This window comes from Dermacentor andersoni, chromosome 3, assembly GCF_023375885.2.
Source record: "Dermacentor andersoni chromosome 3, qqDerAnde1_hic_scaffold, whole genome shotgun sequence".
Lineage (NCBI taxonomy): Eukaryota > Metazoa > Arthropoda > Arachnida > Ixodida > Ixodidae > Dermacentor > Dermacentor andersoni.
In genome coordinates, this window is record NC_092816.1 from 100000924 (window position 1) to 100055703 (window position 54780).

The 54780-nt window shown below is 46.1% G+C and overlaps 3 protein-coding genes across 3 annotated transcripts in view; all 3 read left to right on the plus strand.

Annotated features, from left to right (window-relative positions):
- LOC129387003 (uncharacterized) overlaps positions 1-2891 on the plus strand; it is a 19667-nt gene extending 16776 nt beyond the window's left edge. The window contains exons 4-7 of the mRNA XM_055075625.1: positions 1269-1341; positions 1815-2198; positions 2289-2679; positions 2772-2891. Of these exons, the coding sequence (XP_054931600.1) occupies positions 1269-1341; positions 1815-2198; positions 2289-2679; positions 2772-2773 (850 nt within the window). The 3' untranslated portion in view covers positions 2774-2891. The remainder of the gene's footprint in view (positions 1-1268; positions 1342-1814; positions 2199-2288; positions 2680-2771) is intronic.
- Positions 2892-22396: 19505 nt separating this feature from the next.
- On the plus strand, positions 22397-24440 carry LOC126541692 (uncharacterized). The gene is made up of 3 exons (XM_055075623.1): positions 22397-22408; positions 23140-24223; positions 24322-24440. Coding segments are annotated over exons 1-3 (1098 nt in total). The 3' UTR covers positions 24324-24440.
- Positions 24441-34600: 10160 nt separating this feature from the next.
- LOC129380239 (uncharacterized) lies at positions 34601-36556 on the plus strand. The gene is made up of 3 exons (XM_072287258.1): positions 34601-34625; positions 35202-36336; positions 36438-36556. Coding segments are annotated over exons 1-3 (1140 nt in total). The 5' UTR covers positions 34601-34622; the 3' UTR covers positions 36440-36556.
- The last annotated feature ends 18224 nt before the right edge of the window (positions 36557-54780 follow it).

A 54780-nucleotide genomic window follows, 5' to 3' on the forward strand; every position in this document is an offset into this window, starting at 1 on the left:
TTTATTGAGAGGGTGCGACTGGTTGGTCGGATTTCATAGTTTTTCCGATAGGCTTTTTGGTGAATGCTTCCAGTTCCTTAATATGTTAGAAAAATCGGGCAAAGCACGCCACTTGAGTGGTGATAACGTATCAAGCCAGAAAGTTTCACGTATGATCGTCGAGGAAAGCACTGAGAAAATACCTCTTCTTCATAGAACGTGGAATAAAATTTGCTCGTGTAAATACAGTTTCAACTTTTTCGTTCACACACAGTTTTATTTTGGCTTTATGGTGTGCTGGCTCGCTATGGTTATTTGACGAGGTTTCATCCTCTCGTTCACTGTTCAGTACAAATCATGTCGATACAAGGCCACTGCATTAATGTTTCCTTGCCTTCTCTTTTAGTCTTTCAGATTGCCTATATATTTAATTGTGAGAATTCTCGCTGGTATTTTCGAACGCAGACAGACCAGTATTCAATGTGTCCGTAAATGGAAGCATATTCTGGAAATAAAAAGTCGGCGAATAAAACCAATAGTCAAATTTCATGAAATTTTTTCACAAAGCCACCATCGCTGAAATCAAGATGGTTTGAAATTGCCTTTTGGTTCATCGCTGTTTCGCCTTGCAGAATAATCATCACGTGTCAAACTGTCCTACTACATTTTTTTTAGTTTTACTTACTACATAGTGATTCTGTTGGACTGTGCCACAAGGAACAGACGATATACTGTGTGTTTTACATATTCAGCACAATGTCTTACTTTAGTGTGAACTTCAAGTACGCTAACGTTCCTCCGCCCAGTTCCTTGTTCTCCCAACAGGCCCTATATCCGTCCTCAGAGTGATGGTTGCAATACTAATACCCCGCCATGACTATCGCAATACGTAGAATAATAAAAAGACAAACATACCACGCGTTCGTTCGGCCATGATGTCAGGTAAATCTGGTTATGCAGTGCTCGTGAACGTGTCTCCTCCTTTCGCCTTCACTGCTGTTGATGGTGTCCAAGGTAGACGTTGAACTGAATGTTTAATTGAGTACTGCCCCTCCAAAAGCCCTCTTCAAATCACGTCTTGCACGCGAATGAAAGATCAGAATGCAAGAGAAACAAAAGAGCAGAACTTTTCTTATAAGAACGAACATCAAACGCGGAGAAAACCAGTCTAGCTAATGCAACAGTACGTGTACGCTTGGTTCTGGTTAATCAAGAATAAAATAGAGCGGTAACGTGTCCCTCGCCATCAAAAAGGCCGGTTTCTGACTTTTTCTTGACGCCAACAACAGGTATAAAAGCGCACTCGTGGAAGACCCCAACCAGAAGCTTCTGCTCCTCCATCGAACTAGGACCACCACCATGGTAAGTCACCAATGAACTTCTCGCTACTATGTGAAAACCTTACCGGGTGATAAGGCATGCCCCGCACCATAACTAGCATTAACATGCATAAACGAGCTCCATGTAAAATTACGAACGCTTGTTGTTAGAAGAAACAGCTGATAAGAGACCTCCTTTGTGCTGGCTTTGCATTCATTTGCATTCAGCGCATAATTCAACAGTTAGATATTCCAAAATTAGGCGGGAATGTCCCCTCAAGTAAAGGCTGTTGCAATGTTCACTTCCGCTCTAGACACTCAATACAAAGTATGTTCTAACTGTATTATGTGCAAGGAGTTCTTTAAATGAATACCAAAAAGTCGCATAGGAAATCGAAAACTGATCACTACTAAACCGTTCTACGATAGGCAGACCTGAAAAGCTTTATATGCACTGCTGGGGGTAGTTAGCGCTACTCCTTTTTTTTGCGATGTCGGAACTACTTTATCTTGCAGTTGCGTGCCTGTATTCTCCTCGCCCTGGCCGCCAGCGGCTTCGCTGGTCACGTTGGTCACGTTGCCGGTGGCTACACTCTTGCCAGCAACCTCGGCTACGGCCTTGGCTACGGTAGCCTCGGCTATTCCGGTCTCGGATACGGTGGCCTTGGTCTCTCCCACTACGGCCTTTCCCACGGAGTTGGCTACTCCGGCCTTACCGGCTACGGTGCCGGCTACGGATACGGATACGCCCCCGCCGCTAGCTACGCCGTCGCTGCTCCAGCTGTTACCCGCACCGTCTCCACCTACCACGCTGCTCCAGCTGTGACCGCTGTCCACGCCGCTCCAGCAGTGACCGCTGTCCACGCCGCCCCAGCTGTCACCTACGCTGCTGCCCCAGCTGTAACCAGGGTGGTTCAGTCCGCTCCAGCTGTCACCTACGCTGCCGCTCCCGCAGTCACCAAGGTTGTCCAGTCCGCTCCTCTTGTCCAGACCTACGCTGCTGCCCCAGCCGTGACCGCTTTCCACGCTGCCCCAGCTGTTGCCACCGTTGCCCACGCTGCCCCAGCCGTCGCTACCTACGGAGTTGCCCACGTTGCCCACGCTGCCCCAGCCGTCGCCACCTACGGTGTTTCCCACGTTGCCCACGCTGCCCCAGCCGTCGCCACCTACGGCGTTTCCCACGTTGCCCACGCTGTCCCAGCCGTTGCTACCTACGGTGTTGCTCACGCTGCCCCAGCCTACTACGGCTACGGTGTTGGCTCCCTCGGCTACGGTGCCGGCAGCTACGGTTACGGCCACGGTCTGCTCGGCTACGGTCTGAACTACGGCTATGGCCTTGGCTCTCCTCTCAGCTACTCTACCCTCCTCCGCAAGAAGAAGTGTAAGTTCTGCTTCCTTTTCAATTCCTTTCAATTTAACGCCACTCTTGGCCTCTGATTTCTCATTAATGTTCACGTTTTCTTGTTCTTGCAGAAATTCTCTTGTTCTAGGCCATCAAACTGAATGCAATGCGCCGAGCAACGTGGAAACTGTTTTCAAGGCTTCAGTCAAATGTATTGATTGTACTGACTACAGAATAAACTGCTTGCCACAACTCAATTACGCCATTTGAAGCCCTTCATTGGAACAGCTCCTTGAACGACGAATAGCAGGCAGTTATTTATTCGTTGGCGCCCATTAATAACGGGCCGCTTGGATAAAACGTATTACTTGGCCGTCGACCGGACAGATCAATGAAGCCATCCATCAAGGTTTTCTTAGAATAATAAACTAACATATGTGTAGATTGAAAGCTGTGAACAGGCCCTTGGAATTCGAACGTGCATATAACCGCATCCTTCTGCGTTTCCTGGTCATTACTGGTAAGTCCATAATTTTCACGACTTTCGAACTTAGCAATGTAGCACGCTGGAGGACTTTGTGATTCCTCACTATGTTCTCCTCTCCCTTTCTCTTAATCGAGCTTTGCTTCGCATAAAGTTCAGCATTTCAGCTCCACCGCCGCATCTTAACCTAACGCACTTTAAAGCTGACACGAATTAACACGTACGTCTCAATAACTTATGATGCTGTCGTTCGGTGACGAACGCTATTTCGGAAGCGCACACACACTTTTCTTTTGTATCGCAAATCCACTGGGTAACCGCCAATGACAAACACGAACAAAAGAGGCAAACAAAGCTATTCGCTCTAAAGAAGTCTAGTTAGTAACCACAAAATGCAGAGACTTGCTTTCCTAAGATGAGTGTTCACGCTCGAGCCTCAATTTTTGTCGTAAAGAATGCGCTGAATCCTAAAGGTTTCGTAATTACATTTTCGCACGCAGCCTCGCGTGCCCATGAATTCAAACCTGTTGGCGTAGAATACGATTAAGCGCACCAAATATGACCACGTACTGCCTATATAAACAAAGCACACGACGCGTAGGAACCGTGATAAAGCGTGCAGAAAAATGCCAACATCCTCAGTGAACTGCACAATATCTAGTACGTTATGGTCCGCAACAAATTACGCAAGACTGACGCATACTATACTATACGACACCCGCAACTACCTCGTGTAGTCGGGTGAAGAATGTTGGTCTAAATTTCTCCCTCCCAATTCGATGAAACCATGTCTTCTCAACCCGTAGCGCTTATCGGGCGGTATGGAGAAGAGCCTATCTTTGCCGAAACTATCTTGGCATACGAAGACGCAACAGGTTATGGTGATGGAAAATGCCGTGAAGCGACGTCGCATTTGCCACAAAAGTTCAAGGTGTTCGCAAACCTAAACAACACAGAAGCGCAACGGCGCCAACATGTGCTCCTCGCCCCGTCGTAGACTTCCCAAGCGAAAATGGTACTGAAGCGCGACTGTAACCAAACGAAGCCGGCGCGAGGGCCCCCATAGAATAAAGAACAACTTTAGAGAAGGGAAACTGTACCTTCCACAGTGGTTCGAAAATAAGAAGCGGCAGCGCATGGAACTTAGCGGGGGGCCCGACAGATGGCGCTACTTAAACAGGAAGCGGAAATGTCTTTTTTTTTTTAGTATTCAATATGGCCGCTTTATACCGGTGCCGTACGCTGGGTACGCGCCGTGCTCGCCTCGCTGGCTTTGCGGCATGCCTCAGCTGCCGCGTTTTAATGGCCAGGAGACTAAAGAGCCTCTACTGACGCCCATACAAACAAGCCACAAGTGAGTGAACAGGACGTGCGACTTTATTGGCAGAAGAAAAAGCAGTGCACCTTCTCATACAAGATCAGAAATAAAATTTGCATGTCGAGATGCGCTGAAACCATTAACGCGAGCTCGTAAACTGCTCACTTTCATCGCCGCACATGGCGATCTGGTAACGAGCGACAATCAGTAGCGCAAGCAAATTGGGCAGTGCACCACCTGTTTTCATTAACAGTCGCCGTAACTTACATTGCGAAGCAATCGGGTGACGCAAGGCATCTGCTGCCGCAACCAACACAGCGACATGGACTAAACGGCATTTTAGCGTTCCCGCCTTTCCAACCTGCACGTTTCTTTTTGTTCTTTCGGGGGCCGCTAATGTGTAACTCATAGTTGGTGCCCCACATTCTCAATGTGGGCATCACCATTTTGCAGCCACTTTTGCAGGCCTTTCCACCTATGTGGCTATCAACTTTGGACCATGTAATAACGTGTGCTGTCTCCGCTCACGCCACATCACGGCCGATCAAGGCCCACAAGCATAATTTGCCGGCGGCTGCAGCAAGAAATGTCGAATGGGGAGAGCACCAATTACGGTGCTTGTACATTGGGAGTCTTTGTCGCTGTGTGGACTGCAGGAGCAGATGGTTACCTCGGGAGACTGTTGCCCATGCAGCTAACCAGGTCGCCACATCGAAGAAACATAACACGGCGACCATTATCAAATTAGACTCTGCATTCAATCACCGCATAAGGTTCAGACAATACACTGTACATTGGCTAATATCCATATGACAACAGTGGGCATTCACGCACTACAAATTGCATACAGCTTATTCAGCTATCCGACTTCAGGCACAGTGCTTGCCTACGTCGCACATGGTGGTCTAGTAACGAGTGACAACCAGCAGCACAAGCAGATTGGTCAGTGCCCCACCTGTTTACACTGACAGTCACCGTAACTTGCACTGCAAATCAATCGGGTGACGCAGGCACCTGCTGCCATAGCCAACACAGCGACATGAACTACCCGGCATCCTAGTGTTACCTCCTTTCCTACATGCGCATTTCTTTTTGTTCTTTCGGTGGCCACTAATGTGTTGCTCACACTTGGTGCCCCACCTGCTCTCAATGTGGATGTGGTCTGTTTTGTGGGAATCGCCATTTCGCAGCCACTTTTACAGGCCTTTCCACCCATGTGGATATCAACTTCATACACTTCAAACCATGTAATCATGTATGATAGTCTCTGTTCACGCCAAATCATGGCCAAAGAAGGCCACAAGCACGCTTTACCCACGGCTGCAGCAGGAAAGGACAAACAGGGAGCGCCAATCACACTACATGTGAACAGGGAGTTTGTGTCACTGTGTGGACTGCAGGACCAGGTGCTTTACCTCGAGAGGCCATTGACCAATACAAATGAACAGGCTGCCACATCCCAGAAATGTAACACGGCAACCATGACCAAGTGGGACAACATTGAAACAAGATTATGCAATCAATCACTTCAGCATACTCTAACATAATGCACAATCTATACATTGGCACTATGCATTGGCTATGATCTACATGACAACAGTGAGCATACACGCACACGGGTTGCTTGCGGCACATTCAACCATCCGACTGTAGGCATAGTGCTTGCCTTCGTCGCACACTGCAGTCTGGTAACAAGCAACAACCATCAGCGCAAGCAGATTGGACAGTGTGTCCCACATGTTTGCACCGACAGTTGGCGTTGAATATGAGCAGCTTGCATTGCGAAGCAATCGGGTGACGCAAGCATCTGCTGCCACAGCCAACAGCGACATGGAGTGCCCGGCATTTTAGTGTTACCGCCTTTCCAACCTGCATGTTTCTTTTTGTTCTTTTGCATGCCACTAATGTGTAACTCACACTTGGTGCCCCACATTCTCTATATATGGGCATGGTTGGTTTTGTGAACATCACTATTTTGCAGTCACTTTTGCAGGCCTTTCCACACATGTGGATATCAACTTCATACACTTAGAACCATGTAATTATGTATGAGAGTCTCCGTTGACGCCAAATCATGGCCGAGGAAGACCACAAGCAAAATTTGCACACGGCAGCAGCAGGAAAGGACGGAACGGGGAGCACCAACCACGGTGTGCATGTAAATTCGCAGTCTATGTTCCTGTGCGGACTGTAGGAGCAGGTGCTTGCCTCGAGAGACTGTTTCCCAATGCAACTGACCAGGCTCCCACACATGAGAAACGTAACACGGTGACAAGTACCAAGTCGGACAGCGCCGAAACCAGATTCTGCAATCAATCACTTCAATGTAGCTTGCACAAAAACACAGGCTGTCAAGCAAGAATAGCAATCCTGAATGAGACTAGGAATTCAATATGGGAATGAGAAAGCTTGCATTCAAGAAAGAAGCCACTCTACCTTGCAAGCATTGAAAGCCAAAAACATTAACAAAAGTTAAATGCTACATAGCACACAGTGTAAAGGTTAATGCAAGACACACGCCAATGCTGCATCAGCTATTTCAGGAGAGGAATTGCACATGGCAACATACACTAGAAAGAACTGCTACACATATGTTATGCTACTAGACAGTGACTGGCATTAAGTATGAGCAAAGAATCGGTTGACCTTTATTGTTTGTATGAGGAATAGGAATGATCTCTAACAAAAGTGTGGAATGAAAAAGCTTGCATTCATTGAAACAAAATTATACTTTGCAAGAACTGGCAAGGCCAGGAAGCTCACTAAGGAAGGGCAAGCTGACAGAACACTCTTAGCCAGCGTCATCTGTGCTTGTTGAGAGGTTGCAGGTACATCTGAAGACAAATAATTTTTGTTGTTGAGGTACCTGGATGACTCGGCCAATATCCGTGCTGGTGAAATGATGGCGTAGGCTCTTTTCACTCTTGAAACAGTCGTCCGTAGACTTGATATCTCATCCAAATAATTCTGGAATGGCTTCTTTGTTTGTGGTCTTGTGAATTCAGCTCCAGCCCCTTCCTGTTGGTGTAGATGGGGGCTCCCGTGATGACCAAAATGCACTTGGCACAGACTCTGTTGGGGCAGAACAATGGCACATGAGATACAGCAGAGATTATCCAAACTCATGTAGTGTTTTCTTTTATGTTCGAACTAATTATGCTGAACTGTAAACATGAACAAATGTTCATATCATCTGCTACAAACAACTGACATGTATCTCAATACTAGCAAGCCAATACAGCATATATCAAGCATATTTATTTCTGAACCAGGCGTTGTTTACCTTGTAGTAGCAGCCAAAGTCCTCACAATGACCTTGTTGTAGCAGGCAGCAGCTTCTGTTTAGTGCATGGAGTGTGTTGCTTTATACTGGTGCCATCCTCATTACTGCATGTCTGGAACAGAAATTTTGACTGCATCAGAAATTGAATAAGCACAATTTTGCAATATAAAATGCGTAAAGGTGCGACATATACATTGCAATGGTTTGTGACTACAGAACACATGCAAATGTACTGTTTGTTCTAGGGTGCTTAAGCAGCATGGTAAATAAATATGGTTACTCTCCGTAAAATTGATGTCTGCGTAACTACAGTGCATGTCAACAGCTTAAGTATTATTAAAATCACAAATAAGTACATTTGTGCGCTCGTTTATACACTAGAAGAGATCACACTGCTGATTTCACAAGCAAATAGATGAAAGACATGAAGCTATTAGAAATGATGCATTCTTTTTGTGCATGAACGTGATGCACCGCTTCACTACTGCAAAAATAGATGTCCTGAGGTAAGCCAAACTGAACAGCAAGAACATTTGGAACCAACAGGTACCAAATATGGGTGAATTATCATGTGTGCAACTGTTTAATACATTAAATTCAGTACTTTAGCTTCAGTTTATCAAAAGGTTATTCGGTTCTGTGAACGAAAGATGTTGCCGGCGGACTCGAAAAAAAAATATATTGATAAGGCAACTCAGTCACTTATGGCTACGGCTACAACGAGATGAAAAATGTGACGCGCGTTCCGATATCGTTTCTCTTTCGTGAATATGTGTATAATGATGGCCTCGCAACTGAAAGTTTATTTCGGAAACAGCAACGGAGGGTCCTGACTGCCCTTATGTAATGCAGCATCTAGTTCGTTAAGTTAACGAGACGAATAAATTACATAGCGATTGAAGCAGTGATGTCAAACGACTCACCGGTATTGCTGTCCCCAGTTGCAGCAGGACCCGGCTCCCATTTCGATGCAGACGTGTTCCACATGGCTCACGACTGAAACCTAGCTTTCAGGCTTACACCCCAAATTAAATAACGCGAGACATCGAAGCGCAGTAAACTGGTGTTAGCACAAAATAACCGACCAATGTACGAACCAAGGAATCCGTACCTGCCGCGCACGCGAACATACCGGTAAAAATTTTAAATCCAGGCCAGAGGTCACGTGGGGGGTCGATGATGCTGAACGCTATTTTGCGTTTAAAATGACAAAAAACAACAAAGTTGGTAATGAAAAGTACAATGTAAAATTAGGAATTATAATTTCGTAGTCTTTATCATGCAATAACAACGCTTCGTTTACTGTTGAAGAAAGTTTGTAGGTTAAAATTGCGCTTACTACGGCGCCTCTAGCGGGAGATAATGTGCTCAACGGGGAACCTTTTTAATTGGTGTACTATGCCTGTTTCTTTAGCAGCGCCGCGCGGTCGATTTTTTCGCCCTCTGTGGCCATTTGTTGAACTTGAGAGTGTGCGGGCCCTGGGGCCCCCGTGATGCCATTAGGTCAATAGCGACGCGGCGTCGGCCTCGGCCAGGGCGCGCGAGAAGGAGGTGGCATTCTTCGATGCGTGGCGCTACCTTGCGAAGTTTGAGGGGTTTTATTGAAGAACCAGCAGCAGCGTCACGCGATGGAGGAAGCAAGCAGTACGTGCATCACGCGTCCGGGGAGAGCAACCATCTATAGCCAATGACGCGCTCCCGCCTCGCACTGCGCAACCAATAAGAGCACGCGCGTTATGACATCTGCAGCCAATAGGAACCCACGCTCGGTGGCAGCTGCGGCCGGAAGGAGGAAGCGCCGCGCGCGGTTCACCTCGTCACACAGATAGATAAGCAGCGCGTCAGTTCTTCGGAGATGTGCCAATGATGAGGCGGCTGATCCATCTGGGTTGGTCGACGCGGAGTGCCAGGCTCGACGAAAGCCACAACTACGACTTAAACCGCCACGCGAGCGTACGTCGACTGTTCTTGACATGGTAGCTCAACGAGAAGAAGAAGTTGAAAACAGACAGGCTGACAAAATGTCGAGAACATGCCGGTGAAACATCTGCGCATAGGGAACACCATCTAGACGCTCATGTCGAGGCCACAAGAAACGCGCGGGCTAAAGAAACAGCCCAGCAGCGACAAGGCCGCGTAAACGTCAACGTTCAACTGGCATGGTTACAACGCAGTGGAGAAGCTCTGGAGACCAGGTATTTCATACTGGAACCATCGTTTCTAAAGGCCATCTCCAACTGTCTCACAGACCACAAGACATTACTCGTGAAATTAACTGCTAAATGGAAGTGATATTTGGTGTGGTGTTGATGTGCGCAGTTAAGCCTTGTGGGACAGTAATAAATACATGTCAAACAATGAAAAACAGTCTTTAATTCGGAAACATTACAACACACAGTGACCAAAAAAGGTAAGACAGTTGAACTGAGCAAGTTATGCAAACCCATGGTAAGCCAGCACAAACTTTGAAAAGTAGGGTTAACAGCGCTTGCGCACATATTCGTGCTTAGCTAAAGCTAAATCTTTAGTCAATATTTTTTTTTCTTACGATAAGCAAGCGAGCATCATTGCTTTATGATTTTTGTAACCAACCCTGGTTTTTTTCGCAGCGTTATTTACCTTCAATGGACTCATAATTAGCGCTCATAATGAACATCCAAAAACGTATTGGGTTCATGAAACTAGATTCAAAATCAAACAGTCTTTTAAAGCGCATGTGCTTGATAAGCTTTGCAGAACACATTCTATGCTACCAGGATTTTTGTTCGGCATCTTTCGCTGTAATAAATAGCTCTTTCAATGATATCTCGCCATGTTGCCCTTCCGTACGGCTCTAATGATACAAGATTTTTAGTTTCAAGGCAGCCTAAAACTATAGATTGACTCCATACACTGTGACATTCAGCAATAAGCTTTCGTCCTTGATAACACCCTAAAATAACATCTAGAGTGTCTCCTCATCGCTTTCAGTTCATGGTCTTTAAATCCACAAATTACAGCGATCGTCATGCTCAGTAGTTGCCATATTTCAAAAGGTCACAAGAACACTAAATATTCTTAATGCTCCTTTAGAGGTGCCACATAAAAACCCTTACATAGTTTGCATAATGTTTTTAAAGAACTGAAAGCGCCACGTTGCATACATTTTGTGGGTATAAGTTGAATTTTAAGGGTGATCGGCGCGCACTTTTAAAAGTGCGAGTTGAAACGGGTTTTGAAAAATTCCTTAGCCAGTTGCGCACAGTCACTATAAATGGTTATGCAAATTGTGTCCCGGAGTCGTCAATGGAGTGAACCCGGCACCAAGTTCACATTTGGTGTAAATGACGAGGGGCCTGACAGAATAAATTTTAGTAGACGTTTAGTCACTCAGTCAATTACTTTACGTTCGTATACTTCAAGAAACACAGGAGCTGCGTTTAAAAGTTGCTATTCGATCATCTGATGAGGCTGCTACGCAAATACGAATGCAGCACCCCAAGTAAGTCAACGTAGAAATAATAAACAACAATAAATTACCAACCTAATTACGATATCAACATAACCCTGAAAAAATTTTAGGTAATGAGACTATGGTGTCGCCCTGAAAAAATTCTAGCCTAACTTGCTCGAGTTGCTGGCAAACGAATCAGGATGAATTCGTGATGATTAATTTTCGGGATTTAATCACACGGGTGGCACGTACCATGCTTACTTTTCCTCATCTCGTAGCCATGTTTCTTTGTTTTCCGAAAAAACATGGTTAAGATATTTGATTTTATTTAATTTTAAGTTTAAATTGCTCGCTCATTCGACAGCGGTATGACTGGGGAATGCTGATGACATTCACATAACGGCACAAATTAGCAGTTCCTTCTCCGCAGCACTAACTCAGCATTTTCTAGGTCAACTGTAAGCCGCACAGGTAAGAAGCGAATATTGCTTTCACCTTATTTTCTTACTTAACAAGAAGCACATAGTAGGCTTCCCCAGTGTCCTCGGTCAGGTTAACTAGACACACGAATATTTATAAATGGCACCCGATATGTCAAGTCTGCGCGCAAAGTTTATATTATGTCGGTTAATAACAGCGTTATATAACCGTTATACACATGTATTTAGTTATCCTGGGAGAATGACAAAGGACACTGGCTTTACATGTGGAAGAAATCGGGTTCAAGCGTGAATAGTCAGCAATATCAATTGGGGGCAAGGTATTAAGCAGTGCGTTTAAATTAGATGCAATTTAAATACCTCCTGCAACTGCTGGGTAAAAACAGCTTCGCAGGAAATTATGCTATGATCCTCCAAAGTCGCCAAAGGCTGCGCGTTTTCTAGTTTCTCAAGTCATATCTCTGTAATAATTCAGCCGTATAGTTCGAAGAATTCAAGATCACGACGTTTGTAACTCACTCTGTAGCGTAGCGCTTCAAAGTTTTCCATTACTGAAGACTATAGCACTCATTTATTGTAACCGTTATATAGTTCAAGTAAACCTCTCGCGATTTTAAGGCAAGGAGGCTAACATCCCTGGTATCTCCCGTGTTTTAGTCGTTGTCTTTCCCAATGAGCTTTATGAACATGTTCTGCAAAAACTGAAATGCAAAAGAAACCGTCTCAAGATGACTGTGGACAGTAATGCGATTAGCAATCAAGCAATTTTAGAACTGTTTTAGTGGTCCTTCTAATACTTTCATTGCTTCCGCAAAATGCGCATACTGTTCCCATGTATCGACCACCTTTGCCATAGAACTCGCTTGCCTAGTTCGGCCAAAAGAATGATGACGTTACGACGAACATATGAGGACGAGGCGGCGAGGGGGAAAGAACGACGTCGAAGAAACGACAAAGTGGTACGACGATGATGGCATGAGAAAATGAAATGACGATAGTGTAAAGACAACGGCATTACGCCAATGATGCGACGGCAATTGTGTGATCAGAATGGTGTGATGACGATCGCATGACGAGAACCAGCTGACCAAGCTGGAGTGACGAAGGCGCAACGGCAACGACGGCATCAGGACGACGGTTTAACAGCGAAAACACGACGACTGTATGACAGTGATGGCATGACGATAGCCGGAAGATGAAGCTGTCAAGACGACAATGCAGGTGACTACGAAGCCATCACAATTATGAGGAGATGCACGTAACCTAAGCTATTCGAAAATTTGGTTCACTGAGTTGGCGCAAAGGCTGGACGGCGGCGTCATGATGAAAGTAAGGTCATGACGCTGAAATGACGATGAGGGAATGAGCACGATGGTATCACGACAGTGGCATCGAAACAACAGTATGACAGTGAATTCATGACGAGTGTATGACGACGTTGGAATTACGACAATTTCATGACTAAAGTCCCGTGAGGAAGCTAGAATGCCAACGATAAAATGATCATAACAGCAAAATGACCGCGAGCGAATACAAAGTGGACCGATCCGTGAGACAGTGTGGTTCACTGGATCGGCGTAGATAGATAGATAGATAGATAGATAGATAGATAGATAGATAGATAGATAGATAGATAGACAGACAGATAGATAGATAGATAGATAGATAGATAGATAGATAGATAGATAGATAGATAGATAGATAGATAGATAGATAGATAGATAGATAGATAGATAGATAGATAGATAGATAGATAGATAGATAGATAGATAGATAGATAGATATGCTATGATCAACTGTGTGGGAGATACGGGGTTCTCCTCCTCCGTACTCTTGGGACAAAGGAACGACAACACAGTAGTGCAAACAATCACAAGGGCATTTATTGCACCTTTCATAGATCAATGGCTGCTAGCCGAGTTGCTATCCCCAAAACATGCCGATGGGCGCGCGACAAATCTAGAAGTCCGACTCACCGCGAGCGAGCGAATATGTTCGCCCTATGCTGGATCCCAACGCCTGGTCGTCCGCGTGTTCGGTCACGCCAACGGAGGCGCGCTCGAAGGCCGCTACGCGAGGCGGTCTCGCAGAAGCCTGGGTCGCCGCGCGCGCGTGGGACGTCCACGCCGTGCGCCCGACCCGCCGGGAAAAGGGGTCGCTCCACCCGCGGCACGGCACGTCCGTGCTGCTTGCTGTCTCCAACCCAAGAGGCCAAGCGCCTTCCCTTTCGGCGCCCGAGTAACCCCGCCGCGACAGTCGCGCCATCTCTCGCACCGCGCTTGTACCACGCCGCGGGCGCCAGGCCACGCGAGCCGTGCGGGAAAACAGCATATCAGGGGATGCGCTATGCGGGAAAAACATCAGGGGACGCGCGAGAGTCGCGCATCCCCACATCCCCCCAACCTTAAATCACTTCTTATTCCGGCGAAACATGTCACACGGTCTAACATTAACCCGTGCTTCGCGAACAAGGTGGTACATGCAACAGTGGCCGCGCCGGGGAAATGTCCACACGCTGTCCGTAACATGCGAGCCGACTGTCCTTGGGGTACACCGCTGGCGTCCGCCGGTCACAGCAGCAGCTTTGCAGACTCGACGGCATCATTCCAGGCCAGGACTCCGGAGACGACGACGCAGTAGTCGGTATGAGCAAGCGTCGCTCGCGCCGACGCGCCCTGCTGGCAAGAGCCGCCGTAGCTGTCGGTGACCGCTGGCTCCTTTGTCCGCCGCCGAGGGTTGTGAGCTGGATGCAGGAGGCCGCCGAAGTCGCTGCGCCGAACTGGCCACAGCATCACCATCGCCCGGGGTGACTCGATCGTAGTCCGGGGCAGCAGCGCAGACGATGTGCAGGTGGCCGCAAGCCAGGGGTGACTCCAATCACGCTGCGTACACTCAAAACACTCGGCAAACACTAAAGTAGTGCAAGGGAGAGGAATTCTGCATGCGCATCGCCCACGTGGTACGATGTTCAACTCGGCTAGCAAAAGATCGGGCAGCTACTCAGATGCTAAGTTCAAGTGAACGAAGCTCGCTTCCTTGAGCCGAACGAGTAATTTCAATTCGTGCGAGGCTAAATAGAATGAGGGGAGCAAATTGCAACGCCTCAACGCCACGGTCCACCAGGTTGTGTCCCTCCACGTGCGACAGGCAGCTTCGTAAAGCCTTAGGCCTAAAGCGTCGCTACTCTGACAACAACCGGCATCCAAAAACAACACTCAAAATGAGCGCAAAACAGGCAGCCGCGAGGAGACGTCAGCTCTGTGAGGTGGTCCTACTCCGCTCGGTGCACACAGCATCCGAGTTGACGGCGCCCACCGTCCCAGACGGTGTCGGAGCGCCCGGTGCCAGGCCGCAATACCAGTCAGCCCGTCGTGGCACCCGTGGCCCGCGGCCACCCGGCTCCCAGAGCCGCGACTTCATCCGAGTCAAAGAGATAGAAGAAGCTATTTACATAAGAAATTCGGACCACCCACGAGGCTTCCATACTCACTCGCTTCAGGCTTGCCACTGCTCCGCGGGCACTCAGCCTCGCTCTCCCAGGATGCAGACCACGTGGCTCTCGTACCGACGAATGTCATTAAAAAAAAACACTTGCGAAAAGGCTTAGCATGCTGATAAGTTCAAACACACTACAGCCACCGTCGCCTCGCTCAAGAAAGCACGCCGCCGACGCTAGCGATCAAAATCCACGCTAGGCCTACGCTTCGGTTCAAACAAACGTCTTGAACGAAGCAACACTTAAAATTATCGTCCGATGCCCCAAGAGGTCCACGTTGGGCAGCCAGATGTGGGAGATACGGGGTTCTCCTCCTCCGTACTCTTGGGACAAAGGAACGACAACACAGTAGTGCAAACAATCACAAGGGCATTTATTGCACCTTTCATAGATCAATGGCTGCTAGCCGAGTTGCTATCCCCAAAACATGCCGATGGGCGCGCGACAAATCTAGAAGTCCGACTCACCGCGAGCGAGCGAATATGTTCGCCCTATGCTGGATCCCAACGCCTGGTCATCCGCGTGTTCGGTCACGCCAACGGAGGCGCGCTCGAAGGCCGCTACGCGAGGCGGTCTCGCAGAAGCCTGGGTCGCCGCGCGCGCGTGGGACGTCCACGCCGTGCGCCCGACCCGCCGGGAAAAGGGGTCGCTCCACCCGCGGCACGGCACGTCCGTGCTGCTTGCTGTCTCCAACCCAAGAGGCCAAGCGTCTTCCCTTTCGGCGCCCGAGTAACCCCGCCGCGACAGTCGCGCCATCTCTCGCACCGCGCTTGTACCACGCCGCGGGCGCCAGGCCACGCGAGCCGTGCGGGAAAACAGCATATCAGGGGATGCGCTATGCGGGAAAAACATCAGGGGACGCGCGAGAGTCGCGCATCCCCACAACTGATAAGCAGAATGTTAATTACATCGAGATATCTAACTCGAAGAAGCTTTAGTTCGGCGGTCCTTATCTGAATAGACGGGGAATCAGCTGGCGTTCTCCTCAGGTAATACTGCACTCAATGTGATGTTTGAAATTAAAATGAATTTGAAGGAAAGGCTTAGGTATAGTAATTTCTGCAAGCGAATTTTTCATTTACGCTGCGAAACATTTACCAGAAATACATAAACCTTGCAGCATTTCCGAAACATAATCTAAAAGTTACAACTCTGTATCTCAGTGATAAAAATAAAAAACGATTAAATTCTGTAAGCTAGAGCTCATATTAAGCCCGAAGTGGATAAAAGTGATATATTATACACCGCCTTGAAATATACATTAACATTTTTATTAGAATATTTCAAAGCCGTTACGAGCATTGTAACATAATCACGTAAGTTTTAACTTCATACATCTAAGTTGCCTGATCCAGATCCTCTGATGTAGTTAATCGAAATTTGATATCTGTTTTCCTTGCTGAGTAACGAATTTGCTATCTTGGTGCTTCCATTTTTAATACTTACCGACTTGCAGCTTTTCTGGTGAAAAAACTAAATGTCCTATTTAATGTTATGATTAATGCACTCACAAGAAATTATCCTTCTTTTCTAACTGCAGCAAATTTCATTCAAATCGGTACAGCTGCTCCCTCATAAAAAAATCACCCTCTTTCAGGCCGCGAAGGGGGTCGAACAGCGAAGCTGTATTAGTTACACCGAATGTTACACTACGCACGGCAAACTTCGGAAGCAGTCTATATTGTAAATCTTCCGTCTAACCATTTTTTTGCCTCATTTTCGCATTCGCGTGCTTCGCTTAATGAGCATTTCAGTAGTGCTTCTTTCCGTCACTCTGAGAGTTTTTCATTTTTTCTGTGCGTGACGCAGGCCCTACAACGACGTGCCCGTTCTCGAGCCAACTCTCGATGACGCTCCCTGTAGGCAGCTTCTTTCTCAGGAGTACGCACAACTCGTGGTCTTCCCATAGATGTAGCTGGGATGGAATGTGCGAAACTACTAATCTAAAGCTTTGTATGTTAGGCGCAGGGCCCATCATTGAAGATGCGTGCGCTGCAACTGTCTTTACGATAGGTTGGATTGATTTCACGATTGACGTGGTTCCATGAGAGCGATTGAGGGTATGTGGCGGTTAACAGCACTTCTTGCTGTGGTGCAAGAAGTGTCGGCAGCCACGCGCTCCTAGTATAACGTTTCAATAGCTGGGCACTGTTCGTTGGCTTCAAACCGCCTTTTTAAAATTTGTTCGTTTCGCGGCAAGGTCGAATCACCACCATCATCATCATCATCATCAGCCTGGTTACGCCCACTGCAGGGCAAAGGCCTTCCTATACTTCTCCAACTACCCCGGTCATGTACCAATTGTGGCCATGTTGTCCCTGCAAACTTCTTAATGTCATCCGCCCCCCTAACTTTCTGCAGCACCCTGCTACGCTTCCCTTTCCTTGGAATCCAGTCCACAACCCTTAATGTCCATCGGTTATCTTCCCTCCTCATTACATGTCCTGCCCGTGCCCAATTCTTTTTCTTGATTTCAACTAAGATGTCATTAACCCGCGTTTGTTCCCTCACCCAATCTGCTCTTTTCTCATGCCTTAACGTTACACCCATCATTCTTCTTTCCATAGCTCGTTGCGTCGTCCTTAATTTTAGCAGAACCCTTTTCGCAAGCCTCCAGGTTTCTGCCCCATACGTGAGTACTCGTAAGACACAACTGTCATATACTTTTCTCTTGAAGGATAGTGGCAACCTGCTGTTCATGATTTGAGAATGCCTGCCAAACGCACCCAGTCCATTCTTATTCTTCTATTTCAGTCTGATGATCCGCATCCGTGGTCACTACCTGCCCTAAGTAGATGTATTGCCTTACCACTTCCAGTGCCTCGCTGCCTATCGTAAACTGCTGTTCTCTTCCGAGACTGTTAAACGTTACTTTAGTTTTCTGCAGATTAATTTTTAGACCCACCCTTCTGCTTTGCTTCTCCAGGTCAGTGAGCATGCATTGCAATTGGTCTCCTGAGTTACTAAGCAAGGCAATATCGTCAGCGAATCGCAAGTTGCTAAAGCATTCTCCATTAACTTTTATATCCATTTCTTCCCGATCCAGATCTCTGAATACCTCCTGTAAACACGCTGCGAAAAGCATTAGAGAGATCGTATCTCCCTGCCGGACGCCTTTCTTTATTGGGATTTTGTTGCTTCAATCAATCGTCGATAAATTCGCTGCCGATCTGGTTCGACCATCGGAAATGCAAGTGTGACAAACGTATAAAATTCGCGTATAAGATAGCACATTCATAGGGAGAGAGGGATCACTTCAACCTCTTTACCCTTGTTGAGCTCGTCTTTTCCTCTCCCGCTAGGTTATGTGGACCCTTTTTAGCGATGTCCGACAATAACGGCACAGGGTCCGCCTAAACAGCTTCGCTGTAGAACGTTCGTGCCTTTTACAGCGAAGCTGTATACCTCTACCGTCCAAGGAAATTCTCGTGTCGTTGTGGTAAGCAAAAAACTCCCCATACGTGGTCCGATCCCGAAGATAGTGCAATGCCGGGCCCACTCGCGGAGGAGACAAAGTAGGCGTTAAGCACTCCACATACGTGGGCCGATCCCCGAGATAGAGCAATACCGGCCTGAACCGGGGCGGAGGTGAAGCAGGCGTTAAGCCCTCCCCATAGGCGGGCCGATCGCGTAGATAGTGCAATGCCGTCCCGGCCCGTGGCGGAGGTGAAGCAGGCTCTAAGCACTCCCCACACGTGGGCCGATCCCGAAGATAGTGCAATGCCGGGCCCACTCGCGGAGGAGACAAAGTAGGCGTTAAGCACTCCCCACACGTGGGCCGATCCCGAAGATAGTGCAATGCCGGGCCGACCCGCAGCGGAGGTGAGGTTCCCCATTAAGGGGCCAACATACACAGCTTCGCTGGTCATCCTTCTTCACAGAGTGGAAGGGTCCTGAGCTTTTTATCAATGTAAAGCAATATATGCGCCATGAAGCCGAAAAGGCGGCGAGCGTCCGGCGTTAACATCTGATGGCACCAATACCCACGTGATCAAGTGATGACGTCGCGTTCCCTGCGCTTAACCTGCTGAGGCTTGCACTTTGGTATTCCACGGTGAACGGCCACGGCGTCGGACGGGCGCCATGGCTCACACCCAAGAAATTTACTTTGTTCAATTGGAAAACTGAGTTTACTCACGTTAAAAACTAACCTAGCACACTTCCAAGACTGGCTTGGCCCATACCCAACATTTGGATGGCCCAGGCTCAAAATTGACTTTTCCCTATTCAATCCCATGATTACGTGAAAGGTATCGCACGGAATACTCAGAAGGCCTTCGCATCTAATGCACGTAAGGAGACTTAAGTGTCTCTAATTTTTAGGTGCCCTTCAATAAACACCATCGGAGTAAGGTCCCAACTTAAAGCTTCCTGTAGAACCGTGTATCACGCCGGTTGTATAGAAAACCAATGAAACAGAAAGATGGCGTATACGCAAGCCCGCGGCCCCTGTGGTGTGAAAATAAAAAAAGAGAGAAGAGCTCCAGGAAAAAGAATATTCATCAGAAGCTTGGCGGGGGCAGTTATCTCGGCCAGGCATCTCATCTGCATGCCGACACGCTGTCTCGCGAGACCCCTAGCAAAATTGTCCATTCAGGTAACTAAGGAGGTAATGTTAATACATAACTGCCATCGTTAAGTGCCAAGTTGACGCGACAGTCTGAGGGTGGGCTTTTTTTTATATTTTCTTCAGGTGGCGTCAGAGCGCAAGTGATGGCGGGCATTTCAAACTGATGATTAGGATATATTGACCTCCCCTTTGAAACGGGAGGGGAACAAATAGTCAGCTAGCTGGCTTGAATAATGCTATACATGCTTTATATTCAAGCATTCTTGCGTACATCTCGTAAATTTCTTTTCTCTTCCTGAAAACCTCTATCTACCTTGTACCGTGACGTGTGCCTGTAACCAATCGGGTCGTATCAATCACTTCCCTGGTTTTTCCACCAATAATATATGCGTCTCTAGCTTATCTCAACTGCTGACTGGCTGATGGGTCCATTCCTTCCACTTTAAGCCTAAGCGCTTCTGGAAGGTACACAACCTGGAAGTGGTCACCCGACTTTTGCTGCAGCAGATACACGCCTCATCTTTTTTTCCGAATATTTACTCCGATCCCCTTTGGTCCTTAGGGAACCAGCTCGAGCCTCAAACAGCAAGACACTTTTAACTCGTACAGCTATTACTTTTGATATTTTTCCTTCCCATTCTTGTAAATCTCCATGTTTTGCTTTTTCGTTTTTGATTTTTTTTATTATTCGAAGTCGATACGCCACGTGGTCGCAGGAAAAAGAAACTCCATGTGCCGACGAAGGTTGGCGTCGAGCACACATTCCAATCCTTCACCTTATGACTCTAGAATCCTAGAGCTGCTGCGGCGGCGTTGCGGAGGTGCGGGATCAACTCGCGGCAGCGGAGGCCGATTTCTATGGGGGGCGAAATGCAATAACACCTGTATTCTGTGCGTTGGGTGCACCTTAAAAAACCCTAGGTTGTCTAAATTATCGCGGAGTCCCAAACAGCAGCGCGCTTCGTGTTCATATCTCGCTATCGGGCCAAAATACCCACGAATACGGTGAAGTTTTATAATCCCAGTTGCACTAAGGAAGCTGCACTGTTCTTCTCTTGTGTCATAAGTCATTATGCAACTTTGGACGCTCCTTTACCAGCAAATATGGTGATGATTAAACAAATGATGTTTTCAGTGGATGGCCAAAGAGCGACACGAAATAGATTTTTTGGAACAAAGTTTATTTTCGACAGAAAATTTGATTTGCTTCCTTCTATGCAGTTTTCACATTGAACTGGTATGGTGACGTCAACAAAAGATTACTTTGCTCGTTTCATCAAGCTTTCAATGGAAGTCCTCTTCAGTGCAGCGTAGTGAACTTCCAGCAAACTACAGGTGTTTCCAGTACCCCCGCCTTCCTTGACTTGGATAACTGCATGCAGGGATAATTGCATGCGTACTTAAGTCTGACCACTTGTTCAGCATAAGTTTCGCAAACCTCGAGAATTTCACGCGGGATAGTATATTTGACCTAAGAAACATGACTTACGGCGATGTTACTACGAGCTTGTCAAAACCCCTTGCACGAATTATGTTTGCGCAGCAATAAAGGTCAATAATGAAAAAAAAATTATTGAGCTAGGTGACGATTGCTGGAGCAGATACACAATCAATTTGGTTAAATAAACCTCAGACTCACCTGCGTGGAGACTATGTTGGTGCCTTTAGTCATACCTTCCCTGAAAGTAGAACAGTTATTGTAGTAAGTCATAAGTTCAGCATCCTTTCTTATTCTGCTTCAAAACATACACTCATACTTTCAGTCACATTCATGTGACAATGACATAATACATTTCTGAATATCACAGACGACTTCTGCGCAAATCCACGAGGTGTAGAAAGTTTCAAAAAAGGAAATTTCATGATGCATCCCACTATAGTCAAATGAAGTCAGTATAAAGTTGGTGTCGATGATGCTACCTTTACTCACAGTATGTCAAAGATGGTACCACGAATGCGCCGCGAAGACGTCAAACAAATAAAAACCTCTCAAAGTGACCCACCTGCTATGTCCGTCTTCCTTTGCTTTTCTCGATCCGACTTCTCTATGGCTTTCTCTCTCTCTCATAGAAGAAAGAGAGTTTAGTGTTGCATTACAGCTTGCTCACTGGCCGCTAGAATTGTAACGTGAGAAGAACACACACCAGTCTTCATTATTCTTTCTCCTTTTTGTCACTGAAGGGCGTGGGCTGTCTTAGCCCCAGCGCGCGTTGCCGCGATTAGCATAAACTTAATACCTCCTGCAGGCCAGATCATTCTTGCTGCAGGCCAGATCATTCTTCAAGTAAATGTTAATTCACCTGTCCCCTATGGCGAAGTTATGCTGTTGAAATACCTCCAAGCGACGGTGTAAATACTAATTTTTCATGGTGCCTGGACCCACAGGTTGGCGATAACAAAAACACAAAATTGTCCATGAGTTTCTTCGGCGCTAAAGCAGGTGACATCTGGTTAATACGCTGCCCTCGTGTGCGCATCCCCACGTTTGGTCGTGATTGCGGATGGCGCTGTTCCGCTAAGAAACTGGGACTGAATGTGTAATTGAGAACTCCTAGGAGAACCAGCTTTACTCCATCACATATCGCACACCGCAGCAGAGAGAGGAAGAAAGGCCGACTAAGAAAAGATATGCTAATAGGACAAAAGCAAAGAAAAAAAGCTAAAATGAGGAAGTTGAAGAATATGGATGCTGCATAGGATTACTTGATGGCAAAGACAGGTTCATTTTAGCGATGGTAGAGAGAGTGAGAGAGTTTTAGAATCTCAAAAAGGGGCATTGTCTCCCTCACCTCCCCCTAAGTCCGGTTTATAACTTGTTCTTGAAGTCAACTACTAGGTATAAAAGAGGGCTCACCAGCGACTCGAATCAGAAGCTTCTGCTCCTCCGACGGATTAGGAACACCACCATGGTAAGACACGGGTGAACGCTTTATTCTCACGAGGTGATGCTACCAGTGCATTTTCAAATGCGCTGCTTTGGGAAGCGACTCCAAGATGGAGAGATTACTAATATTGCATAAATTCTCTATAATTGCTAAGCTTCTAAATATAACTATACTTATCCATGTTACTTATTCATCATTAATAATTGTTATTGATTAGAAGATATTTAATAATAACTGGATGGTACTTAATACCATCCATAGTTATAACTGGAAGGTAATACACAGTCATACAATTATGACAAGAATCCGATGTGTACGAAACTGAAAGTATTGCTCACATAAAGCATGCTTAGGCTATATGCCACGGAGATGCCGTTTAGCTGCTCAGTAGCTCGCATGTGAGCGACGTGCAAAGAACAGGTTAGATAGCATTCACTACTATAATGTTGCAAAGAATCTACACACAATGCCCAAAGTTAGCCGCAAAAATTTATTGCTTTGTATCCAAGAAATAAATTAGAGGCATACCAAAATACGCGCACACTACATTAATATCAATACTATTTCTAGAGACGTAATCTCCTTTACAGCTGCGTGCCTGCATCGTCCTCGCCTTGGCCACCAGTGCTTTCGCTGGTCACGTTGGCCACGTTGCCGGTGGCTACACCCTCGCCAGCAACCTCGGCTACGGCCTTGGCTACGGAAGCCTCGGCTATTCCGGTCTCGGCTACGGTGGCCTTGGTCTCTCCCATTACGGTCTGTCCCATGGAGTTGGCTACTCCGGCCTGACCGGCTACGGCGCTGGCTTCGGATACGGATACGCCCCCGCTGCCAGCTACGCCGTCGCTGCTCCAGCTGTTACCCGCACCGTCTCCACCTACCACGCTGCTCCAGCTGTGACCGCTGTCCACGCCGCTCCAGCCGTGACTGCTGTCCACGCTGCCCCAGCTGTCACCTACGCTGCTGCCCCAGCTGTCACCAGGGTGGTCCAGTCCGCTCCAGCTGTCACCTACGCCGCTGCTCCAGCTGTGACCAGGGTCGTCCAGTCCGCCCCAGCTGTCACCAGGGTGGTCCAGGCCGCTCCAGTTGTCCAGACCTACGCTGCCGCCCCAGCTGTCACCAGGGTGGTTCAGTCCGCTCCAGCTGTCACCAGGGTGGTCCAGGCCGCTCCAGTTGTCCAGACCTACGCTGCCGCCCCAGCTGTCACCAGGGTGGTTCAGTCCGCTCCTGTTGTCCAGACCTACGCCGCCGCCCCAGCCGTCACTCGTGTCGCCACCTACGCTGCCCCAGCTGTCACCAAGGTTGTCCAGTCCACTCCAGTGGTCGCCAGCTACGCCGCTGCCCCAGCCGTGACCGCTGTCCACGCTGCCCCAGCTGTTGCCACCGTTGCCCACGCTGCCCCAGCCGTCGCTACCTACGGAGTTGCCCACGTTGCCCACGCTGCCCCAGCCGTCGCCACCTACGGCGTTTCCCACGTTGCTCACGCTGCCCCAGCCGTTGCTACCTACGGTGTTGCTCACGCTGTCCCAGCCTACTACGGCTACGGTGTTGGCTCCCTCGGCTACGGTGCCGGCAGCTACGGTTACGGCCACGGTCTCCTCGGCTACGGCCTGAACTACGGCTACGGCCTTGGCTCTCCTCTCAGCTACTCCACCCTCCTCCGCAAGAAGAAGTGTAAGTTCCGCCATATTGCCTGTAGAAAATATTTTTTGCGGTATTGATCTGTTCTAGATGTGTGCAGCGCTAACATGTATTTTTTGTTCTCGTTCCAGAAATTTTCTTTATCTTCCAACTCGAACCGGACACAAACCACACAGCCATGGACATTCAGATTTCCTGGTTTCAATGATGTATAATCATTGTTATGGCAGAATAAACTGTTTGTCTGATATTTTTCTCTTTTGAGTGATGTGCCACATACGAAGACATGATAGGTTGGAGCAAGACATGATCTCGCCATTTCAAGACCGCGTACTGAGGTCTGCAGCTTCTCCTGGGTAAGCCTGATACAGCGCGCTGGCTACGCGAAAACGTAGCATATGCCCATTCCCACAATGCTGTGCATCTGCAGAATATCTGTAACGTCGTAATCGTGTTGCTAGCAAACATATACAGAACCAGCAAAGCCAAATAGACTTTCTTACTGCAATATTAGCTGTCTTTGTTTGGTTGAACTTTGCGCCACCAGGTGGCTGCAGCGTGCAGGCCGTCCACAACTGTGCCTCGGCTTATCCCGTGAAACACGTAGTACGCTTGCGTTCACCCGAATACAAGTGAAGCTAAAGCTCTCTAACCGTATTTGGGCGGGCGTTCCGGCTGGCGTTCGGGCACCGAACTACCATCTTTATGAAACACTCTCGCAGCCTGTATGTCCAACGAGGCTGATTATTCAATGACACCTGAGGTCCTAGCATGGATATTCAGACCCGTTAGAGGTGGACTCCCGTTGGATATGTTGTCTGCCGGTAGGACATTCCGTCTCGTGGAGCCTTCAATCTCGTTGGACATTCACGCTATGAATCTTTGAGACGCACCCGCTGTCCCACGTAAGCACTGTGGCGTCTCATGATGTCGACGCTTTGGCGCAGTGCTCGAAAAGGTCAGCCCTCCTCTTCTCACGCCTCCCTCTAACTCTATTACGGCTGTGGGAAAAGGCTCCTTTGCAAGAGAAAGTAGTAGTCGCCTTCCGCGGCAGTGCTGGAGCCACTGGATATAACACCGATAAGACGAGGCTGCTTATATTTAAAGCGACCTATGCTGACGCTACTAATGAGCTGGTTGACTACTCTTTTCATTGCGAAACTAGGCAATGAAACAAGGAACGTCAGGTAAACATATTCACTGTATTGCTATGAAGGGCCTTATATACGGTCTCTACTCCGGACCCAGTTACAGGACTTAGGAAACATATCTCATCTACGCTGCAGTTTGTGTATTCCAGAGCCATCACATCATAATTATTTCTTTGGAGCTCAATAAAGAAATGAATAGACGCATCAACCAACTTCTTGTCCGACAACTCTTCATTTTGCTGAATAATTTTTATAACATGGTTTGATAAAAAGGGAAGATTAAGCACACTTTTTAACTTCTTCCACGTCACTTCAGTTCCAGAGGTTGAGTTAAAAAAGAAAGTGCAATAATACTCATCTCTAGCGGTCCAGATATCTTTTGTTAGTTTGTTACGAAGGCACTGTATTTTCTTTATCCTGACGACGCATGTAGATCAGAATTTCGTCATATTGACTTGACATCAGCTGAACTGATTTTTCGATACATTCAACACTACCTTTAAGCATTGCAACTCTGTCCAGCATTTGTTTTTTCAGAGCAACCAGGAGTTTTGCTAAGGTAGCTTCAATCTTGGGCTTTCTTTCTTGAACACCCTTCGTCCGGCCCGTTCGAGAAGTAGGGCACCGCCATGCCTTTCTTCATGACTCGCCTTTTGACTTAAATGTGTTCTCAGACACCTTCGAACAATTCTCAAAATGGTATCAGTCGCCACACTCCGCGCAAAGCAGTTCTTCACTATCTGAACACTCTTCGTTACAACACAAACAAATCTCATTTTCTGTGGGAGCCATTGCAGAAAAAAAAAACAAAGAATAAGACCTTTACAGCATTGCTCTCACTAGAGCAACGCGAGAAAGCCAAGGCAGTTTCTAATGCCTCATTAGGAACCAAATCCCTAATGCATTTTCACAGAATGTGTTTGATTAACAAGTTAACGCTTCCACTGCAACTTTATGCCAGTGTACAGCATACGCGCTTGAAATAAATACCTTCAGTAAAGGTGAACGACTGGGCCTACAATAACAAACTTCGTAGTAGCAGTGCAAAAAGTACTGCCATGAGCATCAGCCACAAGAAAACTGAGGCGTGTCGAACCTACTTCCTCGTAGGCACCCTATAAAGTCTGTTCGGGTCCTTCCCATTCTGGGTGTAACATTCAGCCCTTCTCTCGACTTTTCTGCATATGTCACCAGCACTGCATCTAAGGATCGTCGCATTCTTGGTTTTCTGTCGTGTCTCCCATTCCTGTGGACCTAAGGTTTTCCGAGCACTTTAAACCTCTATTATTCTGCCACGGCTTGAGTACTGCTCATCAGTATAGACCGTGTACCAAACTCACGTCGCTGAGGAACTTGATTTTGTTCTGCGCTGGCCAACATGCACCCTCTGCTCCCGTCTTTTCAGGCATCGCAATCTCATGCCAGCCTACGAGGATTGCCTCAAAGCCTTCAAGTGGCACACCCTGCAATAACAGCAAAACATTGCACTACTGTGTGCGGCCCGAGATCGCAACCCCATGCATATCTGGCATACAGAGCTTTCTCTCCACTCCCCGGCTTTCCTTGCGACCGCACTGAATTGGCACTCCTGCGTATCGTGCACCCGTCGACTATGACTATATGCGTGTGTTCCGCGCTCTGCAATTGAGGAAGCGTGTGTGTATGTGTGTGTGCGTGTGCGTGCGTGCGTGTTTGCATGCGTGTGTGTGTGTCCAATTGTATACTGCTTTGTGCCTTCCACTACTAGAGTATGCCGTTGTAGATGGGGTGCAACATGCCAATCTAATTCTGACCTCATTGAACGCACCCAGAATAAATTGATATCTATCTTCAAGCACCACTCTTGCCATTCTGGTGAGTATAGTTTAGCTTTCTCAAATATAGCTCAACTTGCACCTGTACAGTCAAGACTTAATTAATCAGAACTTTTGTTCCTGTATACGGTGGTCCATAAATTATAGATTCCCAAAAGCTTCTTGATCATATGCATTTGTTCGTGCCGCAACAGTATACTAGGCACCATTCAACATCCTTTGCCGGGCCTTGTTGCCAGACTGTGCTATATATGACTCTGCTCCAAAACACATAAATGCTGTGCCTGTACTGACACACTTGAAAGTTCATTTCCTGTGTTTTGTACATTTGTAGGTAATCATGTATGATTAACTCCCTTTTACTGTATCTCGTTTTCATTTTTCCCTATTTGTTTCTCTATCTTGCATGTTTTGTCTACCACACTTATGTTTTCTGTACATTTTGTTTGGAATATTGCTCGTTATATGTAGCAGCACGAAGGCTCTCTAGCTGTTCCTGGGCACTATTATAAACATTTGAAGAATTGATTATTATCATAGTATAAAAAGGTGCTTTTTAAGCATGGACTAGTATATTAGTTCAGTGCAGTGAATTTTGTGCCATTAAAAAGAAGGCATGAATTAAGAAAGTGCAATGACATGCTATGTGCCTGATCATTTGTATTGTGCTATTAATTTCTTCTGAGCTTTATTAATCGCTCGCTATGGTATCTAGTGTTGTGCAATAATATATGCCACCTCAATTATTACGTGCCTCACAGAAAAAATTGAATATCTTTCTCAGTGAAAGCATCATCGTAGGCTAAAACAATAAATTGGTATTTCTTGTGGTCACTTGAAGTCCATAAATTATGAAAACGACCTGTCTATATAGATATTTCTTATATTAATCAAATGAGCTGCCCAAATACATACGAATAAGTGCTTCAATAGTGCGACTTGACGTGTTGTTATCGGCAGTTCATCCCGCGACAACCTCTCGACATGGCTAGCGCGCTTATGGGGAACGGGCAGACGGCCTTGTCAGCATCGTTGTCGAAACGGATGATTGATGGCCAGCACGGGAGTACCTCGGTCATGAGAGATTTGGGCAAAGAGTGCAACGATACGGTCCGTCACCTATGAGCCACCCGAATTGGCACATCTACGCCGAGGACGGAGTCGGTGTACGGTCGGAGTGAGTGTGCGATCCCCGTTTCCCGTGTTTGTACCCACTGATGTGCGTGTGTTTCCAGCAAAACTCCCTTCGGAGGGAAAGGGCAACAGACCTCCGAATTGGTGGGACCAGATGTCATCGGCCTCCTGACGCCGGATTGAGGGAAGTGACTGAACAATGACCGCGCAGGGTATAAAAAAGCAACGGCTTGTTAGAGGGATTAGCTGCTGCAACTTCATGAACCTTTTTTGTACTACTTTGAACTTTCTTGTAAATATGTAAATATAATCCAATTTTGTCAAACGTCTTGCATATTGGGCCCAGGCCCACATTAGCTTACTCCTCCACGAGCTAAGTAGATCCCACATCTTCGGAACCTCAGTCGCAAAATTTGATGGCAGCGGTGAGATAGTCTGCGCAGCGCTTCGACTTCGGCACTATGAGTGCACGACCTTTTCTCCTTGAGAGTTGCCCGGCTTAACGTGGTTCTTCCTAGTAACAAGCGTGTTGGAAGCTTTGTTGGTGGACACCTTGTTTCAACACTTAATTCCTTGAGAAACTTATCGGCAAAAGAGAGGTAGCCAGTCATGGATTGGAGGAAGTTGCGCAGAATGGACCTAAACGTGATATGCGGGAAATTTGGGATCTATTGTGGGAAGCAGCTAAAGAAGGCGGAGGTCATTGATGCGATAGAGGCAAGCGCCAGAGATGAGGAGATCGTCGAGGCTTGGGAGGATATTCAGGGACAGAGAAAGCGAGAGCTGGATGAACGCGAACGCGAGAGAGAAGCCAAAATGAGGCGCGACAAAGAACGCGGAAGTGAAGAGTATGAGCGAAAGCGACAGCACAGAATACGGATATAGGAAATCGAAACGGAACGCGAATGCGAGAGAGCAGCCGACATAAGGCGGGATGTAGAGCGCGAAAGAGAAATACAGGAAGTTGACAAGGAAATCCAGCATCTCGGGGTGCTGCAGGCACGGTCTAGGCTGCACGTATTCAAGGACGGCGAAAACATAGTAGATTTTCTTGATTTTTCGGAAATGTTTACTCGGAGGTAGAGCTAGACCATCACTTTTGGTATGTAAGGTTGTTGGGGGTGCTTCCGTGTGGCGTGCCTTGTTGCTTAGCTCGTCTTCTGAGGTAGACTTCAAGAAGTGCGATCTGGCTAAACAGGCATTCTTGCACCATTTCGGTACTTCTGTGGAGTGCGAGAGAAAAGATCAAAGTGACCAGTGCAATGTTTTTACTTTGGAAGAAACTGAGGTTGCGCCAGAAAACGAAGAGCTCGAACAGTGCGAGGTGGTGAAACCTTGAGAGGCTGAGCACGTCGAAAGCAAAGCCGTTGCTGGTCTACAGAGAGGGGTCATTCCGGAGGGCCTCCCTTGCGAGGACGAGGCTTGTTGCAGTAGCCATGGGAAGGTTAAGGAGGCACTGGATACCTTCCTCGTATCCGAGCACTTAGATACTTTCCGGAATTGTCTAGAATAGACCCAGATACGGTAGTGGCCAAGCCAAGAAAAGACCCGACGCGTCAGAACGGGGCGGCAATCGCTCAGGGCTGACGCATTGGTGACTACGCAATACAGGCGTACGCCGAAACCGATCCAGCGGTCATCCCGCAGAGCCCTCCTTGCGGGAACGAGGCTTGTTACAGCAACCCTATGATGGTTAGTGTAGAGCTGGATACTTTCCTCATGCCTCAGCACTTGAGTGACTCTCTGGCACTGCCGAGAATTGAGAAAGAAGTAGAGACAGTGGCAATTCCGAAAGGCGTTCCTTGTGGGGACGAGGCTTGTTTTAGCAGCCCTAACAGGCTAACGGAGGCGCTAAAAACATTCCTCGTACCACCGCACTTGAGCGACGTTCTGGAATCGCGAAATGGAGAGAACGCCATGGTGGTCAGGCAGGGCAGGGAGCCGACGCTCGGGGGTTCCAGTTGCACATTCTACGACCACTTGGCAGTGAAAAATGAGGTCAGATGGCGCAGGCTCAAAACAGCGAAGTATTCGGCGCATCGAAAACTCACGAAAGAAGCCGCATCGCCGCGCGTGAGAGTGAGCAACGGGCCGTCAGGCAAAGCCGAAAAAGGTTCATTGTGGCGATTCAGGAAACGGAGGCGTCGCAAAAGGCTGATAACAACAGGAGAGAGCACGTCTCTGCGAGTAAGGGTGCGGCTGAAATGATCAACTTGGGTGAGACGTGCGATTCAGAACCGGGTCAGTCGAACAGCCACTGAGGTTGGATGCGCCGCAAGAGCAAGGACGAAGGGAGAATGGGTATTCTTCCCGTGTTTACGCCTCCCCCTCAGGGACAAGACAGCAAGCCGCGATCGCACGGAGTGGCAGGTGACGGCAGAGGGCTATATAGGTTTTGCACCCCTCGTGCTCCGCGTAGCCCGAAGTCTGTCTGTCGGCGACCCAATCGAGCGCGCATTAGGAAAGAGTCATTGTCGAATTTCATTTCATTCATTTATTGATACTGTGAATCCCATCAGGGATTGTAACAGGAAGGGCTGTATGTGATACATAGGAACATGGTATAAGGTGTTACATACTAAATCTTATACAATAAAGAATTTGGGCATATAACAGTTTGATAACGTGATTATACTAGAGAATAACAAGAACAAAGAGGATATGACAACAATAATTACAGTTGCAGAAACCAGTTACAGGGTCAGTATTGAGGTAATAACAGTCACGCAACAACCAAGGTTACAATAATGCCAACAAGAAAAAAAATATATTGCATCATTGCCTTAATTATATTCAAGCAGAAACACCATTAAAATAACAAGGCAACAAGGAACTACGTAAATAATGAAAATAATTATTGCTGCAATACGTATAGCAGTCAGAGTACCAAACGTATCTAAGGATGATCTTTCAGTGATACCTGTGTTAAGATTATTTCATTCGCGTGTCGCCCTTGGAAAAAATGAGTATTTGAAAATAACAGTGCGGAATGAAAATTTGCTTAATGTGTGTGTGAGTTTATGACGAGTTAATCTATTCGAGGACGCTGATATGTCTTTCATAATAGGCAGTTTGAGTTGATTGTGTATTAACTGATATATGATTTTTAGTCTAGCAAGCTTGGCTCTTCAGCAAGTCTAGCAAGTTCGGCCCGTTTCAGCAATGCTGTTGGTGAGTCTGTGATGGAATGTTTATTATATATGTATCTCGGCGCTTTTCGCTGTACCCCTTCTAGTTTTTTAATCAGCTTGTTAGTAAACGGGAACCAAACGGTGTTGGCGTACTCTAGAACCGGTCTTATAAGTGTTTTATATGCGAGTAACTTTGTTTCAGATGGTGCTAGTTTAAGGCCTCTGTTAATGAAGAATAGCTGTCTTATTGCGGTTGATGTGATATATGTTAACGTGAGAATCCTATCTCAAGTCAGATGTTAGTGTCACACCAAGGTGCTTATGCTCATGAACAGATGCAAGAGGAATGTTGTTGAGGGTGTACTGGAAGGCTGATGTATGTTTTTTTCTGGTTATAGATAATAGAACGGACTTTTTTAGATTGATATCCATCTGCCAGTCCTTGCACCACTGGGAGACTGCTGCTATGGCGTTATTTAAAGTTCTATGGTAATCAAGGCAGTTAATTTCCTGGACAAGAACGCAGTCATTTGCAAAAATTTTGATATTCTGTGAAGCATATGCTTGTAAGTCATTAATAAAGATTAAGAATAATACTGGGGCTAAGACACTTCCTTGGGGTACTCCTGATGTAACGTTAGTTGTCGCGGACCTCTCGTTGTTAATTTCAAGAAATTGTGTGCGATTACTCCTTAATCCAATCAAGGGTAGGGCCGCTTCCCAAAGTCAGTTATAGTTTTGCAAGAAGTTTAGTTTGTGACACGCGGTCAAATGCCTTCGAAAATTCTAAAAATATGAGGTCTATTTGTTTGTGGTTATCAATGCTCTTGGATTCGAGAATTGGGCGCATCCATAAGTTTTTTTTGTTGTTGTTACTTCTTTTGGTAGTTAGTACAGGAGGCAATCTTTTGTTTATTAGGAAATGATTACTTTTCATTTTACTAGTTTGACGCTAGTAAAGCAATTTTTGTTTATAGGCTTTTAAGGCCAGATAGAGTGTAGCTTTTTCTTTTAAACATCGCTCTATGAATTAATTTAATTCAGAGTAGCGCGGTCAACAGAGACCAGTACCCTTCGCTTTAGAAGTACTGGTACTAGCAGGTGGCACTGAGCAAACGAGCAATTCAGCACGCGGCACTGATTCCTTTGACCATTTTAATCGCTGTGACGAATCCAGTGGTTCAAAAGGGCGCCTTTTTCTTTCTCCTTGGCGACTTGTGAATCACGCGCCACATGGAATTTTTAGTTTGGAAGGGCGGCGTTCAGGACACGGGACACCTTGCCGGGGGAGGATCCCAATTCCTTCGAATTACGACCTAGCCGTACAGTGACCCGATTGACAGCTGTCTTGAGACCGCTTCGAGAAGGAGGGACAAAGGGGGCTGAAAGTAGCCTACTCATGGGCTTGCCCGCTCCTTGTAGGGCACGCGTTTCAACTAACAACCCGTTGTGACAGCGGTGAAGCATGTCTCCTAGATGGCCGTTTAGTGCGATGATGTGACTCAGTCGAGCATATTTTCCAGTATCACTGCACAGCGCGGCAACGAATTAACCAAAACGCGGTTGTCCTGAGCTGAGGTGTTTCAGTTATTGGCAAGGCTGACTTGATTCAGACTCTTGATTTATTCGTTTTCTTTTATTTTTGGTCATTTTCATGAGCTACGTCATTTAATAAGTGTTTATGCATCGATAGGGAACACAGTTTTCGTTTGTTTGTTGTTGTGTTCTAAACGATCTCCCTTTGTTTGTCGATTGCCTCAGAGCGGCGTGAGTGGCGCCTTCTTTGAAAGACTATGGAAACTAAATGGATCAAAACGTTAGCTACGCTACCATTTCAACTTTGTTTAGGGCCGTTTGCGCGGCACTCCTCTATACGCTCCTAACACTGCCCAGGCGACGCGTCCGAGCAGCGATCGTCAGCGCCTCTTGCGGTACCTTCCGTCAAAACTGACACTGACGGACCATGCTACTCAGGCTGCCCACGCGGATCTGCCAACGTGATCGCATGTTCATGCTCGTTTCGAAACGAACAAATGGTGCAAATTTTGCTGTGTTGCTTCAAGCCAATCTCAGAATTAGACGGTCGGATACGCCCTGCCATTCGTCGTAACGGGGAAAAGCTCTACGCTGTCTGGAATGTTGGCAGCGTGAAAGAAGTCGCCGGTGTGAGTGTGCTGGCGAAGTGTCACTCCCAGCAAAGCAAACACAACTACATCCTATCGCTGGACGTGAGTACGCTCAACTATCATATCATGCTTTGATCAAGAAGCTCAATTGAGTGCGCAGGCATGGCTGAGCTTATTAAGCGGTAGGCGTAGGTATTGTTGGCCAACCATTTGAGCTACCGTAGACAAAACGTGTTCTTCCGTGGGGCTCTTTTCACACGCTTGCAAAGCCTCATTGGCCACGGATGATAGGCGCCATATCTTTTCGAGTTACTAAAATACTTTTTTAAAAAACTTGCACGAAAAGTTTATTAGAGTGCTACATTCTGCCAAGCAACCGCAGTATTTTGTCTACAACTGCCGAGGCGCCGGCACAACCTTGGGACGATCATTCTTGCGTGTGAAGAGAAAAGGAAGTAAATGTTAATTCACCTGTCCCCTATGGCGAAGTTATGCTGTTGAAATGCCTCCAAGCGAATGTTGAAATACTAATTTTTCATAGTGCCTGCGCACACAGGGTGGCGATAACAAAAACACAAAAGGGTCCATGAGTTTGTTCGGCGCTAAAGCAGGCGACATCTGGTTAATACGCTGCGCTCGTGTGCGCATCCCCGCATTTGGTCCTGATTGTGGATGACGGTGTTCCGCTAAGAAACTGGGACTGAATATGTAATTGAGAACTCCTAGGAGAACCAGCTTTACTCCATCGCATATCGCACACCGCAGCAGAGAGAGGAGGAAAGGCGGAGTAAGAAAAGATATGGTAATAGGACAAAAACAAAGAAAAAGCTACAATGAGCAAGTTGAAGCATATGGATGCTGCATAAGATTACTTGATGGCAAAGACAGGTTCATTTTAGCGATGGTAGAGAGAGTGAGAGAGTTTTAGAATCTCAAAAAGGGGCATTGTCTCCCTCACCTCCCCCTAAGTCCGGTTTATAACTTGTTCTTGAAGTCAACCACTAGGTATAAAAGCGGGCTGACCAGCGACTCGAATCAGTAGGCTTCTGCTCCTCCGACGGATTAGGAACACCACCATGGTAAGACACGGGTGAACGCTTTATTTTCACGAGGTGATGCTACCAGTACATTTCCGAACGCGCTGCTTTGGGAAGCGACTCTAACTTGGAAAGGTCACTAATATTGCATAAATTCTCTATAATTGCTAGGCTTCTAAATATTAACTATACTTATGCATTTTATTTATTAATTATTATTCATTGTTATTGATTAGAAGGTAATGACTATTAATTGAATGGGACTTAATATCATCCATAGTTATTAACTGGAAGGTAATACACAGTCATACAATTATGACTAGAATCCTAGAATTCAATGTGTCTGAAACAGAAAGTATTGCTCACATAAAGGATGCTTAGGCTATATACCAAGGAGATGCCGTTTCGCTGCTGAGTAGCTCGCATGTGAGCGACGTGTAAAGAGCAGGTTAGATAGCAGTCACTACTATAATGGTGCAATGAATCTACACACAATACCTAAAGTTAGCCGCAAAAATTTATTCCTCTGTATTCAAGAATTAAATTAGAGGCATACCAAAATACGTGCACACAACATTAATATCAATACTGTTTCTAGAAGCGTAATCTCCTTTACAGCTGCGTGCCTGCATCGTCCTCGCCTTGGCCACCAGTGCCTTCGCTGGTCACGTTGGCCACGTTGCCGGTGGCTACACCCTCGCCAGCAACCTCGGCTACGGCCTTGGCTACGGAAGCCTCGGCTATTCCGGTCTCGGCTACGGTGGCCTTGGTCTCTCCCATTACGGTCTGTCCCATGGAGTTGGCTACTCCGGCCTGACCGGCTACGGCGCTGGCTTCGGATACGGATACGCCCCCGCCGCCAGCTACGCCGTCGCTGCTCCAGCTGTTACCCGCACCGTCTCCACCTACCACGCTGCTCCAGCTGTGACCGCTGTTCACGCCGCTCCAGCTGTGACCGCTGTCCACGCTGCCCCAGCTGTCACCTACGCTGCTGCCCCAGCTGTCACCAGGGTAGTCCAGGCCGCTCCAGTTGTCCAGACCTACGCTGCTGCCCCAGCTGTCACCAGGGTGGTCCAGTCCGCTCCAGCTGTCACCTACGCCGCTGCTCCAGCTGTGACCAGGGTCGTCCAGTCCGCCCCAGCTGTCACCAGGGTCGTCCAGGCCGCTCCAGTTGTCCAGACCTACGCCGCCGCCCCAGCTGTCACCAGAGTGGTCCAGTCCACTCCAGTTGTCCAGACCTACGCCGCCGCCCCAGCTGTCACCAAGGTTGTCCACTCCGCTCCAGTTGTCCAGACCTACGCCGCCGCCCCAGCTGTCACCAGGGTGGTCCAGTCCACTCCAGTTGTCCAGACCTACGCCGCCGCGCCAGCTGTCACCAAGGTTGTCCACTCCGCTCCAGTGGTCGCCAGCTACGCCGCTGCCCCAGCCGTGACTGCTGTCCATGCTGCCCCAGCTGTTGCCACCGTTGCCCACGCTGCCCCAGCCGTCGCTACCTACGGAGTTGCCCACGTTGCCCACTCTGCCCCAGCCGTCGCCACCTACGGCGTTTCCCACGTTGCCCACGCTGCCCCAGCCGTTGCTACCTACGGCGTTGCTCACGCTGTCCCAGCCTACTACGGCTACGGTGTTGGCTCCCTCGGCTACGGTGCCGGCAGCTACGGTTACGGCCACGGTCTCCTCGGCTACGGCCTGAACTACGGCTACGGCCTTGGCTCTCCTCTCAGCTACTCCACCCTCCTCCGCAAGAAGAAGTGTAAGTTCCGCTGTATTTTCTGTAGCGAAACAATTCTATGTGTTTTCGATCTGTTCTAGATAAGCGCAGCGCTAACATGTATTTTTTTGTTTTTGTTCCAGAAATCCTCTTTCTTTTAACACTTGGACCAGACAGAAACCACGCAGTCATGGACAACCAGATTTTCCGCTTTCAATGATGTATAATCATTGTTATGTCAGAATAAACTGTTTGTCTGATATTCCTTTTCTTGACTGGTGTACCACATACGAAGACATGATAGTATCGTTAAATTAAATCCACCACACCCTAGGCACAGGCTTAAGCGGAGAGTGAATTCCAACTACGGCTACGGCCTTGGCTCTCCTCTCAGCTACTCCACCCTCCTCCGCAATTGGATTGGATTGGAGAAACTTTATTTATGCCTGCAGTTGGGCGCTCGCGCGCCCCGACGAGGGCCTACGTCATCCTCGAAGTTGCCGTTACTCGGCGCGGGTCTCCGCTCGCCGTTGCCGGCTAGCTGGGTCCGTGCCTTTCGAGCGCCTCGAGGACCTGCTGGACGGCCCAGAGCTGATCGTCTCGGTCGTAGCTCTTTGCGGCTGCCTCGAGCCGCGGTGGGAGTGTTCTTGATTTAGCGTCTTCTGGATATTTAATGCAGTCCCACAAGATGTGCGTGTAGTCTGCGGTCTCCCTCCGGCAGACTCTGCACATATCTGTCGGATATGTCTCGGGGTACATGCGATTCATCAGTTTCGGGCTCGGTAGCGATCCGGTCTGGAGCTGTCTCAGTACTACCGCCTCCGCTCGACTCAGTCTCGGGTGCGGGGGTGGAAGAGTCCTGCGAGCCAAGCGGTAGGCCTTCGCGATTTCATTGTAATCCGTCATGCGGTCCTTAGTGCCGAACCACGTCGGACGGTCTGTCGCCGGGGCGCGGTTGGTTAGCGCTCGCGCCGCGGCGTGTGCCGTCTCATTATGGTTCTCATTGCGTTCCGACGCGTCGCCCGCGTGCGCCAGGAACCACTTGAGTCGTACTTTTCGTTCGTCTAGTTTTACCGCTCGCAGTACGCCTCAGCCTTCCTCCGCAAGAAGAAGTGTAAGTTCCGCCGTATTGCCTTTCGTAAATATTTTTTTTGTTATCGATCTATTCTAGATGTGTGCAGCGTTAACACGTAATTTTTGTTCTCGTTCCAGAAATTTTCTTTATCTTGAAACTCGGACTGGACACAAACCACACAGCCATGGACGTTCAGATTTTCTGGTTTCAATGATGTATAATCATTGTTATGGCCGAATAAACTGTTTGTCTGATATTTTTCTTTTTTGAGTGATGTACCGCATACGAAGACATGATAGGTTGGAGCAAGACATGATCTCGCTATTTCAAGACGGCGTACTGGAGTCTGCATCTTCTCCGGGTTAAGCCTGATACAGCGGCGCTGGCTACGCGAAAACTCAGCTTATATCCATTCCCACAGTGCGGTGCATCTGCAGAATATCTGCAGCGGCGTAATCGTGTTGCTAGCAAACATTTACGGAACCAGCATGACTGCACACGCAGTGTGCAGTCAAGGCTGCGCTTATTAAGCGTTAGGCGTAGGTGTTGTTGGCCAACCATTTGAGCTACCGTATAGAGAAAACGTGTTCTTCCGTGGTGCTGTTTTCACACGCTTGCAAAGCCTCATTGGCCACGGATGATAGGAGCCATATCTTTTCGAGTTACTAAAAGACTTTTTTTAAACAACTTGCACGAAAAGTGTATTACAGTGCTACATTCTGCCAAGCAACCACATCACTTTGTTTACAGCTGCCGAGGCACCGGCAAAACCTTGGGACGCTCCGGCCGCCAAGACTCGGGTGACCTTATCGGGCAACCTGAACCCAAGCAGAGCCTCACAGCGTGAAGTGCTCAGCGACTTGCAGCCATCACGCAGTACGCTTCGTACAGGAAAATAGATAGCTCTAAAAGATATGAAGAAATTACAAAAATGTGTATGCCGGCTTCCCGGCAAGACTCTTTCACGACCAAAAACTTCAGTTTACTAACTACAATACTTTCTAGTGCGATCCTCCAGGAAGGAAGCGCGAGCACAAATCCACGTCTGGCTTGGAAATCTGTAGAGTCGGAAAGCAGGCAATCCTGCGCGGCCGTTACAGTCTTTGACGCAGCAGTACCACCATCCCCACGCTTCTTTTCCGAGGTAGTTTTTGATGTCTTGCACATTTGCCATCGTAAAACCGCGGTATGGGAACGTTTACCTGCAAGACGGTGGCGCACATGGTTCAGAAGTTTCAAATCACATGCGGTCATAACAACAACACGTGCGCAAGCTGGATTCTACACCGTCGACTGAAGTTGGGTCAGTGCCAGAGTTGCGCTTTCGACGCTACAGGTGGCGCGGCCGTCGCCGGGAAAGTCCGTTGTCAGGAGCGTATGGCTGCCTTTCTGGCGCTCGCTGATCTAACCTCGGGAATAATTAAGCGAGAGGGTATGATTACCTGACATTTCTCGGAGGTGGTTTGTGTGCTTGCCTTGTCTCTGCTCTGGTGCTGTGCGGATTTGATCGCTAAATGCCAGTTCGCAGCCTACGACCTGCAGCCAACTCTCCCTCCAAGATGGCCATTGCCCCTGGACGTGATCCACCCGGCGAGCCCGGGACTTCGAGCCGGAGCTGAGCCTGCTGAGCGGCCAAGGCCTCTTTAAGGGGCACCGATGAGCTTCTCCCTTGCGAGCCCTCTTCCTGGCGGTGTACGGGCTGCTGTGACCTGCCGTTCAGCCCGCGACAACCACCGGTCACGGCTAGCGCGATTATGGAGAACGGGCCGACGGCCTCGTCAAAATGGTTCTCAAAACGGATGATTTATCGCCAGCACGGGAGTACCTCCGTCATGAGAGGTTTCAGCAAATAGTGCAAGGGTACGGTCCATCACTTGTAAGCCGCCCAAATTGGCACATCCTCGCCAGGGACGGAGTAAGTGTACTATCGGAGTCAGTGTACGATCCCCCTTCCCCTCTTTGTGCACAGTGATGTGCGTGGTTTCCGACAAAGCTCCTTTCGGGGGCAAGGGGCAAAAGGCCTCCGGATTGGTGGGACCTGATGTCATTGGTGTCCTGACGCCGGATTGGGGGAAGAGATTGAACAAACACCCCGCAGGGACTAGAAATAGCAACGGGCGGTCGGAGTGATCGGCTGGTACAATTTCTTTATGAACATTCTTGTAAATATGTAAATATAATCTTGTTTGTAAAACCTCTTCATTATCGGGCCTAGCCCCACATTTACTTACTCCTCCACGAGAAAAGTAAATTTCACATCTTCGGACCCCCAGTGGCAACAAAAGAAAGACACCTATAAAAACCCTCCGATTCTCAAGCTTGTATTATCTGCCTGTCATTTCATTATTGTCGAGAAAGACAGGCTTCACATGTTGAAACCAGTTACAATATAAAATCGCCTTAACACAGTGAAAATGTTTCTAGCAATACACAATGTGAATGCCTCCCGATGCGGTGTTGATGCTTCAAAACAACCTAGAGTAGTAAGTGAGGTTTGCAACGTGCAAGATTTGACACAATCAAGAATCGAGAGGAAAGGAGCTACGAATTACGTATGTTTTAGCTATTCTGTACGTTTTTCGTTGTGAGTGATACAGGTGTTTGAATTCTTTTTGATGATTTTCTCATAAAAACCTTTTTCACGTTTTGTTTCATGCACCAACAAGCATAATTATATTGACAGGGATATTTTTTGTTTGTATCCGGTGACGGTGTTTCCCCGGCTAACGAATTTTAACGTTATCGCCCGGTGCAGGGCGCGCCTGCACATATCGGAAATTTCGCGAATGTTGTTGATGGTTCTGTCGGTTGTCTGTTGTTAATGAACCTTTTATGATCTGATTGCATACGTGACAGGAATTTTGTCGTTTCTGGAAGGCGCGCAGGCACCAGCGAATACGCTGCAACTTCCGACGACTCATTTATGAAAGCCGGCGCGCTTGACCGGCGGATGAGATTTCCTACAGTCACCGACTTTGCTCTCCGCTATCATTGCGAATGAGTTTTTCTTTTGCTGGGGGCAAGTTCACCTAATAAAGAGTTAAATTTGTAACTGCCAGTTCTGACTCTGCGTCATTTTTCACGTCACTACTGCGCGACTATATTTGTAACACAGATTTTTCAGGGATACTTTGCACGCCTCATTCTTACATAGTTGGCTGGGCAATGGGCTACAAAAATGAAATCGTACAACAGATTTTGATGCGATATGGCATGGTCACGCAGGTGTTTGCAAAGCTACCTTTTAGACAGACGACATGCGAACGCGAGCGCTGATGTCGATACATTGTGCACTATTGTTACTTCAAAGGTAAAAAGAAACTGTGGCGGCAGGCGCACATTTATTATTCAAACTTGAAAACCCATAATTTAAATAGTCATTGCTTTTTTTTTTTAATGCATAAGCATTCTTTGGTGAATAGCCCAACACCGTCAGGCGAAAATTGTAATTCCTTGTATCAGCACAAAAATACGTACTTTGCAAACTTAAGTAATTTAATCATTATAATAGTGTAAATGTAGATGATTCGTAGCATTATAACCCGCCGTGGTTGGTTAGTGGCTAAGGTGCTCGGCTGCTAAGCACGAGGTCGCGGAATTGAATCCCGGCCACGGCGGCGACATTTTGATGGGGCCGAAATGCGGAAACACCCGTGTACTTAGATGTATTTATTTATTATTTTACAAGTACTGCCAGCCTTGTTACCAGGCCTTAGGCAGGAGTAGGCATGTGCAACAAAAAACAAGTATGAAATAAGATCAAACAAGATAACAGATACTGCACAAGAATCTGCATAACAAACAACATGAGAGAAACCTTTTCACAATTATGATTTGACTGGTAAAAACGAGGGATGAACGCTATGATTTATTCACAACGTGCAGAAAGAAAGGATGAAACCTTTGGACAGTCGACAGTTGTGGCAGGTAATGCGTTCCATTAGGAAATCGTGCGTGAGAAAAAAAAGAATTTTTAAATGCGTTGGTCCTGCAGGAAAAATCTCTAACCTTTTTGTTGTGATAAGAGCGCGTGCAGCGGTGGCTAGCCGGTAGAATATATGATGTTTTATTCATTCCTGATTGATTGTTATAGAGTAAGAAGAAAAATTTCCTTCTGTCCCGGTAACGCCTTACTGCAAAGTTTTCCATTTCTGCAGCTTCTAGCAGAGATGATGGGGATGAGCCCAAGCTGTACGAATTGAAAATAAACCTGGCTGACTTTCTTTGGACTTTCTAAATTTTAGTGATGTTGATTTGTGTGTGCGGATCCCAAACAATCGCAGCGTATTCTTGAATGGGTCGGATGAATGTTTAGTATGCTAAAAGCTTTATTTCAAGTAAAGCGTTTGCTATTGATCGCCTTAAAAAGCCTAGTTTCTTCATTGCTTTATAATATATGTATGTTACACGTTCATTCAACCTAAGATCTGATGTTATTACTATTCCCAGGTATTTGTACGTAGACACGACTAATAAAGAATGGTTGTTAATGCTATAAGTAGGGGTTAAGGGATTCTTTTTGCGAGTAATGATCATTGCAACAGTCTTCTTGAGGTTAATAGCCATCTGCCATTTCGAGCACCATGTTTGTACTGTAGACAGCGAGGTTTTTGAAGCTTCCTGATCATTTGAATTGCGTATTTCATTGTACAAAATGCAGTCATCTGCAAAAAGCTTTATCTTGACGCGTATGTCACTGATGACGTCGTTGATAAAGATAAGAAAGAGGAGCGGCCCTAACACTTATCCCTGTGGAGTGCCTGACTCTACAGTTGCTGGTGTCGAAGCTGCATCGTTGACCTGAACACTTTGTCTCCGTAATGAAAGGTATGCTTTAATCCAGTTAACTAAGGCGTCGTTTTTTAAAATGGGTTTGAGTTTAAGAAGTAGTTTTGAGTGAGAGACGCGGTCAAATGCTTTTTCAAAATCGAAAGATATTAAGTCACTTTGGCCTTGTCTATCTAAAGCTGTCGCTAAGTCGTGAAATGTTTCTACGATCTGAGTTACGGTAGAAAAACCTCGCCGGAAACCATGTTGTCTCGCGTCAACTATTTCGTTGTCGTTAAGAAAGGCAGAAATGTGCTTGAAAATTATGTGTTCGAGCGTTTTGCGCATGTGCATAGTAAAGATATTGGCCTGTATGATGTAAGGAGAGACGGATTTGCTGTTTTTGGTATGGGTATGACTTTCGCGTACTTCCAGTCGGTTGGAATTTCTGCGCATGACAGTGATTTCTCGAATGTTAATGTTAAATATTTTGAACACCATTCGGCGTATTTGGAAAGAAATGCATTCGGGATTCCATCAGCTCCGGGCGATTTTTCAGCGTCGAGGTTTAGCATAAGTGCTAACACACATTCCTCAGTAATTCTTGCATCACCAATCGGCAGAATGTGTTCATACCTAGGGAATTGTGGGCTGATACAGCCGTCACGTGTAAACATTGAGCAGAAATATCGGTTGAGCGCATCTACGGTTTCAGCACTGTCGGTTAAAACCGCATCACCGATAGAGAGTTTGGGTGCAGCTTTCTATATTGACGATATGTGCTGCCAGAGCTTTCCTGGGGATGAGGCGAGAAAATTTTAGTGTTTTTCTTCTGATTTTTTTTATTTTATCAGCTAATAATGTACGCAAGCCAAGAAGCCGATCGCTTGCGGGAACAGTTGGGCGCTGCTTGAGTTGTTTTCTTGCCTTTTTCATTTTCCGCTCTATTCGTACTATTTCTTTTGTTACCCAAGGATTGCGCTTCCGCAGCACTTTTCGCTTCACAGGTAGAAAATTACGGATACACTTCAGAGCTAGGAACTTGAAGGAGCCCCACATATCATCAATAAAATGTTCGTTAAAGGTCAATAGATGAACGTGAATAGGTGCACGTTAAAGAACTACACCTGGTCGATGTTTCCGGAGTCCCCGACTACGGCGTGCCTCATAATCAAAAAGTGGTTTTGGCATGTAGAGCACCATAATTAAATGTAATGCAGCTTTATAAATCATACGGAACATTTTAACCTCCAAAATATAAATAAAAAGAATACCTGTAGAGGTGCATAGGGCTTCTTAGAAAATGCATGGGGAACTTATAGTAGGGGTGGGCCAAATCGAAATTTGGAGGTCAGCGAACTTAAATTTGGTGGTGGGCAAACTTATATTTGTGGGTTCGCCAACATAAAATTGGGGATGCGCCAAGAAGAAATCTGGCAATCGGCAAACTCGAAATTTGCGGGCGAGCCAAAATAAATTTCGGGTTGACGAACATAAACTTGGGGATAGGCCAAGTTGAAATTTGGGGGTATGCTTACGGATACTTAGAGAACTCCCGTAGAGCTCCTGCGTTATTTTTCAGTTCTTGAATTTGATTTGAATTGGGCTGCTACGAACCCATGTGTGGGTAACAATTACTACCTGGTTTTCTCATGCATACAGGCGATGTGCAGGGGGTGCTCTCGTGATCGCGCACGCCTGCTCCTACTAAAATTGCACAATCGTCCTATACAGTTTCGCACTGACCAACATAGCTACTTCCCCATAGCTACTTTAGCATTGATATGACAAACACATGGACAGCCGATGCACTCGCGACTAATTCATTGTACGAAGGCACGCTGAATATAATACCTGTGGTGCACATGCACGCACAGGCTAGAAAGAAGGTGCCAAACACAGACGGATATGCCACAAGCAATACCCTATATCAGACGCACAAAGTAAAGCATCTGTTCATGTGGCAGAAAACAAATGTCTGCAGTATAGAACTGACCTCGAAGCTCCCATAACATCAGTATGTCCCATTCATACAGCTTTAAGAAGAAACCAACTTCCTCATAAACCTTACCTTCAGCGTCCTCAGTGCAGTTATCACCATTCTTCAAGATTTTCTACACCATTGGGTAGTGCAGCTAGTCCATAATTATACGCCTCCATTATACGCCCCTTCGCGGGAGCCGAAGAAGAGAGAGCGTGTCGTGTGCAGAGAGCGCAGCTGACGCGCAAGTAGAATTCAGGATGGAAGCACCGCGGGCAGGAGAGTGTCGCTAATTTAAAATTATCAAGGTTTTTAAACCTGAGCAAGAAAGCACCGCAACCTGTAGTAAAGTATGAGAAGTAGCTCAGGCACGGCAAAAGTGCGGGTAGAGTCACGGCCGAAGTAAAGTTTCGGTCAATATGTTTCGGCCGTATCGTACTCTCAAATCCTAAGTCGTCTGCCCCATCAATACCACAACCGCCGCGTCGCGTTCTCCTTTGTGACAAATGCAGCGAGCGATTACTGCTGACACCATTTTTGGCGCTGTGCCAGAAAGTGTTTCGTTAGTCTGCACTACAAAGCGCCCTATGTAGAGACGTGCGACATGTCTCTAAAATGATGCTTCGCCGGAAATGATCGCTCGAGAATATCGTCCCGGATTACAACTTACCTTTGTTTTCTCTGCGTCATTGTTGCTCATAGTACTTACAGTCACCCCGAGAAAGTTTGCATGCCGATTTTCGATAGGTAAATAACCCATGACATAATAGTTCTGCGGAAACCTGCAAGGAGGAGAGAAGTAATTAATGAAGGGAAAATGGTCCCTGGTTCGAGTCCAGGACTAGGACGAATTTTTCTTCAATTGCGAGGCTTTCTTATCGAGGAACCGGTATGGGTTTCCTTTATAGCAGTTGGTACGAACGGGTGGACGTCCGATTTTCCCTTCAGTAATTACTTCTCTCCACCTTACAGGTTTCTGCAGAACTAATATGTCAAACTCTTGCCTTTGCTTCGAGTTGTTGACAAACTCGACTTCGCCCTACCATCTGCTAGCCGCATGTTTAGCTCAGATGGTAGAGCGGCTGCCCCGTAAGAGCGGTGGTCCCGGGTTCGAGTCCCGGACCAGGAAGAATTTTTCTTCAACTTCGAGGCTTTTCTTTCGAGGAACCCGTATGGGTTTTCTTTGTATCAATTGCTACGAATGGGTGGATGTGCGATTTTCCCTTCATTAAGCAAATGACCCTTCTCGCGAAATGTAGCCTGCGCAGCTTCGTCAAGTGCAGTTTACATCCATAGTCCGCCTCTCACTTGCCTTCCGCGGGGCGCTTCAAGCTTGCACCCTGAAAGCTAGGACAGCGAAGATGTTTACGGCCTTCCTTTGCGCAGTGTTCTGTAATGTGCAGCCACCGCTCGTGTTCAAATACATGTTCGCGAACCCGGCGGCCACGTATCGCGTCTGCATTCTTGCAACTGCTCAAATAACTTGCCCAACGCGTACGTCGAGTACGCAGTGCATACGAGAAATACACCCATCAACTTGCATATGTTGAGCGAGCCACGCGCCTCTACAATATTTATTGGTATTTTGTGCCTGGGTGCCTTGGAGCAACTGAAAGATCAATAGGCATGTACTGTTCCAGGACATTCGCCATATCCGCATCACTACCGTTCGCGGGCCCCTTACAAAATATTTTAATCTGTTGTTTAGAAACTCTTTTGAATTTGTTCTACACAACTCCATTGTGTTTATTTTGATTGCCTATATAATTTTCCTATAGTGTTCTGAAAGTTATTTGGCCACCGCATTCTTATAGGAACTCTAAAGACACATTTCGATAGAATCGCTGAATGGATTTGCTTTTAAGGTCCTAAAGGCAAGTTTGTATAGAAGATTTCTGTGTAGTTGCTTTTAAGATCCTAAAGACAATGTTCTATAGAATATTTATATGGAGTTGCTTTGAAGATGCTAAAGACAAATTTCTATAGAACATTTTTACCGAGTTGCTTTCAAGATGATAAAGGCAAATTTCTATAGAATATTTGTATGCAGTTGTTTCGTGTCCCTACAGGCAAATGCCTATAGGAACTAGGCCAATGTGTGTAAAGTGCTTGCATACTGAAATGATTTTGCGCCAAAAAACAACACACACAAGAAAGACGACGACACCACGGGTGACGGCACCACAGCGCCCGTGGTGTCGTCGTCTTTCTTGTGTGTGTTGTTTTTTGGCGCAAAATCATTTCCGTATGCAAGATGACCAACTATCCCAGCAGTTACCTCTTCTAAAGTGCTTGCAATTTACCAAGGTTATAGAGAACTGTATTGTAGGCGATAAGGACTACAGTAAATGAAGTTGCAAAGAAATAGGCGCTACAACCACGAAGTATTCAGTTTGAAATGTTTATTGCACTTCAGACTAGATACATAGTTCATATATGGGACGTACACGCTTAAGACTAGAACTTGCAACACACAAACTGTAGCTGCCAACGCGTTTCTCCGGTTAAGCTGCTAGTGCTAACGCTCGAAATATGAGGCAAAACATCAGTGGCAGACTTGATTACAATTGACACCTGGCAATAACAAGCTTGACTAGGACAGAAAACTTGACCATTAAAACTGCAAAAGCATCGCCTTTTCCGGCAGTGTACATTAAATGGTTGGATACTAGGGCTTGAAAATAGACTGATATGAATGTGCACTGCAATGTTATGTGTCAGCCTGACGAAATACACAGCATTTTAGTCTATGTTTAAGTGTGAAAATAACACTGGCAGTCCCGGCAAAAATGTGTGCAAATAATGGTCTTCATAGATAGGCACACCATATATCGTACAAAGTTTAAAATCTTGAATTTTGTTGCAAGGGAAACAATTTTGAGATCAGAGCCATTATTCTAAACTTAGGGTGAGAAATAAAAATCAGACCGATACACGCAATGCCTAAAAAAATATTTAGCTCGGGGCTTCCTATGTAATGCACATGAACAGTAAAATCGTTTTTCTCGGCAACTATGGGACCATATTCGGGGAGGTTTGATACATTAAAAATGTTAAAATCATAGTTTTTATACTAACGCCATCAATTTTTAATAAAAACTGCTGAAAATACCAAAATTAGAAGGAAAAAAGCTTACGAAGTTTGCAACAATATATTACATATATGATAACTACCACAATTTCACTAATTCTGTAAATTTTCCTACTCAAATACATCCGAAATACAGAAATACTTTTCAGACAACTACAGGACTAATCAATAAAACTTGGTGCTGGGCTAGTTGGTGATGCATTCTTTATAACTGATGGTAGCGCTAAAAGGACGGACACAAGATGAAAAGACGACACGACGACGAGGAAACGCTACTGACAACTGGTTTATTTTTCGAAAAAGTTCTATATTTAAAAGAATCACAACACATGCGCACAACCGAACTGCACCAGCCTTCTTTATCGCAATATCGAAAACATGCACGCGAAGTGAAATGATAAAACATTCGAGCACCAAGAGGTGAACACATGACCAATTGAAGACAGCCATACGTTACGGTTTTTCAAATCTCCCCAGAAGTGTGCGCTCAGCCGAGTACAAATTTATTGAAGCATCGCTGATGCACAGACCCTCCTTCTTTTGTATGTGGAAAGCTTCCAGCAACACTCTAGCTTTAGAGCTTGCACTTCTACCCAGAACCTTTGCTTCTTTAAACCGTGGCACGCACTCGCAAACCATCACATGCGAAACTAAATTCGCAAGTTTGTCTGCGGTGAAGGTCAACGCGGTTGCAAAAAGCAGCATGAAGACACCTTCGTCAGGTGTGCCCTAGGAGTGGTATACTTTATTCCCCTGTCCTGCGGCAAGTGCTATATCGGGCAGACAGGGCGTTGCCTCAATGACCGCTTAAGGGAACACTCTCAAAACTTAACAAAACAAGACAAACTTGCGAATTTAGTTTCGCATGTGATGGTTTGCGAGTGCGTGCCACGGTTTAAAGAAGCAAAGGTTCTGGGTAGAAGTGCAAGCTCTAAAGCTAGAGTGTTGCTGGAAGCTTTCCACATACAAAAGAAGGAGGGTCTGTGCATCAGCGATGCTTCAATAAATTTGTACTCGGCTGAGCGCACACTTCTGGGGAGATTTGAAAAACCGTAACGTATGGCTGTCTTCAATTGGTCATGTGTTCACCTCTTGGTGCTCGAATGTTTTATCATTTCACTTCGCGTGCATGTTTTCGATATTGCGATAAAGAAGGCTGGTGCAGTTCGGTTGTGCGCATGTGTTGTGATTCTTTTAAATATAGAACTTTTTCGAAAAATAAACCAGTTGTCAGTAGCGTTTCCTCGTCGTCGTGTCGTCTTTTCATCTTGTGTCCGTCCTTTTAGCGCTACCATCAGTTATAAAGAATACAGGACTAATTTGAATTAAGTTTGCGGCATTTAAGAAAATAATAAGCTAACAATTAAATACTGCCGTTTGTCTTAACATTCCACTACCAGCATGACCTGTATGGTGCTCTGGCTACTACTCACATGTTGCAAGTTCATTCTTACATGATCACCTGCTATTTTCACTTCCCAGGAAAGGAGCGAGGAAAGGCTAGTTTTTGGCCTCATTTGTTCCGTCTAGTAATCGGCGACGGCGGAGCCTGGAAAATACAATTGAAATTAATTTTCAAAAGGTGTAATGAACATTCAGACATATGTATTAGCAGGCACAAACATGCCACAAATATCTATATAGTTGTAGCACTATGCTAAAATTCATTTCAGTATTTTAGAATAAAATTATAACAGAAAAGTGGCAGAACGCCCCACCTCCCTGACCACTCTGCCAAATAGCGGCAGTTCTTTTGAGAATCACTTTTGAGAATATTTTTACTTTCCCAAGATTCTGTGACATTAGCATTGGGCCAATGTGCCTGGCACTAGAATGTAATTGCTAATGACAAAACGTATCTCCAAAGGACAACAGCCGAGTCACACATTAATATCATCTTGCAATGACAACTCATTCCCATATATAACATAAGCAAGCAGGAACACCCATGAGCTAAGAGTCCTATACAGACGTCGCCCCATGAATAGGAAACACATTTTTTGAAAATAAGGGAATGACCTACTGGCTTCTAGTGTTGAGCGGCAGACAAAATTAATATTCCATCCGCTGTTAGCCATAGTTGGCATGTACTATGCTTAGTATGCCAATAATAAATTTCTCACATGGACCTTGAGATGGAGCAATCATGATAATGCATCTAAGTATTCATTGTGTGGGGACCAATAATGTTTCAAGTTGTCTTCGCAAATTATGTTGGATAACTGTCAATTTGCGGTATTTGGAACAGAGTCGCAGTGTCACTGTCATATACAGTGGGCCCAGTATATTCGTGCTTTTTGAGTTCTTGAAACCATTAATTTATAATCTATTACGGGTATGTACACTAATATGTATCCTAAACACAATGATAGGACTTCCCAATTGTAATCGAAAAGTTAAGTCAGTTTAATTAAAAAGGGTTCTTCTTGCAACATAGCATGTGAAAAACAGAAAACAACAATTATACTAATTACGTAACCTTTAAAATTGATTGCATAACTGCTCTATAGGTCAAGCAGAAGATTTGGCAAAAAATAAGGTGCCTGCAACTAGTAGCAACAAACAAATTTGTTACTACTGGAGGCTGCGGAGAATTCAGTAAACAGATTCTGACCCACTCTTTTAATGTGGTATTTCTCAGCGACTTTGTTGGTAAATTGGTTGCTGTAGGTGAACAAAACCAATGAGCAGTCTAAATCCGGCACGCAGCCCCAGTCCCATCGGTGCATGGTCAAGTGGGACGAGCATACTGGTTCCTTGAGTTAATTATGGTGCTCTCCTTGGCACATGTTGAGGCACCGGCCAGTCTGCTGCATGCACATTTGACCAAATATACACATGACCACGGGAATAGACTACACTACCACTCACAGACGCAAGACAAATTTAGCGGTATCTCTAAAAAATTAAATTAAGGGGTTTTGCGTGCCCCCACCGTTTGATAATGAGGCACGCCTTAGTGGGGGACGCCGGAAATTTGGCCCACCTGGCGTGCTTTAACGCGCACCTAAATCTAGGTACATGGGTGTTTTCGCATTTCGCGCCCATCAAAATGCGGCCGCCGGGGCCGGGATTCGATTCCGCGACTTCGTGCTTAGCAACCCAACACCATGGCCACCAAGCAACCACGGCGGGTTTAGTGGTATCTTTAAGCAAGCCTTCCTTGTCAGGGTACCTATATATCCAGTGAAAAATGCGTGGCAGTGCGCAAGTGAATTTTGAAATGTAAGCGGGAAATTGAGGCTTGCTCAGTGAAAGATACCACCAAATTTGTCCAGGGTGCATCATAGGGGGTGTAATGCATCCCTTTCACACGTGGTCAAGCGTACATAGGGCAAACTGGCCGGTGCCTTATCATGTGCCTAAGAGGTCACCATATTTCTTTCAAAAGAACAGTGCGGTCGTCCAATCGTGCCCTACATTTACACAACTGGGCTTCATGTTGGCTTACAATCCTTCATCTGTTTTGATTCACCTAAAGAATTTGCCAGTGAAATCAGTGAGGCATACCATATAAATAGCAAAACATGTGAGAGAGCCCCATTTTTAAAGAAAAAAACAACAAAAAAAGGTATTCTTAGTAGATCACAAGTGATCGAAATCAGTCTGTGCCTATTTACTACTGAAGTAAATGCAGCACAGAGAATACCGACCTTCATATTAAATTTCAAGAAATTCAAGCTCATCCAATGTTTATTTGCCAGTGGCTGTTATTATGGGAACAAGACAGAAATAAAAAAAACTAAACATGTCAATGATAAACAATGCTGTGCACATTACGTGCTTGGACCTGCGACATATTTAGCCCACTACTATTCGAATTTTACAAGCACAGAAAACTGCATGAAATCGTAACACAAATAGAAAAAAGGCGCAAATAAAGCACACAGCATAAGAAATAGTTTTCAAAGAATAAAACCACAGTAAAAAGTAATAGACATACTATGTACAAAGCAAAAATAAAATTTAACTTTCAGCCAAGCAACTTATGCAAGAAAACATACTGAATATCAGGACAGGTGAGGTACATAGTTTTGCACAAAACAAGATATGAGGGCATAATCGCTACGCACACAAATAAGCAGCAAGTTCAATGAATTTGCATAAATTGTTATCCTCTTTAGTAAGCTGCGTTAAGTAATGTATTGATAAACTTCACCGTGAATGATACCAGGCCCACTTTTTCGGAACACATACACTTCATACACACCTGACATGACCATCCAGATCACACGCCATGCTGCTGTCTGGGGGCTCCTTGATCTTGTGGTTTATGGTGTGGGTCATGGTCTCAACAATACAAAATGAGTTTTGCATTAGCTTATAACAGTAGTACAATAATGCTGTCATACAGCGAACCCATGCAAGCAGCGCCTAAAACGAGTCACGAAAACAATGTTTGCACTAACATGGCAAGAGATGAAAAGGTTGAAATAATCGAATCTCATGATAATTCGGACCTCTTAACCAAAGTAATATTTGGGACACGCCGCAGCACCGCATTAAACTGTAACCTCGTTTTTTCCATTACTTTACCCTGTCATGTTTAGTTAAGTCAAAGTTATGTCAACACATCTTGTCTTGAAAATAAAGCTCTATTAGAAGCAAGCTGTGATTACCTTACATCTTTTTCTCTAGAACAGTTCGGCAACCGAAAACCTCGCAAGCAGAGATTGTGCACACCGTCGGAGAACTTATAAGCGAGGAAACGTCATTGAAGAAAGAATCGGTCAAGAGGTAGACGGGTCGTTACTATGCAACTTTAGCAGACAAGCCCGAGCTGTCGCAGAGGTGCACAAGGTGAACACGATTTCCCAAACCTTTCTCAGAGGAAGGAAACGCTTATCAGGATTATCAATTCCGCATTGTGGCAATAGAGTTGCGTTACAAAATTCTGACAACCAGTGTGCAGCAAGAATCAACTCAGGCTTCACTGTTGTCGCCGGTGTTCCATTTCCTACGTTCGCAAGACACTCTAAGCACACACGAGAAGCACAAGCACACACAACACACATGAACGCACGTGTAGTTCGCGAGCACGATTGCTTACCGTTTCAACAGTCGACGATGTTTCTCGCAGCATACATGCCGTTGCGTAGTGGGTGAGCTGAGGCACGCCAATTATACGCATTATTTTTTGTGACAACCACCAAATGTTTCAGGGCAACCAGCAGAGACAAAGGGAGCACACTCCACGGCATGAAAATTGTTGGTCTACAGTCAGCTGGCGCGCCACGCATACGGCGAGTTTAAAGCCAGATAGATGCAAATCATCTTCTGGCACTTTCGCGCACGCAAATTACGTCTTATTTCGTTGCAGAATACCTAAAAACACACGATCAAACAAACACATCGAAACAGCTCGCACTACCGATTGAAGACGGAGCAATAACAACAAGCCTTATTTTACCGGTCGCGTGGCGACGGTGCCGACAGCGCCGCCTGTATTCTTGTGCGGCCGTTGTGGCCTCTGTGAGTAATTATCACTACAGCAGCTTTTGTGCCATTTTGGGCCCAACTACATACATACGTTTATATTGTACGCTATAGTTTAGTGCAGAAATAAATTACATGACGTATCCTTGTTTTTGAATCGCTTATGCCGCATGCAGTCAGCAAAAGCATGGCCTTCAAGACCTGAACAAGCTAGCCTGAGAAAGCTATCGCTGGGGTGTGATTTGAACAATTTAAACTTCGGCCACTGGCCTTAAAGCCCAAAATGACGTTATGCGCAGCCGTTACCTGCAGCACCTGCAGCGTCACTTCGTTTCTCTTTGAAGTAACTTCCTACTGTCGTTTAAATGTAGCCCAGAAATTGTTAACCCGATCTCGGGGGTACACGAGTGCCCTGTGTGATGTTTCCATGCTCTTTCTAACTGTGTAAAAAAACTGCGCGTTTTTGCAGCGTGCATTTGTCACATTGAAGTGGTGTGTTCCAGAAATGTGCGGCGGCGTTCGATGTGTTTCCACCCCTAGTGCTGTAGTCACTGCATTCCAGCAAATAGATATGAGGCGGCTGCTTACACGCAGTTTTGCTTACTGTTTCTTCGTCATCTTCGTGATTTAACTGCATATGCGAAAGAAACCACAATGTGCGCTTCCGTGACATTATTTTGGTTTTTCTAATTTTGGTTAGTGCCTTGTGCCTTCGTCATTGATTGTCTCTTTTAAGACACACTTTCTTGATAGCAAGAACTGCGAAATGGGGTTGAAATAATCAGATTTTTTATTCCTCGAAAAGTGCGTGAGTTGTAATATTACGAGAACTTAGTGACACAGCCCTGTATATTGAACTAAAATCAAAATATTTAACTTGTTACAGTGCGTGAATCTTATTATGATGTGTCAAAATCCCAGTACGCTCTCAGTGCGATGGGCCTCGCACCGCGTTAAGGACAAATGCAATTGTCCAATTCCCTCTGAAGTAATGTACATCACTTTTTCATATCATATGTCTCATGTACAAAATTTTTCATGGGTGCACTGTTGCCTTTCCGAGTTAGAAAGACAATTTGAGATAATATTCATCAGTATTGAACATGTTCTGTTTATTGTTTAAAAAGATCAAATATCGAGCCATTCTTAGACAGGCCGCACTTTAGCTTCTTTACATGTCCTATAAACCTTCCTCTATAGAAATCAGTACGTATAACGTCACATAATGTTCCATTTTTAGAATAGGAATGGAGAGCGATTCTATAGACAGCCCGCCTTAGAAGTGCTAAAAACGTTCTATAAACATTCTTCTATAGAATGTTGTACATATGATGACAATAAACTATCTATAGACCGCTTATAGAGGGTGAATGGAGAGTGAGTCTATTGACAAGCCGCATTAGGAGTGTTAAAAACGTTCTATAGAGATTATTCTAGAGAATTTAGTAGACATTATATCAATACACCCCCAATAGAACGTTTATAAACGGCGAATGGGGGGCCATTCTATAGAGACTTCGCGTTAGAAGTTCTAAAGAAATTCTATAAAAATTGCTTTATAGAATTCAGTACATATGACGTCAATACACACTCTATTGCACATCTATTGTGTGTGAAATGACTTGTTTCTATAGAGAGGTTTCTTTAGATTTCTTATAGAGATTCTGTGCACAAGACTCTGTAGATCGCGAGTTCCTATAGAGTCCCTTTTCACTCCAAGGGAGCTCATAAGGAGTTTTAATGGAACTCTAATCCCATCTTGATAAGGGCCAGGTGCACGCGTCGTCTGCTTAAGAACAATTTAAATGCTGCTAATCGAAAGATCGACAATTAACAGCCCTGCGAGTTTGTCTAGATTAATTGTATACGCTATACACTTATAGACAATTTAGCACAAGTCAACTTTCGCCACAGGTGGCCTTAAACGCTTTTTATTGAAGTCGTAAAATGCCACTCCACGTTAAAATACACTATTTCCGAAATACGTTGCGGGAAAACTAACGTCAATGCGCTCAGCAAAAGCACAGTTTTAGGCAGTAAAGATAGCCTTTGATCCCCTTCGCAGTGACCGCAGTCCTTCTTCAATGCCTTGCAGTGCGAAGGGTACGACGGAGCCGGCTGGGGACCACAATGCTG